Genomic DNA, 72089 nt, shown 5'->3' with positions numbered 1-72089 from the left:
CAATGAAATGGAATGTAATGGAATAGAATGTGAAACGGAATTTGATATGGAATTTGAAACGGAATGTGGAAAGAAATATGGAATGGAATGAAATGCAACGTGGAATGGAATGGAATGGAACGTGGAATGTAATGGAATGCAACGTGTAATGGAACATAGAATGGAATGTGGAATGGAAAGTGGAATAGAATGTGGAATGGAACGTGGAATGGAATGTGGAATGGAATGGAACGCAAAGTGGAATGGAATGTGGAATGGAATTGAATGGAATCGAATGTGAAATGGAATGTGGAAAGGAATGTGAAATGGAAAGTGGAAAGGAATGTGAAAAGGTATGTGGAATGGAAAGAAATGGAAAGAGGAATGGAATGGAACGGAAAGGAATTTCACGTGCAATGGAAAATGGAATGGAATGTGGAATGGTATGGATTGAAATGGGGAATGAAATGTGTAATAGAATGGAATGGAATGTTGAAAGGAATGTGGAATGGAATGGAATGGTATGTGGAATGGAATGTAGTGTAATGTGGAATGGAATTGAATGGAATGTGAAATGGAATGTGGAATGGAAGGTCCAATGGAATATGGAATGAAATGGAATGGAGCAAGGAATGGAATATGGAATGGAATGGAATGGAATGTGGAATGGAATGTATATGGAAAGGAATGGAATGTGGAATGGAATTGAATGGAATGTGAAATGGAATGTGGAAAGAAAGGTGGAAAGGAACGTGGAATGGAATGGAATGGAACGTGGAATGGAGTATGGAATGGAGTGGTATGGAATGTGGAATGGAATGGAATGCAATGTGGAATGGAACATGGAATGGAAAGTGGAATGGAATGTGGAGTTGAACGTGGAATGGAATGGAATGCAATGGAGTGGAATGCGGAATGGAATGGAATGGAAAGAGGAATGGAATGGAATGGAAGGTGGAATTGTATTGAATGGAATGTATAGTGGAATGGAATGGAACGTGGAATGGAATGTGAAATGGAATTTAGAATGGAATGTGGAATACAATGGAATAGAAAGTGGAATGCAATGGAATGGAATGTGGAATAGAATGGATTGGAATGGAATGTGTAATGGAATGTCTAATGGAATGAGGGATGGAATGGAATGGAATGTGGAAAGGCTTGGAATGGAATGGAATGGAATGTAACGGAATTTGTAATGGAATGGAATGGTATGGAATCTAATGCATTGCGGAATGGAATGGAATTGAATGCGGAACGGAATGGAATGGAATGCAATGCAATGTGGAATTGAATGGAATGTAAAGTGGAATGGAATGGAATGGAATGTGGAATGAAATGGAATGGAATATGGAATGAAATGGAATAGATAGTGGAATAGAATATGGAATGGAATTCCAAATGGAATAGAATGGAATGCAATGTGGAATTTCATAGAATGGAATGTGAAATGGAATGTGGAGTGGAATGGAACGGAATGTCGAAAGAAATGTGGAATGGAATGGAATTTAATGTGGAATGCAATGGAACAGAGCAGGCAATGGAACGTGGAATGGAAGGGAATGGAACGTGGAAACCAATGGAATGAAACGAGGAATGGAATGTGGAATGGAATCTGGAGTTCAATGTGGAATGGAATGTGGTATGGAATGGAATGGAATGTGGAATGGAATGTGGAATGGAATGGAATGGAATCTAGAATGGAATGGAATGGAATGTGGAAGAGAATGGAATGGACAGGAAAGTGGAATGGAAGTAAATGGAATTAAGAATGGAATGGAATGGAATGTGCAATGTAATGGAATGGAAAGTGGAATTGAATTGACTGTTATGTGGAATGGATTTTGGATTGCAAATGAATGGAATGTGGAATGGAATAGAATGGAATGAAATGGCATGTGAAATGGAATGTGGAATGGAATGTGAAATGGAATGTGGAGTGGAATGTGGAATGGAATGATCTGGAACGGGGAATGGTATGGAATGCAACGTGGTATTGATCAGAATGGAATGTGGAATGGAACGTGGAATGGAAAGTGGAATGGAACGTAGAATAGAACTTCGAAAGGAATGGAATGGAATGTGAAATGAAATGGAAAGCAATGTGGAATGGAAAGTGGAATGGAATGCAATGGAATGTGGAATGGAATGTGGAAAGGAATGGAATGGAATGGAATGTGGAAAGGAATCGAATGGAATGTGGAAAGCAACATCGGATGGAATGGAATGGATGTAGAATGGAAAGAGCAATGCAATGGAATGTGGAATGGAATATGGAATGCAACGTGTAAGGAAATGGATTGGAATGTGGAATGGAATGTAGTATGGAATGTAATGGTATGTGGAATGGATTGGAACTGATTTGTATGGAACGTGGAATGGATTGGAATTGAATGTGGAATGGAATGTGGAATGGAATGGAATAGAACATGAAATGGAACGTGGAATGGATCATGGAATGGAACGTGGAAAAGAAAGTGGAATGGAATGTGGAATATAATGGAAATGAATGTGAATTGGAAGGGAATGGATTGCGGAATGGAATGTTTAATGGAATTGAATGGAATGTGGAATGGAATGTGGAATGAAATGTGGAATGGAATGTGGAACGGAACGCGGAATTGAATGGAATGGAACGTGGAATGGAATGGGATGGAATGTTTAATGAAATGGAAGGGAACGTGGAATGGAATGGACTGGAATGTGGAATGGAATTGAAAGGAATGTGGAATACAATGTGCAATGGAATGAGGAATGGAAAGTGGATTGGAATGGAATGGAATGTGGAATGGAATGGAATGGAATGGAATGTGGAATAGAATGGAATGGAATGTGTAGTAATGCGGAATTGAATGGAATGTTATGTGGAATGCAATGGAATGGAATGGAATGAGGAATTGAATGGAATGGAATTTGGAATGTAATGGAGTAGAATTTGGAATGTAATGAAAGGGAAAGTGGAATAGAATGTGGAATGGAATGTGTAATGGAATTTGGAATGTATTTGAATGTAATGTGGAATGAAATGGAATGGAATGTGGAATAGAATGGAATGGAATGGAATTTGGAATAGAATGGAATGGAATGGAATGTGGAATAGGATGGAATGCAATGGAATGGAATAAGGAGTGGAATGGAATGGAATATGGAATGCAATGGAGTGGAATGGAATGTCATATTGAACAGAATGGAATGTGGAATTGAATGGAAAAGAATGTGGAATGTAATGGAATGCAACATGGAAGGGTATGTGGAATTGAATGTGGAGTGGAATGCGGAATGGAATGGAATGGATTGTGGAACGGAATGTAATGGAATGTGGAATAGAAAGGAAGGGATTGGAATGAGGAAGTGCAATAGAATGTGGAATGTAATGGAATGGCATGTGGAATGGAATGGAATAGAATGTGAAACAATATTGAACGTGGAATGGAATGTAATTGAATGTGAATTGGAGTGGAATGGAATGTGTAATGGAAAGGAATGGAATGGAATGGAAAATGAAATGGAATGTGGAATGGAAAGTGAAATGGAATGTGGAATGAAATCTGGAATAGAAAGTGGAATGGAGTGAAATGGAAAGGGGAATGGAATGGAATGGATCGTTGAGTGGAATGGAGTGGAATGTGGAATGGAATGTGGAATGGAAAGGAACAAAATTTGGAATGGAATGTGGAATGGATTTGAATGAAATGTGGAAGGGAATGAGGAACGGAATGGAATGGAACGTGGTTGGAATGTGTATTGGAATGTGCAATGGATTGTGGAATGAAACGTGGAAAGGAATGTGAAATGGAACGGAATGGAATGTGGAATGGAATGTGGAATGGAACGTAGAATGGAATGTGGAATGCAATGAGGAAAGGAATGTGGAATGGAATGAAATGGAATGTGGAATGGAATGGATTGAAATGTGGAATACAATGGAATGGAATAGAATGTGGAATGGAACGGAATGGAATGTGGAATAGAATGGAATGGAATGGAATGTGGAATGCAATGGAACATGGAATGGAATGGAATGGAATGTTGATTGGAATTGAATGGAATGCGCAATGGAATGGAATAGTAAGGAATGGAAAGTAGAATGGAATGTGAAATGGAATGTGGAATGCAAATTGGTGCAGCATGAAATGGAAAGAGGAATGGAATGGAATGGAACGTGGAATGGAATGGAATGGAACGTGTAATGGAAAGTGAAACGGAACGTGGTATAGAATGTGGAATGGAATGTGGAATGGAATGGAAAGGAAGTTAGAATGGAATGTGGAATGGATTGTGGAACGGAATGTGGGATGGAATGGCATGGAATTTGTAACTGAATGTGGAATGGAAGGTGGAATGGAAGGGAACAGAATGTGGAATGGAATGTGGAATGGAGTGTGGAATGGAATATGGAATGGAATGGCATGGAATGTGTAATTGAATGTTGAATGGAATGTGGAATGGAATGTTGAATGGAGTGTGGAATGGAATGTGGAATGGAACAGAATGGAGTGTGGGATGGAATGTGGAATGGAACGGAATGGCATGTGGAATAGAATGTAGAATGGAACATGAAATGGAATGTAATGAGATGTGGAATGCAAACTGGAATGGAACCTGGAATGGAATGGAAAGGAAGTGAAAGGGAAAGTGGAATGGAATGTGGAATGGAACGGGGAAGGGGATGTTGAATGCAATGAAATCTGGAATGAAACGGAACGGAATGTGGAATGAAATGTGAAAATGTTTGTGGAATGGCGTGTTGAATGGAATGGAAAGGAATGTGTAATGGAAAGTGAAATGGAATGAAAATGAAAGTAAAATGGAATGGCAAGTGAAATGGAATGAAATGTGGAATGGAATGTGGAATACAATGTAGTGGAATGGAATTTAATCTGGAATGGAATGTGGAATGGATTGTGGAATGGAATGTGGAATGAAACGGAATGGACTGTGGAATGGAATGTGGAATCAAATGTGGAATGGAACAGAAAGGAATGTGCAGTGGAATGGAATGGAATGCAAAGTGGAATGGCATGGAATTGAATGGAATGTGGAATGGAATGGAATGGAATATGGAATGGAAAGTGGAATGGAATGGAATGGGATGTGAAATGCAATGGAATGGAAACTGGAAGGGAATGGAATGGAATGTGGAATGGAATGTGGAATGGAATGGAATTAAGTGTGAAATGCAATGGAGTGGATTGTGGAATGGAATGGAATGGAAAGGGGAATGTAATGTCGAATGAAAAAGAATGGAATTCGGAATGGAAAGGAATGGTATGTGGAATGGAACGTATAAGGTAACGTGGAATGTAATGAAATGTGCAATGGAATGGAATGGAATGTGGAATGGAATGTGAAATGGAAGGTTGAATGTAATGGAAAGGAATGTGGTAAGGAATGTGGAATGGAATGTGGAAGGGAACATGGAATAGAATGCTTGGAATGTGGAATGGAATACAGAATAAAACGTGGAATGGAATCTGGAGTGGAATGAAATGGAATGTGTAATGGAAAGTGGAATAGAATGTGAAATGGAATGTGGAGTGGAATGGAAAAGAATGTGGAATGGAAAGCAATTCAGTGGGGCATGGAATGGAATGGAATGTGGAATGCAATGTGGAATGAAAAGTGGAAAGTTACGGAATGGAATGTGGATTGGAATGTGGAATGGAGTGTGGAATGGAATATGGAATGGAAAGGAATTGAATGTTGAATGGAATGTGGAATGGAATGAGCAATGGAATGAAATGGATTGCGGAATAAAATGGAATGGAATAGTATGGAATATAGAATGGAGTGGAATGGAATTTGGAATGGAACGTGGAATTGAACATGAAATGGATTGTGGAATAGAATGGAATTGAAAGTGTAATGGAATGTGGGATGGAATGGAATGGAATGTGGAATGGAAAGTGAAATAGAATGTGGAATGCTATGTGGAATGGAATGTGGAATGCAATTGAATGGAATGTGGAATGGAATGGAATGGAATGTGGAATAGAATGGAATGGAATGCAATGTGGAAGAGAATGGAATGGAATGGAATGGAATGCGGAATGGAAAGGAATGGAATGTGGAATGCAATGTAATGGAATGTTAAATTGAATAAAATGGAAGGTGGAATGGAATGGGGAATGGAATGTGGAAAACCTGTGGAATGGAATGTGGAATGTAATGGAATTGAATGTGCAATGGAATGGATTTGAATGTGGAAAGGAAAGTGTAAGGGAATGCAATGCAATGTGGAATGGAATGTGGAATAGAATGGAATGGAATGTGGAAAGGAATGTGGAATGGAGGGTGGAATGGAATGTGGAATGGATCGGAATGGAATGTGGAATGGAACGTGGAAGAGAGTGTGGAATGGAATGTGGAATGGAATGGAACGGAATGTGGAATGGAAAGTGGAATGGATTGGAATGCAACGTTAAATGGAAAGGAATGGAATGCGGAATGGAATGTGGATTGGAATGGAATGGAAGATGGAATGAAACGTGCAATGGAACGTTGAGTGGAATGGAATGGAACAGGGAATGATCTTGCAATAGAACGTGGAATGTAATGGAATGCAAAGTGGAATGGAATGTGCAATGCAATGTGGAAACGATTGGAATGTGGAAAGGAATGGAATGGAATTTCGATTTGAAGGGAACGGAAGTTGAAATGGAACGCGGATTGGAAAGTAGAGTGGAATGGAAAGGAAGGTGGAATGAAATGGAATGGAACTTGGAATTAAATGTGGAATGGAATGTCGGGTGGAATGGAATTCAATGTTGAATGCAATGGAATGGAATGTGGAATGGAATGAGTAATGCAATGGAATGGAAGGTGGAATGCAATGTGAAATGGAAAGTGGAAAGGAATGTGGAATGGAATGGAATGGAATGTGGAGTGGAAAGGAATGGAATATGGAGTGGAATGGAATGGAATGTGGAGTGGAATGGAAAGGAATGTGGAATGGATTGTGGAATGGAATGGAAAGGAAAGTAGAATGGAATGGGGAATGGATTGTGGAATGGAATGGAAATGGAATGTGGAATGGTACATGGAACGGAATGGAATGGAATGTGGAAAGGAAAGTGGAATGGTATGCAAGGAACGTAGAATGCAACGTTGAATGGAACGTGGAATGGAATGTGGAATGGAATGTGGAATGGAAGATACAATGGAATTATGCAATGGAATGTGGATTGGAACATGGAATGGAAAGAAATGGAACATGGAATGCAACATGGAATGGATTGGAATGCCACGTGGAGTGGAATGTGCAATGGAATGTGGAATGGAACATGGAATGGAATGTGGAATGGAATGTAATGGAATGTGGAATGGAATGTGGAATGGAATTGAATGGAATATGGAATGGAATGTGGAATGGTATATGGAATGGAAACGAATGAAATGTGGAATTTAATGTTAATTGGAAATGAATGCAATGTGTAATTGAATGGAACAGAATGTGGAATTAAATGTGGAATGAAATGTCCTAGAAAGAGGAATGGAATGTGGAATGGAATGGAACGCTTAATGGAACGTGGATTGGAACTTGGAATGTAATGGAATGGAACGGGGAATGGAACATTGAATGGAAAGTGGAATGGAACGCGGAATGGAACGTGTAATGGAAAGGAATGGAATGTGGAATGGAATGGAATGGAATGTGAAATGGAATGTGGAATGGAATATAATGGAATGTGGACTGGAATGGAATGGAATGGTATGGAATGTGGAATGGAATAGAATGGAATATGGAATGGAATGTGGAAGGAAATGTGGAATGGAAAGGAATGACATGTGGAATGGAATGTTGATTGGAATTGCAGGGAATGTGGAATGGAATGGAATGTGGAATGGAATGTGGACTGTAATGCATTGGAAAGTGGAATGGATTGTGGAATGGAATGGAATGGAATGTGGAATGGAATGTGGAATGGAATGTGGAATGGAATGTAGAATGGAATGTGGACAGGAATGCAATGGAATGTGTAACGGAATGTGTAATAGAATGGAAAGGAAAGGGGAATGGATTGTGAAACGGAGTGGAAAGGAATGTGGAATGGACCATGGAATGGAATGTGAAATGAAATGTGGAATGGAATGGAATGCAAAGTGGAATGGACCGTGGAATAGAAAGGAATGGAACGTGGAATGGAAATTTTAATGGAATATGGAATGGAATGTGAAATGGAACGCGGAATGGAATGTGCAATTGAATTTGGAATGGAACGTAGAATGTAATGTAAAGGAAAGTGGAATGGAACGTGTAATTGAATGGATGGAACGTGGAGTGGAGCGTGGAATGGAATGTGGAATGGAACGTCGAATGGAATGTTTTGGATTGTGGAATGGAATGTGGAAATGAATGGATTGGAATGTGGAATAGAATTTGGAATGGAATGGAATAGATCGCGGAATTTATCATGGAATGGAATGTGCAATGGAATATAGAATGGAATAGAAAGGAATGTGGAATAAAAGGGAATGGAATGTGGAATTGAATGTGGAATGGAATGTATTGGAACGGAATGTGGAAAGGAATGGAATGGAATGTGGAATGGAAAGAATGGAACGTGGAAAGGAATGGAATCGTATGGAACGTAGAATGTAATGGAATGGAATGGAATGGAATGTGGACTGGAATGGAATTTAGTGTGGAATGCAAAGGAATGGAATCAGGATTGGAAAGGAATGGAACGTGGAATTGAATGGAACGGAATTGAATGGAATGTGAAATGAAATGTGGAACTGAATGTGAAATGGAATGCGCAATGAAATGTGGAACAGAGTTAAATGGAACGTGGAATGCAATGGAATGGAATGTGGAGAGGAATGTAATGGAAGCTGCAATGGAACGTGGAATGGCACATGGAATGGAACATGGAATGCAATGTGGAAGGAACGTAGAATGGAAAGGAATGGAATGCGGAAAGGAACTTAATGGAATGCAGAATGGAATGTGGAATGGAATCATATGGAATATGGAATGGAATGGAATGGAATTGAATGGAATGTGGAATGGAATGGAATGGAATTGAAAGGAATGTGGAAGGGAATGGAATTTTATGTGGAATGGAATGAAATATGGAAAGGAATGTGGAATTGAAGTTGGAATTGAATGGAATGGAATTTTGAAAGAAATGTGGAAAGGAGTGGAGTGGAATGTGGAATGGAAGGTGGAATTGAATGGAATGGATTGTGGAATGGAATGGAATGAAACGTGGAATGGAACGTGGAATGGAAAGAGGAAAGGAACGTGGAATGGGATATGGAATGGAATGTGGAATGGAATGGAATAGAATGGGGAATGGAATGGAATGGAATGGAGTGCAATGTGGAATGGAAGATGGAATGGAATGTGGAATACGATGCAGAATGGAAAGTGGACTGGTTTGGAATGGAACGTGAAATGGAATGGAATGGGACATGGAATGGAACGTGGAATGGAATGTGGAATGGAATGGAATGGAATGTGGAATGGAATGTGGAATGGAATGTGGAAATGATTGGAATGTGAAAAGTAATGGAACGGAATGTGGAATGGAAGGGAATAGAAAGTGAAATGGAATGTGGTTTGGAATGTGGAATGTAATGTCAGATGGAATGGAATGCAATGGTGAATGAAATGGAATGGTATGTGGAAGAGAATGTGGAATGGAATCGAATGGAAAGTGGAATGTAATGTGGAATGGAATGTGGAATGGGATGTAAAGTGGAATGGAAAGGAATGTGGAATGGACGGTGGAAAGGAAACTATTGGATTGTGGAATGAAATGTGGAATGGAATGTGGAAACGAATGTGGAATAGAATGTAATGTAATGGAATCTATTGTGGAATGGAATGTGGAATGGAATGTGAAATGGAAAGTGTAATGGAACGGAATCCAATGTGGAATGGAATGTGGTATGGGACGTGCAATGGCATGAAATGGAAAGTGGAATGCGACTTGGAATGATATGGAACAGAACGTGCAATAGAACTTGGAATGGAACGTGGAAAGGACCTTGGAATGGAATGTGGAATGGAATATGGAGGGGAATGTGCAATGGAATGTGGAATGGAACGTGGAATGGAATGCAATAGAACATGGAATGGAACGGGGAATGGAATGGAATGCAACGTGGAATGGAATGTGGAAAGGAATGTGGAATAGAAAGTGGAATGGAATGGAATGGAACGTGGAATGGAATGGTATGGAATGTGGAATGGAATGGAATGGAAAGAGGAATGGAATTGAATGGAATGGTATGGAATGTGGAATGGAATGGAATTGAAAGTGGAATGGAATTGAATGGAATGTGGAATGCAATCGAAAGGAACATGGAATAGAATGCGGAACGGAATGTGGACTGGAATGCGGAATGGAATGTAATGGAATGTGGAGTGGAATGGAATGGAATGTTAAACAGAATGGAAAGGAATTGAATGGAATGCGGAAACCAATGGAATGGAATGTGGAATGCAAGGAAATGGAATGGAATGAGGAATTGAATGGAATGGAATGAGCAATGGAGTATCATAGAGTGTGGAATGCAATGGAATGGAACGTGGAATAAAATGTGGAATGCAATGTGTAATGGAATGTGGAATGTAACTGAATGGAATGTGGAATACAATGGAATGGAATGTGGAATATAATGGAATGGAATGGAAAGAGGAATGGAATGTAGAATGGAAGGTGGAATGTAATCACATGGAATGTGGAATGGAACGGAATGGAATGTGAAAACGGATGGAAAGTGTAATGGAATGGAATGGATTGTGGAATGGAATGGAATGGAATGTTTAATCAAATGGAATGGAAAGTGAATTCGAATTTGGAATGGAATGTGAAATGGATAGTGGAATGGAATGTTTAATGGAAAGTGGAATGGATTGTGGAAATGAATGTGGAATGGAACTGAACGGAATGTGGAATTGAATGTGGAATGGAACCGCATGTAATGTGGGAAGGATTGTGGAATGGATCAGAATGGAATTTGGAATGGAATGTAGAATGGAACGTGAAATGGAATTGAATTGATTGTAGAATTGAATGTTCAATGGAATGTAATGGGACAAGGAATGGAAAGTGGAATGGAATGTGGAATGGAATGCAATGGATCCTGAAATGGAATGTGGAATGTATTGGGGAAAGGAATGGAATGGAATGTGCAATGGAATGTGGAATGGAATGGGGAATGCAATGGAATGGAATGTGAAAAGGAATGTGTAATGGAACGTGAAATGGAAACTGGAATTGAATGTGGAATGGAATGGAATGGAACACGGAATGAAATGGCATGGAACATGGAATGGAACGTCAAATGGAACGTGGACAGCAGTGTGGAATGGAACGTGGAATGGAATGAAATGCAATGTGGAATGGGGAGGAATGCAATGTGGAATCATATGTGGAATGCAATGGAATGGAATATGGAATGGAATGTGGAATGTAATGTGGAATGGAATGGAGGGGAATGCGTAATGGAAGGGAATGGAGCGTGGAGTGGAATGGAATGCGAATTGGAATGTGCAATGGAACGTGGAATGGCATGAAATGGAACATGGAGTGGAATGGAATGGAACTTGGAACGACAGGAACTGGAACGCGGAATGGAATGTGGAATGGAATGGAAAGGAATGTGCCAAGGAATATGGAAAGGAATGTGGAAGTTAATGTGGAATGGAAGGCAATGGAATGTGAAATTGAATGTGAAATGGAATGAGGCATGGAAAGAGGAAAGTAATGGAATGGAAAGTAGAATGGAATGTGGAATGCAAAGTGGAATGGAAAGTGGAACGGAATGGAATGGAACGCGAAATGGAATGTGGAATGGAATGGAAAGCAATCTGGAAAGGAATGTAAAATGTAATGTGGAATGCAATGGAATGGAATGGAATGTGAAATGGAATGTGGAAAGGAATGTGAAATGGAAGGTGGAATGGAATGTGGAAAGGGATGAAATGAAATGTGGAATGGAACGTGGAGTGGAATGTGGAATGCAATGGACTGGAATGTGGAAAGGAATATGGAATGGAATGTGGAATGAAATGAAATGGAGCGTGGAATTCAATGGAATGGAATTTTGAAATAAACGGAATGGAATGCAGAATGGAATGTGGAATGGAATGGAATGGAATGTGGAATAGAATGGAATGGAATGAGGAATGGAAAGGAATGAATTGTGGAAAGGAATGTGTAATAGAATGGAATGGAACGTGGAATGGAAGGTGAAATGGAACTTGTAATGCAAAATGCCATGGAACGTGGAATGGAAAGTGGAATGTATTGAGTAATGGAATGGAAGGGAATGTGAAATGAAAGGGAATGGAATGCGGAATGGAATGTGGAATAGAAAGTGTAATGGAATGTGTAATGCAATGGAATGGAACGTGGAATGGAATGCAATGTAAAGGAATGAGTAATGGAATGGAATGGAATGTGGAAATGAATGGAACGAAATGTGGAATGGAATGGAATGGAATGTGGAAAGGAATGGAGAAGAATGTGGAATGGAATGGAATGGAATGTGCAATGGAATGGAATGCAATGAAGAATGGAATGGAATGGAATGTGGATTGGAATGGAATGGAATAGAATTTGGACTGGAATGGAATGGAAAGGAACGGAATGCGGAATGGAATGTGGATTGGAATGTGGAGTGGAAGGTGGAATTGAATGGAATGGAAAGTGGAATGGAACAGTATGGAATGTAGAATGGAATGTGGAATGGAACGTGGAATGGAATGAGAATGGAATAGAATGGAACGTGGAATGGAATGGAATGGAATGGTATGGAATGTGGAATGTAATGGAATGGAATGTGGAATGGAATGGAATGGAATGTGGAATGGAAAGTGAAGTGGAATGGAATTGAATGTGGAATGGAATGGAATAGAATGTATGGAAAGTGGAATGGAACGGAATGGAATGTGGAAAGGGATGTGCAATGGAATGGAATGGAATGTTGAATGGAAAGTCTAATGGAACGTGTAATGGAACTTTCAAAGGAAAGTGGAATAGAAAGTGGAATGCAATGACTAATGGAATTGAATGGAATGCAATGTGGATTGGAATTGAATGTAATGAAGAATGGAAAGTGGAATGGAATGGAATGGAGTCAATTGGAATGTGGACTGGAATGGAATTGAATGTGGAATGGAATGTGGAAAGGAATGGAATGTAGAATGGGATGTGGGGTGGAATATGGAACGGAATTCAATGGAATGTTGAATGCAAAGGAATGGACTGTGGAATGGAACGCAACGCAATGTGGAATGAAATGCAACTTGAAAAGGAATGGATTGGAATGTGGAATATGAAATGGATTGTGAAATGGAATGTTAAATGGACTGTGGAATAGAAAGTGGAATGGAATGAGAAATGGAATGGTGAATGGAATGTCAAATGGAATGTGGAATGGAATGTCAAATGGAATGAAAGCGAGCGTGGAATGGAACGGATTAGAAAGTGGAATATAATGGAATGGAACGTGGAATGGAAAGTGGAATGGAATGGAATGGAATGTGGAAAGGAATGGAATGGAATGTGGAATGCAGTGGAATGGAACGTGGAATGGAATGGAATGGAATGTGGAATGGGATGTGGAATGGAATGGAATGGAAAGTGGAATGCAATGGAGTGCAATGCGGAATGCAATGGAATGGAATGGAATGTGGAATCGAATATGGAATGGAATTTGGAATGGAATATGGAATGGAATGGAATGGAACGTGGAACGGAACGTGGAATGGAACATTTAATGGAAAATGCAATGAAACGTGGATTGCGACGTGGAATGGATTGAGTAATGAAATGGAATGGAATGTGAAATGGAAGGGAAAGGAATTCGGAAAGGTATATGGAATAGAATGTGGAACGCAATGTGGAATGGAAAGGAATGGAACATAGAATGGAATGGAATGGAATGGAATGTGTAATGGAATGGAATGGAATGTGGAATTGAATGGAGTGGAATGTGGAATGGAATGGAATGGAATGGAATGTGGAATGGAATGGAATGGAATGGAATGTGAAATGGAATGGAATGGAGGATGGAATAGAACAGAACTTGGAATGGAACGTGGGATGTAACGTAGAATGCAATGGAATGGAATGGAATGCAATGGAATGGAATGGAATGGAATGGAATGGAATTGAATGGAATGTGGAATGGAATGGAATGGAATGTGGAGTGGAATGGAATGGAATGTGGAGTGGAATGGAATGGAATGTGAAATGGAATTTGGAACTTAATGGAATGGAATGGAATGGAATCTGGAATGGAATGGAATGTGGAATGTAATGGAATGCAATGTGGAATGGAAAGGAAGGAAATATGGAATAGAATGTGGAATGGAATGGAATTTAATGTGAAATGGAATGGAATGAAATGGTAAATGGAATGCATTGTGGAATGGAATGTGGAATGGAATCGAATGGAATGTGGAATAGAATGTGGAAAGGAATGTGGAATGCGACGGAATTGATTGTGGACAGGAATGTTGAATGGAAAGTGGAATGGAATGGAATGGAATGTGGAATGGAATGGAATGGAATGTGGAATAGAATGGAATGCAATATAATGTAGAATGGAATATGGTATGAAATGGAATGGAATGTGGAATGGAATGGAATGGAATGTGGAATGGAACGGAACGTGGAATGTAATTGAATGTAACGTGGTTAGGAATGGAATGGAATGTGGAGTGGAATGGAATGGAATGGAAAAAATTGCGAAATGGAATGTGGAAAGGAATGTGAATTGGAACGTGGAATGGATTGAAATGGAACGTGGAATGGAATGGAATGGAACCTAGAATGGAATGCAATGGATCATGGAATGGAACGTGGAATGGAATGTGGAATGGAATGGAATGGAAAGGAATGTGGATTGGAATGCAATGGAACTTGCAAAGGAATGTTTAATGGATTGTGCAATGGAATATGGAATGGAACGGAATGGAATGTGGAATGGATTGTGGAATGGAACGTGAAATGGAATGGAATGGAAAGTGGAATGGAATGCAATGGAATATCGAAAGGAATGTAGAATGTAATTTGGAATGGAATGAAATGGAATTGAATGTGAAATGGAATGTGGAATGGAATGTGAAATGGAACGTGGAATAGAAAGTGGAATTGCATGGAAAGCAACGTCGAATGGAATGTGGAATGGAAAGTGGAATGGAATGGAATAGAAAGGAATGGAATGTGGAATGGAATGGAATGCGGAATGGAATGAAATGTGGAATGACATGTGGATTGGAATGGAATGGAATGTGGAATGAAATAGAAAGGAATGGATTGTGTAATGGAATGCAGGGGAATTGAGTGGAATGTGGAAAGGAAGGGAATGGAATGTGGATAGGAATGGAATGGAATGTGGAATGGAATGGAATGGAATACAATGGAATGAGAAATGGAATGCTAAATGGAACGTGGAGTAGTATGAAATGGAATATGGAATGGAACGTGGATTGGAACTTGGAATGAAATGTGCAATCGAATGTGGAATGGAATTGTATGGAAAGGAATGAAACGTGGAATGGAATGGAATGTTTAATGGAATGAAACGTGAAATGAAATGTGGAAAGGAATGGCATGGAATGTGGAATGGAATGGATTGAAATTGATTGTGAAATAGAATGCAGGCGAATGTAGTGGAATGTTGAATGGAAAGTAATGGAATGTGGATTGGAATGAAATGGAATGTGGAATGGAATGTAATGGAGTGCAATGGAAAGCGAAATGGAATGCGGAATGGAACGTGTAATAGAATGAAATGGAACATGGAATGGAATAGAATGCAATGTGGTATGCATCATGGAATGGAATGTGGAATGGAATGGGAAGGAATGTGGATTGCAGTGGAAAGGAATGTGGAATGGAATGTAAAGGAATGCAATGGAATGAGAAGTGGAATGTAGAATTGAACGTGGAATAGAATGAAATGGAACGTGGAATGGAATGGAATAGAAAGTGGAAAGGTATGGAATGTAACGAGTAATGGAATGTGGAATGGAACGTTTAAAGGAATGTGGAATGGAATGCAATGGAATGCGCAATAGAATTTGCAATGCAATGGAATGTGGAATGGAATGGATTGGAAGGTGGACTGGAATGTGAAATGGAATGTGGAATGGACTATGAAATGGAACGTGGAATGGAATGTGGAATTGAAAGAATTGGAACATGAAATGGAATACAATGGAATATAATGGAACGTGGAATGGAACGTGGAATGGAAAGAGGAATGGAAAGTGGAATGGAATGGAATGGAATGAGGAATGGATAGTGGAATGGAATGTAATGGAACGTGGAATGGAAAATGAAATGGAACTTGGAAAGGAATGTGGAATGGAACGTGGAATGGAATGTGTAATGGAATGTGGAATGGAATGTGGAATGGAATTGAATGGAATGCAATGGAATGGAAGTTGGGGTGGAACGTGGAATTGAAAGTGTAATGGAATGAGGAATGGAATGGAATGGAATGTGGCATGGAAGGGAATTGAAAGTGTAATGGAATGTGGAATGGAATGGAATGGAATGGAATGTGGCACGGAAGGGAATGGAAAGTGGAATGGAATGTGTAATGGAATGGAATGCAATGGAATGGAATGGAATGTGGAATGGAATGGAATGTCGAATGGGAAGTTGAATGGAATGTGGAATGGAATGGAAGTGCATGGAATGAGGAATGGAATGGAATTGAAAGTGGAATGGAATGTGGAATGGAATGGAATGGAATGTAGAATGGAATGCAATTGATTGTAGAATGTAACGTTGAATCGAAAGGAATGGAATGTAGTAGGGAATGCAGTGGAATGTGGAATGGAATTGAAGGAATGTGGAATGGAATGTGGAATTGAATGGAATGGAATGTGGAATAGAATATGGAATGGAATCAATCGAATCCGGAAAGGAATGGAATGGAATGGAACTTGAAATGCAACGTGGAATGGAACGTTGAATGGAATTTGAAATGGATTGCAAAAGAATGAGAAGGGAAGGTAATGGAATGTGGAATGGAATGTGGAATGGAATGGAATGCAATGTGTAACGGAATGGAATAGAATGTGGAATGGAAGGTCATGGAATGGGAAATGGAATGTGGAAAGGAATTGAAAAAATGTGGAATGGAAGGTAATGAGAATGGAATGGAAAGTGAAGGAACGTGGAATGGAATGGAATGGAATGAAGAATGGAACGTGGAATGGAATTTGGAATGGAGCGTAGAATGGATAGTAGAATGTAATGTGGAATGGAAAGGAATGGAATGTGGAATGGAATGGAATGGAATGTCGAATATAATTTGGAATGGAATGGAAAGGAATCCAGAATGGAATGGAGTGGAAAGGAATGGAATGGAACGTGGAACGGTACGTGGAATGGAACGTGAAATGGAATGTGGAATGGAATGGAATGGAATGTGGAATGGAATGTGGAAATGAATGTGGAATGAAACGTGGAATGGAACGTGGAAAGAAATGGAAAGGAATCTGGAATGGAATGTGGAGCGTTATGGAATGGAGTGTGGAATGGAATGAGGAATGGAATCTGGAATGGAACGTGGAATGGATGTAATTGGAATGTGGAATGGAAGGGAATGGAATGTGGAATGGAATGTGGAATGGAATGGAATGGAATGGAATGGAATGTGCAATGTAATGGAATAGACTGTCGAATGGAATGTGGAATGGAATGTGGAATGAAATGGAATGGTTTGGTATGTGGAATGGAATGGAATGGAATGGATTGTGGAATATAATGGAATAGAAAGTGGAATGGAATGGAATCGAACTTGGAAAGGAATGGAATGGAATGGAATGAAATGGGATTTGGAATGGAACGGAATGGAATCTGGAATGAAAAGTGGTGCAAAGTGGAATGGAATGTGGAATGCAATGGAATGGCATGTGGAATTGAATGTGGAGTGGAAAGTCGGATGGAATGGAAAGGAATGTGAAATGGAACATCGAATGGAAAGGAATGGAGAGTGGAATGGAAAGTGGAATGGAATGGAATAGAATGTGGATTGGAATGTGGAATCGACCATGTAAAGGACTGGAATGGAACGTGGAATGGAAAGTGGAATGGAACGAGGAATAGAAAGTGGAAAGGAATGTGGAATGGAATGGAATGTGGAATGGAATGTGGAAAGGAATGTGGAACGGAATGGAATGCAGTGTGGCAGCGAATGTGAAATTCAAAGTGGAATGGAATGGAACGGAAAGTGGAATGGAACGGAATGGAATATGGAATGGAATGTGTAATGGAATGTTGAATGGAATGGAATGGAATATGGAAAGGAATAAAATCGAATGTGGAATGGAATTGAATGGACTGTGGAATGGAATAGAATGGAATGGAATGTCATGTGAAATGGAATGTGGAAAGCAAAGTGGAATGGAATGTGGAATGGAAGGTGGAATGGAAAGTGCAATGGAATGTGAAATGTAACGTGGAATGAAATGTGGAAAGGAACGTGGAATGGAAGGGAATGGAAAGTGGAATGCAACTTGAATGGAATAGAAAGTGGAATGGAACTTGGAATGCAACGTGGAATGGAATGTGGAATAGAATGTGGAATGGAAAGTGGAATGGAAAGTGGAATGGAATGGAATTGAATGTGGAATGGAATAGAATGGAATGTGGAATGGAATGTGGTATGGAATGCGAAATTGAATGGAATGGAATTTGGAATCGAATGGATTCTAAAGTGGAATGGAAGATGGAATGGAATGTGGATTGTAACGTGCAATGGAAAGGAATGCAATGTGGAATGGAATGGTGTGGAAGGTGGAATGGAATGGCAAGGAAAGTGGAATGGAACGTGAAAAGGAATTGAATGGAATGTGGAATAGAATGTGGAATGGAATGGAATGGAATCCAAAATTGAATGGAATGGAATGGAATGCACCACGAAATGAAACGTGGAATGGAACATGGAATGGAATGTGGAATGGAATGGAAAACAATGTGGAATGGAAGGTAAAGAAATCTGGAATGGAATGCTGAACGGAATGTAATGGAATATGGAATGGAATGGAAATTAATGTGGAATGATAGGTAATGGAATTTGGAATGGAATTTGGAATGGAATGGAATGGAATGGATTGGAATGTCGAATGTTATGGAATGGAATATGGAATGTAAAGCGGAATGGAATGGAATGGAACATGAAATGGAACATGGAATGGAATGTGGAACCGAAAGTGGAATAGAATGGAATATGGAATGGAACTTGGAATGGAATGGAACGGAACGTGCAGTGGAACGTGGAATGGAAAGTGGAATGGAATGTGGAATCGAACTTGGAATGTAAAGTACAATGGAAAGTGGAATGGAATGTGGAATGGAGTGGAATGGAAAGTAGAATGGAACGTGGAATGGATTGTAATGGAACATGGAATGGAACGTGGAATGGAATGTGGAATGGAAAGTGGAATGGAATGTGAAATGGAATCTGGAATGGAAAGTGGAATGTTTAATGGCATGTTGAAAGTAATGGAATTGAATGTGGAATGGAATGTGGAATGGAATGGAATGGAATGTGGAATGGAATGTGGAATGGAATGTGGAGTGGCACGTGAAATAGAATGTAGTGCAATGTGGAATGGAATGTGAAATAGAATGTGAAATGTATAGTGGAAGGGAAAGCAAGGTGGCATGGAACGTGGAATGGCATGTGGAAAGGAAATTTTAATGGAGTTGAATGGAATGCGTAATGGAACTTGGAATGGAATGGAATGGAAAGTGGAGTACAATGTTGAATGGAACGTGGAATGGAATTTGGAATGGAATATGGAATGGAATGTGCAAAGGAAAGTGGAATGGAACGTGGAAAGGAATGGAATGGAAAGTGGAATGGAACGTGGAATGGAATGGAATGGAATGTGGAATGGAACGTGGAACAGAAGGTGGAAACGAATGGAATGGAATGTGGAATGGAAGGTGAAATGGATTGTGGAAAGGAATGTGGAATGGAATGTGGAATGGAATGGGATGCAATGGAAAGGATTGTGGAATGGAAAGTGGAAAGGAATGTGGAATGAAATGTGGAATGGAACGGAATTGAATATGGAATCGAATGTGGAAGGGAATGTGGAATGGAAAGTGGAAAGGAACGTGGAATGGAATGGAAAGTAATGTTGAATGGAACATGGAATGGAATTGAATGGATTTTGGAATAGAACATGGAATGGAACGTGGAATATAATACGGAATGGAACATGGAATGGAATGTACAATGGAATGCGTAAAGGAACATGTAATGGAAAGGAACAGAAAGCGGATTGGAACGTGGAATGGAATGGAAAGGAACGTGGAATGGAATGTGGAATGGACTGCGGAATGCAAATTGAAATGGAATGTGGAAGGGATTGGAATGGATTGTGGAATGGAATGTGGAATGGAATGTGGAATGCAGGGTAAAGGAATGTGGAATGGAACGTAATGGAATGTGGAAAGCAAAGTGGAATGGAATGTAATGGAATGTGGAAAGGAAAGGAATGGAAATTGGAATGGAATGTGCAATGGAATTTGGAATGGAATGGAATGGAATGTGGAATGGTATGGAATGGAATTTTGAATGGAATATGGATTAGAAGGGAATGGAATGTGGAATAGAATTTGGTAACGAATGGACTGGAACGCGGAATATAATAGATTGGAATGGTATGAAATGAGGAAGGGAATGGAATGGATTGTGGAATGGATAGAATCGAATTTGAAATGGAATGGAATGGAATGGTATGTAGAATGGAACGTAATGGAATGAGGAATTGAATGGAATGGAAACTGGAATGGAAAGCAGAATGGAATTGAATGGAATGGAATGGAATGGAAGGTGGAAAGGAATGTGAAATGGAATGTGGAATGGAATGAAATGGAACGTGGAATGGAATGGAATGGAAATTGTAACGTAAAGGAACAGAACGTGGAATGGTACGTGGAATGCAATGGAATGGAAAGTGGAATGCAATGGAATGGTACTTGGAATGCAATGGAATGCAATGGAATAGAACGTGGAATGGAACACGGAATGGAACGTGGAATAGAACGTGTAATGGAATGTGCAATGGAATGCTGAAGGGAACGGAATGGAATGTGTAATGGAATGGAATGGAACGTGGAATGGAATGTGGAATGGAATGTGCAATGGAAAGCTGAAGGGAATGGAATTGTATGTGTAATGGAATGGAATGGAACGTGGAATGGAATGTGGAATGGAATGTGGAATGGAATGGAATGGAACATGGAATGGAATGTGGAATAGAATGGAAAGGAATGTGGAATAGAATGTGGAATGAAATGTGGAATGGAATGTGGAGGGCAATGAAATGGAAAGTGGAATGGAATGGAATGGAATGTGAAATTGAATGTGGAAAGGAAAGTGGAATGTAATGTGGAATGGAATGGAACGGAATGTGGAATGGAATGTGGAATGGTATGGAACGGAATGTGGAATGGAATGTGGAATGCAATGATGAATGGAATGTGCAATGGAATGTGGAAAGGAGTGTTGAATGGAATGTGGAATGGAATGGATGTTAGAATGGAATGTGGAATGGAATGTAATGGAATGTTTAAATGGAATGTAATGGAATTTGGAATGGAATGTGGAATGGAATGTGGAATTTAATGGAATGGTATGGAATGTGGAATGGAATGGAATGGAACGGAAAGGAATGTGGAATGGAAAGTGGAATGGAATGTGGAATGGAATGGAACGGAATGTGGAATGGAATGTGGAATGGTATGGAACGGAATGTGGAATGGAATGTGGAATGCAATGATGAATGGAATGTGCAATGGAATGTGGAAAGGAGTGTTGAATGGAATGTGGAATGGAATGGAAGTTAGAATGGAATGTGGAATGGAATGGAATGGAATGTTTAAATGGAATGTAATGGAATTTGGAATGGAATGTGGAATGGAATGTGGAATTTAATGGAATGGTATGGAATGTGGAATGGAATGGAATGGAATGGAAAGGAATGTGGAATGGAATGGAATGGAATGTGGAATGGAATGGAGTGTAGATTGGAATGGAATGAAATTCGGAATGGAGATGAATAGAAGGTAGAATGGAAAGGAATGGATTGTAGAATGGAGAGGAATGTAGTGCAATGTGGAATTAAATGGAATTGATTGTGGGAAGGAATGTGGAATCGAACGGAGGAGAATGTGGAATGGAAAGTAGAAAGATATGGAGTGTAACGTGGAATGGAATGGAATGGAAAGTGGAAAGGAATGTGGAATGGAAAGGAATGGATGGTGAAAAGGAATGTGGAATGGAATGTGGAATGGAATGGAAAGGAAAGCGGAATGGAAAGTGGAATGGAACGTGGAATGGAATGTGGAATGGAATGTGGAATGGAATGGAATGGAACGTGGAATGGAATGTGGAATAGAATGGAAAGTAATGTGGAAATGAACGTGGAATGTAACGTTGAATGGAATGGAATGTGGAAAGGAATGTAGAATGTAAAGTGGAATGGAATGTGGAATGGAACGGAATGGAACGTGGAATGGAACGCAATGTTAGGTGGAATGCGGTGGAATGGAATGTGGAATGGAATGGAATGTGTAATGGAATGGAATGGAATGTGGAATGGAATGGAATGTGTAATGGAATGGAATGGAATATGGAATGGAATGTGGAATGTAATGGATTGGAATGTGGAATGGAATGCAGAATGGAATGTGGAAAGAAATGGAATGGAATGTTGAATGGAATATGAAATGGAATGAGGAATCGAATATGGAAAGGAATGAAATGCAACGTGGTATGGAATATAGAATGGAATGTGCAATAGAATGGAATGCAATGTGGAATGTTATGGCATGGAATGTACAAGGGAATGAAAGGTATGTGGAATGGTAAGTGGAATGGAATGGAATGGAACGTGGAATGGAATGGGATGGAATGTGGAATGAAATGGAAAGGAATGTGGAATGGAATGGAATGGAATGTGGAAAGGAATGGAATTGAACGTGGAATTGAATGGAAAGGAATGTAATGGAATGTGAAATGGAATGGAATGGAATGTGGAATGGAATTCAATGGAATGTGGAATGAAACGGAAAGGAACGCCGAATGGAATGTGGAATGAAATGTGCAGTGGAATTCAATGGAATGTGGAATGGAATGGAATGGGATGTAGAATGGAATGTGGAATGGAAAGTTGAATATAATGGAATGGACTGTGAAATGGAATGAAATGGAATGGAATGCAATATGGAATGGAATGGAGTCGAATGTAGTGTGGAATGGAATAGAATGGTATGGAATGTGGAATGCAATGGATTGGAATGGAATGGAATCGAATGGAATGGATTTGATGGGAATGGAATATGGAATGGAAGAGAATGGAACGTGGAATTGAATGCAATGGAATGTAGAATGAAATATAGAATGAAATGTGGAATGGAATTGAATGGAATGTGAAATGGAATGGAATGGAATGAAATGGAATGTGAAATGGAATGGAATGGAATGGAATGGAATGTGGAAACGAAAGGAATGGGATGAGAAATGGAATGGAACGTAAGGTGGAATGGAATGGAATGGAGAGGAAAGTGGAATGGAATGCAGTGGAAAGTGGAATGGTACGTGGAGTGGAATGGAATGGAATTTGGAATGGAATGTGGAATGGAATGGAATGCAACTTGGAATGGATAGTGGAATGGAACGTGGAATATAAAGAGGAATAGAACGTGGAATGGAACGTGGAATGGACTGTGGAATGGAAAGCGGAATGGAATGGAATGGCATGTGGAATGGAATGTGTAATTGAATGAAATGCAATGTGAAAAGGAAAGTGGAATGGAATGGAATGCAATGTGGAATGGAATGTGGAATGGAATGGAAAGGAACGTGGAATGTAATGGCAAATTGAAAGTGGAAATGAACGTGGAATGGAACGTGGAATGGAATGATAAGTAATGTGTAATGGAATGGAATGGAATGTGTAATGGAAAGTGGAAAGGAACGTGGAATGGAACGTGCAATGGAACGTGGAATGGAATGGAATGTAACGTGTATTTGACACTGGAATGGAAAGTGGAAGAGAAAGTGGAAGGCAACGTGAAATGGAACGTGGAATGGAATTGAATGCAATGTGGATTGGAATGGAATGGAAGGTGGAAAGGAATGGAACGTGCAATGCAATGTGGAATGGAATAGAATGGAATGGAATGGAATGGAATGAGTAATGGAATGGAATGGAATGTGGAAAGGAATGGAATGGAAAGCAATGGAAGGAGGAGTGAAACAGAAGGGAATGTGTAATAGAATGTGGAATGGAATGGAATGTGCAATGGAATGGAATGGACTGTGGAATGGAATTTAATGGAACGGAATGTGGAATGGAATGGAATGGAATGGAAAGGAAAGGAATTGAACGTGGAATGAAAGGGAAGGGAATGTTGAATGGAATGGGGAATGCAATGGAATAGAATGTGGAATGGAATGGAATGGAAAGGAATGTGGAATGGAATGAAATGGAATGGAATGGAATTGACTTGAATGTGGATTTGAGTGGATTGGACTGGAATGGAATGGAATGGAATGTGGAATGGAATGGAATGTGGAATGGAATGGAATGGAATGTGGAATGGAATGGAATGGAATGGAATGTGGAATGGAACATGGAATGGAATGGAATGAAATGTGGAAAGGAACGTGTAATGGAATGGAATGAAATGTGGAATGGAATGTGTAATGAAATGGAAGGGAACGTGGCACGGAACATGGAATGGAACATGGAACGCAATGTGCAATGGAATGGAATGGAATGTGCAATGGAATGGAATGGAATGGAATGTGGAATGGAATGCAATGGAAAGTGGAATGGAATGTGGAATGGAACGTGGAATGGAACGTGGAATGGAAAGTGGAATGGAACTTGGAATGGAACGTGGAATGGAACGTGGAATGGAATGGAATATAACGTGAAGTAGATAGTGGAAATGAAATTGGAATAGAAGGTGTAACGGAACGTGGAATGTAATGAGGAATGTAATAGAATGTAATGTTTATTGGAATGGAACGGAAGGTGGAATGGATTGGAATTGAATGGAATGTGGAATGAAAACTGGAATGGAATGGATTGGAATCGAATGCAATGTGGAATGGACTGGGATGGAATCGAATGGAATCTGGAATGGAATGGAATGGAATGTGTAATATAATGGATTTGAATGTGGACTGGAATAGAATGGAATGGAATGGAGTGTGAAATTCAATGGAATGTAATATGAAATGGAATTCAAAGGAATTTGGAAAGGAATGCAATGGAATGTGGAATGGAATGGAAAGGAATGTGGAATGGAAATTGGAATGGAATGGAAAGTGTAATGGGATGGAATGGATTGCAGAATGGAATGGAACTGAAAGGAATGTGGAATGGAATGGAATGGAAATGTATGAAATGGAATACAGAATGGAATATAATGCAACGTGGAATGAAAAGGAATGGAATGGTTAATGAAATCGAATGCACTGGAATATGGAATGGAATGGAATGCAACGTAGATTGGAATGGAATGGAGTGGAATATAATGTGGAATGGAATGGAATGTGGAATGGAATCTTCAATGGGATGGAATGGAACGTGGAATGTAACGTGGAATGTAACGTGCAATGCAATGAGCAATGGAATGGAATCTAATGTGGAAAGGAATGTAATGGAATGCAATGGAATGGAATTGAATGGAATAGAATGTGGAATGGAATGGAATGGAATGAAATGTGGAATGTGGAATGGAATGTGGAATGTAAAGTGGAATGGATTGGAACGGAAAGCGGCATGGAATGGAAAGGAATGGAATCGAAGATGGAATGGAATTGAAAGTATTCTGGAATGGAATGTAGAATGTAATGGAATGTGGAATGTGGAATGGCATGGGATGGAATGTGGAATGGAATGTGGAATGGAAAGTGCAATGGAATGTTTAATTGAATAGAATGGAATCTGGAATGGAATGGAACATAGAACGGAAAGGAATAGAATGTGGAATGGAATGGAATGTAATGCACAATGGAATTGAAAGGAATGTGGAATGCAATGGAATGGAATATGGAATGGAATATGGAAAGGAATGGAATGGAATATGGCATGGGATAGATTGGAATGAGCAATGGAATGGAATGGAATGGAATGTGGACTGGAATAGATGGAATGTGAAATGGAATGAGGAATGGAATGGAATGGAATGGAGTTGAACATAGAATCGTATGGAATGGAATGGAATGTGAATGCAATGTGGTAAGGAATGGAATGGAATGGAGTGGAATGTGGAATGGAACGCTGAGTGGAACGTTATGCAAAGGGGAATGGTATGGAATGGAACGTGGAATGGAATGGAATGGAATGCGGAATGGAATGGAATGGAAGACGGAATGGAATGGAATGGAATGGAACGTGAAATGGAATGGAATGGAATGTGTACCGGAATGTAACGGAATGTGGAATGGAACGTGGAATGGAACGTGGAATGGAACGTGGAATGGACTGTGGAGTGGAAAGTGAAATGGAATGTGGAATGGAATGTGGAATACAAAGTAATGTGGAATGTGGAATGAAAGGGAATAGAATGTGAAATGGAATGGAATGGAATGTGAAATACAATGGAATGGAATGTAGAATGGAATGGAATGGGACGTGGAATGGATTGGAAAGGAATGTGGAATGGAATGAAATGGTGTGTGGAATGGAATGGAGTGGAATGTGTAATGGAATGTTATGGAATCGAATGGAATTGTGTGTGGAATGGAATGGAATGGAATGGAATGTGGTCTGGAATTGAACGGAATGTAATGTGAGATGGAATGGAATTGATAGTGAAATGGAATGTGGAATGGAATGGAATGGAGTGGAATGTGGAATGGAATGGAATGAAAAGGAATGGAATGTTGAATGGGATGGAATGGAATGTGGAATGGAATGTGGAATAGGATATGAAACGGAATTGGCTGGAATGTGTAGTGGAATGTGGAATGGAAAGTGGAATGGAATGTGGAATAGAACGGAATGGAATGTGCAATGGAATTTCGCATGGAATGGAATGGAATGTGGAATGGAATTTCCAATGGAATGTAATGTAATGTGGAAGACGAATGTTGACAGGAACAGAATGGAATGGAATGGAATGCGGACTTGAATGGAAAGGAACAGAATACGGAATGGAAGGGAATGTGGAATGTAATGTGGAATGGAATGGAATAGAATGAGGAATGGAATGGAATACCATGGAATGTGGAATGGAATGTAGAATGGAATGCAGTGGAATGTGTAACGGAAAGTGTAATGGAATGGAATGGAATATGGATTTGAATGTGAATTGGAATGGAATGGAATGTGGAATGGAATGTTGTCGGGAATGGAATGGAATTGAATGTAGAAAGGAATGGAATGGAATGTGGAATGGAATGGAATGCAATGAGGAATAGAATGTGGAATGCAATAGAAAGGAATGTGGAATGGAATGGAAAGGAATGTGGAATGGAATGTTAAAGGCATGGAATGGAATGTGGAATGGAATGGAATGGACTATGCAATGGAACGTGGAATGGAATAGAATGGTATGTGGAATCGAATGGAATGGAATGTGGAATGGAACGTGGAATGGAATGGAATGGAACGTGGATGGAAAAGGAATGGAATGGAATAGAATGTGGAATGGAATGAAATTGAATGGAATGGAATGTGGAATGGAAATTAATGGAATGGAATGTGGAATTGAATGGAACACAATGGAAAGGAATGGAACGGAATGGAATGCAATGGAATTGAATAGAATGTGGAAAGGATTGGAAAGGTAAGTGGAGTAGAATTGAATGGAAAGGAATGTGGAATGAAATTGAAAGCAATGAGGAAGGGAATGTGGAATGAAATGTGGCAAGGATTGCAATGGAATGTGGAATGGAATGTGCAATGGAATGGAATGGAATTTTAAATGCAATGGAATGGAATGTGGAATGTAATGGACTGCAATATGGAATGGAATGGAATAGAATGTGGAATGGAATGGAATTTGGAATAGAATGGAATGCAATGTGGAATGCAATGGAATGTGGAATGGAATGGAATGGAATGCGGAATGGAATGGAATGGAACGGAATATGGAATTGACTGGAACAGAATGGAATGGCATGGAATTTATTGGATTGGAATTGAATGGAATGGAATGCGAAATGCAGTGGAACGTGATGTGGAATGGAATCGAATGGAATGGAATGTGGAATGGAATGGAATGCAATGTGGAATGTAATGATATGGAATGTGGAATGGAATGGAATGTGGAATAAAATGGAATGCAATAGAATGTGGAATGGAGTAGAATGCGAAAAATTGTGGAATTGACTGGAACGGAAAGGAGTGGAATGGAATGGAATGGAATGGATTGGAGTGGAATGTGGAATGCAAAGAAATGGCAAGTGGAATGGAATGGAATGTGGAATGGATTGTGGAATGGAATGGAATTTGGAATTGAATGTGGAATGGAATGGAATGTTGAATGGAATGGAATGGAATGTGGCACAGAATGGAATGGAATGTGGAATGGAATGGATTGCAATGTGGAATGGAATGGAATGGAATGTGGAATGGAATGGAATGGAAAGTGGAATGGAATGGAATGGAATGTGAAATGGAATGCGGAATGGAATGTGGAATGGAATGGAATGTAGAATAGAATGTGGCATGGAATGGAATGGAATATTGAATGGAATGTGGAATGGAGTGGAATGAAATGTGGATTGGAATGGAATGGAACCGAAAGTGGAACGGAATATGGAACGGAACGTGGTATAGAACGTGGAATGGAACGTGGAAAAGAATGGAATGGAATGTGCAATGGAATTCAATGGAATGTGGAATGGAATGGAATGGAATATGGAATGCAAAGGAATGGAATGTGGAATGGAATGGAATGTGCAATCGACTGGAATGGGAAGGAATGTGGAATGGAATGGAATGTGGAATGCAATGGAATGAAATGTGTAATGGATAGAAATGGAATAGAATGTGGACTGTAATGGAATTGAATGGAATGGAATGGAATATGGAATTGAATGCAAAGGCATGTGGAATGAAATGTGGAATGGCATAGAATAGAAAGTGGAAAGGAATGGAATGGATTTAAATGGAATGTGGAATGCAATGAAATGGCAAGAGGAATGGAATGGAATGTGGAATGGATTGTGGAATGGAATGGAACTTCTAATTGAATGTGGAACGGAATGGAATTTTGAATGGAATGCCATGGAATGTGGCACAGAATGGAAGGGAATGTGGAATGGAATGGACTGCAATGTGGAATGGAATGCAATGGAAAGTGGAATGGAATGGAATGGAAAGTGGAATGGAATGGAATGGAATGGAATTTGTACTGGAATGGAATGGAATGGAATGTGCAATGGAATGCGGAATGGAATGTGGAATGAAATGGAATGGAATGTAGAATAGAATGTGGCATGGAATGGAATGGAATATGTGATGGAATGTGGAATGTAGTGGAATGAAACGTGGAATGGAATGGAATGGAACGGAAAGTGGAATGGAATATGGAATGGAACGTGGTATAGAACGTGGAATGGAACGTGGAATAGAATGGAATGGAATGTGCAATGCAATTCAATGGAATGTGGAAAGGAATGGAATGGAATATGGAATGCAAAGGAATGGAATGTGGAATGGAATGGAATCTGCAATCGACTGGAATGAGAAGGAATGAGGAATGGAATGGAATGTGGAATGCAATGGAATGAAATGTGTAATGGAATGAAATGGAATAGAATGTGGACTGTAACGGAATTGAATGGAATGGAATGGAATATGGAATTGACTGCAAAGGGATGTGGAATGAAATGTGGAATGGCATAGAATACAAAGTGGAATGGAAAGGAATGGATTGGAATGGATTGTGGAATGAAATGAAATGGCAAGTGGAATGTAATGGAATGTGGAATGGATTGTGGAATGGAATGGAATTTGGTATTGAATGTCGAATGGAATGCAATGTTGAATGGAATTGAATGGAATGTGGCACAGAATGGAATGGAATGAGGAATGGAATGGACTGCAATGTGGAACGGAATGGAATGGAACGTGGAATGGAATGGAATGGAAAGTGGAATGGAATGGAATGGAATGGAATTTGTACTGGAATGGAATGGAATGGAATGTGCAAAGGAATGCGGAATGGAATGCGGAATGGAATGGAATGGAATGTAGAATAGAATGTGGCATGGAATGGAATGGAATATGGAATGGAATGTGGAATGGAGTGGAATGAAATGTGGAATGGAATGGAACGGAAAGTGGAATGGAATATGGAATGGAATGTGGTATAGAACGTGGAATGGAACGTGGAATAGAATGGAATGGAATGCGCAATGGAATTCAATGGAATGTGGAATGGAATGGAATTGAATATGGAATGCAAAGGAATGGAATGTGGAATGGAATGGAATGTGGAATGCAATGGAATGAAATGTGTAATGGAATGAAATGGAATAGAATGTGGACTGCAACGGAATTGAATGGAATGGAATGGAATATGGAATTGAATGCAAAGGGATGTGGAAAGAAATGTGGAATGGCATAGAATAGAAAGTGGAAGGGAATGGAATGCAAGGTGTAATGGAATGGCATAGAATGAGGAATGGAATTGAATGGAATGTGGAATCGAATGGAATGGAACGGAATGCGGAATGGAATGGAATGGAATGGAATGTGTTTTGGAATGGAATGGAATGGAATGGAATGTGGAATGGAATGTGGAATGGAATGTGGAATGGAAAGGTATAGAATGTGGAATAGAACGTAGAATGTAATGGAATGGAATGGGGAATGGAATCGGATGTGGAATGGAATGGAATGGAATGGAATGTGGAATGCAATGGAATGGAACATAATATTGAATTGAATGGAAAGGAATGGAATGGAATGAAATGCAATGGAATGGAACTGAGTGGAATGCAATGCAATGTGGAGTGGAATAGGATCGTATGTGGAATGCAAAGTAATGTAATAGAATGTGGAATGGAATGGAATGGAATGTGGAATGGAATGGAATGTGGAATTGAACGTGGAATGGAAATTAATGGAACGTTGAGTGGAGTGGAATGCAATGTGGAGTAGCATGGAATGGAATGTGGAATGGAAAGTAGAATGAAATGGAATGGAAGGTGGAATGTTATGAGGAATGGAATGGAATGGAATGGAATGTGGAATGCAATGTGGAATGGAATGGAATGGAATGTGGAGTGGAGTGGAATGGAATGTGGAATGAAATGTGGAATGAAATGAAATGGAATGTGGAATTGGAAGAAAGGGAATGTGGAATTGAATGGAATGGAATGTGGAATGGAATGGAATGGAATGGAAAGGAAAGGAATTGAACGTGGAATGAAAGGGAAGGGAATGTTGAATGGAATGTGGAATGCAATGGAATGGAATGTGGAATGGAATGGAATGGAAAGGAATGTGGAATGGAATGAAATGGAATGGAATGGAATTGACTTGAATGTGGATTTGAGTGGGTTGGACTGGAATGGAATGGAATGTGGAATGGAATGGAATGTGGAATGGAATGGAATGTGGAATGGAATGGAATGTGGAATGGAATGGAATGGAATGGAATGTGGAATGGAACATGGAATGGAATGGAATGAAATGTGGAAAGGAACGCGTAATGGAATGGAATGAAATGTGGAATGGAATGTGTAATGAAATGGAAGGGAACGTGGCACGGAACATGGAATGGAACATGGAACGCAATGTGCAATGGAATGGAATGGAATGTGCAATGGAATGGAATGGAATGGAATGTGGAATGGAATGCAATGGAAAGTGGAATGGAATGTGGAATGGAACGTGGAATGGAACGTGGAATGGAAAGTGGAATGGAACTTGGAATGGAACGTGGAATGGAACGTGGAATGGAATGGAATATAACGTGAAGTAGATAGTGGAAATGAAATTGGAATAGAAGGTGTAACGGAACGTGGAATGGAATGAGGAATGTAATGGAATGTAATGTGGATTGGAATGGAACGGAAGGTGGAATGGATTGGAATTGAATGGAATGTGGAATGAAAACTGGAATGGAATGGATTGGAATCAAATGCAATGTGGAATGGACTGGGATGGAATCGAATGGAATCTGGAATGGAATGGAATGGAATGTGTAATATAATGGATTTGAATGCGGACTGGAATAGAATGGAATGGAATGGAGTGTGAATTTCAATGGAATGTAATATGAAATGGAATTCAAAGGAATTTGGAAAGGAATGCAATGGAATGTGGAATGGAATGGAAAGGAATGTGGAATGGAAATTGGAATGGAATGGAAAGTGTAATGGGATGGAATGGATTGCAGAATGGAATGGAACTGAAAGGAATGTGGAATGGAATGGAATGGAAATGGATGAAATGGAATACGGAATGGAATATAATGCAACGTGGAATGAAAAGGAATGGAATGGTTAATGAAATCGAATGCACTGGAATATGGAATGGAATGGAATGCAACGTAGATTGGAATGGAATGGAGTGGAATATAATGTGGAATGGAATGGAATGTGGAATGGAATCTTCAATGGGATGGAATGGAACGTGGAATGGAACGTGGAATGGAACGTGCAATACAATGAGCAATGGAATGGAATCTAATGTGGAATGGAATGTAATGGAATGCAATGGAATGGAATTGAATGGAATAGAATGTGGAATGGAATGGAATGGAATGAAATGTGGAATGTGGAATGGAATGTGGAATGTAAAGTGGAATGGATTGGAACGGAAAGCGGCATGGAATGGAATGGAATGGAATCAAAGATGGAATGGAATTGAAAGTATTCTGGAATGGAATGTAGAATGTAATGGAATGTGGAATGTGGAATGGCATGGGATGGAATGTGGAATGGAATGTGGAATGGAAAGTGCAATGGAATGTTTAATTGAATGGAATGGAATCTGGAATGGAATGGAACATAGAACGGAAAGGAATAGAATGTGGAATGGAATGGAATGTAATGCGCAATGGAATTGAAAGGAATGTGGAATGCAATGGAATGGAATATGGAATGGAATATGGAAAGGAATGGAATGGAATATGGAATGGGATGGATTGGAATGAGCAATGGAATGGAATGGAATGGAATGTGGACTGGAATAGATGGAATGTGAAATGGAATGAGGAATGGAATGGAATGGAATGGAGTTGAACATAGAATGGAATGGAATGGAATGGAATGTGAATGCAATGTGGTAAGGAATGGAATGGAATGGAGTGGAATGTGGAATGGAATGCTGAGTGGAACGTTATGCAAAGGGGAATGGTATGGAATGGAACGTGGAATGGAATGGAATGGAATGCGGAATGGAATAGAATGGAAGACGGAATGGAATGGAATGGAATGGAACGTGAAATGGAATGGAATGGAATGTGTACCGGAATGTAACGGAATGTGGAATGGAACGTGGAATGGAACGTGGAATGGAACGTGGAATGGACTGTGGAGTGGAAAGTGAAATGGAATGTGGAATGGAATGTGGAATACAAAGTAATGTGGAATGTGGAATGAAAAGGAATAGAATGTGAAATGGAATGGAATGGAATGTGAAATACAATGGAATGGAATGTAGAATGGAATGGAATGGGACGTGGAATGGATTGGAAAGGAATGTGGAATGGAATGAAATGGTGTGTGGAATGGAATGGAGTGGAATGTGTAATGGAATGTTATGGAATCGAATGGAATTGTGTGTGGAATGGAATGGAATGGAATGGAATGTGGTCTGGAATTGAACGGAATGTAATGTGAGATGGACTGGAATCGATAGTGAAATGGAATGTGGAATGGAATGGAATGGAGTGGAATGTGGAATGGAATGGAATGAAAAGGAATGGAATGTTGAATGGGATGGAATGGAATGTGGAATGGAATGTGGAATAGGATATGAAACGGAATTGGCTGGAATGTGTAGTGGAATGTGGAATGGAAAGTGGAATGGAATGTGGAATAGAACGGAATGGAATGTGCAATGGAATTTCGCATGGAATGGAATGGAATGTGGAATGGAATTTCCAATGGAATGTAATGTAATGTGGAAGACGAATGTTGACAGGAACGGAATGGAATGGAATGGAATGCGGACTTGAATGGAAAGGAACAGAATACGGAATGGAAGGGAATGTGGAATGTAATGTGGAATGGAATGGAATAGAATGAGGAATGGAATGGAATACCATGGAATGTGGAATGGAATGTAGAATGGAATGCAGTGGAATGTGTAACGGAAAGTGTAATGGAATGGAATGGAATATGGATTTGAATGTGAATTGGAATGGAATGGAATGTGGAATGGAATGTTGTCGGGAATGGAATGGAATTGAATGTAGAAAGGAATGGAATGGAATGTGGAATGGAATGGAATGCAATGCGGAATAGAATGTGGAATGCAATAGAAAGGAATGTGGAATGGAATGGAAAGGAATGTGGAATGGAATGTTAAAGGCATGGAATGGAATGTGGAATGGAATGGAATAGACTATGCAATGGAACGTGGAATGGAATAGAATGGTATGTGGAATCGAATGGAATGGAATGTGAAATGGAACGTGGAATGGAATGGAATGGAACGTGGATGGAAAAGGAATGGAATGGAATGGAATGTGGAATGGAATGAAATTGAATGGAATGGAATGTGGAATGGAAATTAATGGAATGGAATGTGGAATTGAATGGAACACAATGGAAAGAAATGGAACGGAATGGAATGCAATGGAATTGAATAGAATGTGGAAAGGAATGGAAAGGTAAGTGTAATAGAATTGAATGGAAAGGAATGTGGAATGAAATTGAAAGCAATGAGGAAGGGAATGTGGAATGAAATGTGGCAAGGATTGCAACGGAATGTGGAATGGAATGTGCAATGGAATGGAATGGAATTTTAAATGCAATGGAATGGAATGTGGAATGTAATGGACTGCAATGTGGAATGGAATGGAATAGAATGTGGAATGGAATGGAATTTGGAATAGAATGGAATGCAATGTGGAATGCAATGGAATGTGGAATGGAATGGAATGGAATGCGGAATGGAATGGAATGGAACGGAATATGGAATTGACTGGAACAGAATGGAATGGCATGGAATTTATTGGATTGGAATTGAATGGAATGGAATGCGAAATGCAGTGGAACGTGATGTGGAATGGAATCGAGTGGAATGGAATGTGGAATGGAATGGAATGCAATGTGGAATGTAATGATATGGAATGTGGAATGGAATGGAATGTGGAATAAAATGGAATGCAATAGAATGTGGAATGGAATAGAATGCGAAAAATTGTGGAATTGACTGGAACGGAAAGGAGTGGAATGGAATGGAATGGAATGGATTGGAGTGGAATGTGGAATGCAAAGAAATGGCAAGTGGAATGGAATGGAATGTGGAATGGATTGTGGAATGGAATGGAATTTGGAATTGAATGTGGAATGGAATGGAATGTTGAATGGAATGGAATGGAATGTGGCAGAGAATGGAATGGAATGTGGAATGGAATGGATTGCAATGTGGAATGGAATGGAATGGAATGTGGAATGGAATGGAATGGAAAGTGGAATGGAATGGAATGGAATGTGAAATGGAATGCGGAATGGAATGTGGAATGGAATGGAATGGAATGTAGAATAGAATGTGGCATGGAATGGAATGGAATATTGAATGGAATGTGGAATGGAGTGGAATGAAATGTGGATTGCAATGGAATGGAACCGAAAGTGGAACGGAATATGGAACGGAACGTGGTATAGAACGTGGAATGGAAGTGGAAAAGAATGGAATGGAATGTGCAATGGAATTCAATGGAATGTGGAATGGAATGGAATGGAATATGGAATGCAAAGGAATGGAATGTGGAATGGAATGGAATGTGCAATCGACTGGAATGGGAAGGAATGTGGAATGGAATGGAATGTGGAATGCAATGGAATGAAATGTGTAATGGATAGAAATGGAATAGAATGTGGACTGTAATGGAATTGAATGGAATGGAATGGAATATGGAATTGAATGCAAAGGCATGTGGAATGAAATGTGGAATGGCATAGAATAGAAAGTGGAAAGGAATGGAATGGATTTAAATGGAATGTGGAATGCAATGAAATGGCAAGAGGAATGGAATGGAATGTGGAATGGATTGTGGAATGGAATGGAACTTCTAATTGAATGTGGAACGGAATGGAATTTTGAATGGAATGCCATGGAATGTGGCACAGAATGGAAGGGAATGTGGAATGGAATGGACTGCAATGTGGAATGGAATGCAATGGAAAGTGGAATGGAATGGAATGGAAAGTGGAATGGAATGGAATGGAATGGAATTTGTACTGGAATGGAATGGAATGGAATGTGCAATGGAATGCGGAATGGAATGTGGAATGAAATGGAATGGAATGTAGAATAGAATGTGGCATGGAATGGAATGGAATATGTGATGGAATGTGGAATGTAGTGGAATGAAACGTGGAATGGAATGGAATGGAACGGAAAGTGGAATGGAATATGGAATGGAACGTGGTATAGAACGTGGAATGGAACGTGGAATAGAATGGAATGGAATGTGCAATGCAATTCAATGGAATGTGGAAAGGAATGGAATGGAATATGGAATGCAAAGGAATGGAATGTGGAATGGAATGGAATCTGCAATCGACTGGAATGAGAAGGAATGAGGAATGGAATGGAATGTGGAATGCAATGGAATGAAATGTGTAATGGAATGAAATGGAATAGAATGTGGACTGTAACGGAATTGAATGGAATGGAATGGAATATGGAATTGACTGCAAAGGGATGTGGAATGAAATGTGGAATGGCATAGAATACAAAGTGGAATGGAAAGGAATGGATTGGAATGGATTGTGGAATGAAATGAAATGGCAAGTGGAATGTAATGGAATGTGGAATGGATTGTGGAATGGAATGGAATTTGGTATTGAATGTCGAATGGAATGCAATGTTGAATGGAATTGAATGGAATGTGGCACAGAATGGAATGGAATGAGGAATGGAATGGACTGCAATGTGGAACGGAATGGAATGGAACGTGGAATGGAATGGAATGGAAAGTGGAATGGAATGGAATGGAATGGAATTTGTACTGGAATGGAATGGAATGGAATGTGCAAAGGAATGCGGAATGGAATGCGGAATGGAATGGAATGGAATGTAGAATAGAATGTGGCATGGAATGGAATGGAATATGGAATGGAATGTGGAATGGAGTGGAATGAAATGTGGAATGGAATGGAACGGAAAGTGGAATGGAATATGGAATGGAATGTGGTATAGAACGTGGAATGGAACGTGGAATAGAATGGAATGGAATGCGCAATGGAATTCAATGGAATGTGGAATGGAATGGAATTGAATATGGAATGCAAAGGAATGGAATGTGGAATGGAATGGAATGTGGAATGCAATGGAATGAAATGTGTAATGGAATGAAATGGAATAGAATGTGGACTGTAACGGAATTGAATGGAATGGAATGGAATATGGAATTGAATGCAAAGGGATGTGGAAAGAAATGTGGAATGGCATAGAATAGAAAGTGGAAGGGAATGGAATGCAAGGTGTAATGGAATGGCATAGAATGAGGAATGGAATTGAATGGAATGTGGAATCGAATGGAATGGAACGGAATGCGGAATGGAATGGAATGGAATGGAATGTGTTTTGGAATGGAATGGAATGGAATGGAATGTGGAATGGAATGTGGAATGGAATGTGGAATGGAAAGGTATAGAATGTGGAATAGAACGTAGAATGTAATGGAATGGAATGGGGAATGGAATCGGATGTGGAATGGAATGGAATGGAATGGAATGTGGAATGCAATGGAATGGAACATAATATTGAATTGAATGGAAAGGAATGGAATGGAATGAAATGCAATGGAATGGAACTGAGTGGAATGCAATGCAATGTGGAGTGGAATAGGATCGTATGTGGAATGCAAAGTAATGTAATAGAATGTGGAATGGAATGGAATGGAATGTGGAATGGAATGGAATGTGGAATTGAACGTGGAATGGAAATTAATGGAACGTTGAGTGGAGTGGAATGCAATGTGGAGTAGCATGGAATGGAATGTGGAATGGAAAGTAGAATGAAATGGAATGGAAGGTGGAATGTTATGAGGAATGGAATGGAATGGAATGGAATGTGGAATGCAATGTGGAATGGAATGGAATGGAATGTGGAGTGGAGTGGAATGGAATGTGGAATGAAATGTGGAATGAAATGAAATGGAATGTGGAATTGGAAGAAAGGGAATGTGGAATTGAATGGAATGGAATGTGGAATGGAATGGAATGGAATGGAAAGGAAAGGAATTGAACGTGGAATGAAAGGGAAGGGAATGTTGAATGGAATGTGGAATGCAATGGAATGGAATGTGGAATGGAATGGAATGGAAAGGAATGTGGAATGGAATGAAATGGAATGGAATGGAATTGACTTGAATGTGGATTTGAGTGGGTTGGACTGGAATGGAATGGAATGTGGAATGGAATGGAATGTGGAATGGAATGGAATGTGGAATGGAATGGAATGTGGAATGGAATGGAATGGAATGGAATGTGGAATGGAACATGGAATGGAATGGAATGAAATGTGGAAAGGAACGCGTAATGGAATGGAATGAAATGTGGAATGGAATGTGTAATGAAATGGAAGGGAACGTGGCACGGAACATGGAATGGAACATGGAACGCAATGTGCAATGGAATGGAATGGAATGTGCAATGGAATGGAATGGAATGGAATGTGGAATGGAATGCAATGGAAAGTGGAATGGAATGTGGAATGGAACGTGGAATGGAACGTGGAATGGAAAGTGGAATGGAACTTGGAATGGAACGTGGAATGGAACGTGGAATGGAATGGAATATAACGTGAAGTAGATAGTGGAAATGAAATTGGAATAGAAGGTGTAACGGAACGTGGAATGGAATGAGGAATGTAATGGAATGTAATGTGGATTGGAATGGAACGGAAGGTGGAATGGATTGGAATTGAATGGAATGTGGAATGAAAACTGGAATGGAATGGATTGGAATCAAATGCAATGTGGAATGGACTGGGATGGAATCGAATGGAATCTGGAATGGAATGGAATGGAATGTGTAATATAATGGATTTGAATGCGGACTGGAATAGAATGGAATGGAATGGAGTGTGAATTTCAATGGAATGTAATATGAAATGGAATTCAAAGGAATTTGGAAAGGAATGCAATGGAATGTGGAATGGAATGGAAAGGAATGTGGAATGGAAATTGGAATGGAATGGAAAGTGTAATGGGATGGAATGGATTGCAGAATGGAATGGAACTGAAAGGAATGTGGAATGGAATGGAATGGAAATGGATGAAATGGAATACGGAATGGAATATAATGCAACGTGGAATGAAAAGGAATGGAATGGTTAATGAAATCGAATGCACTGGAATATGGAATGGAATGGAATGCAACGTAGATTGGAATGGAATGGAGTGGAATATAATGTGGAATGGAATGGAATGTGGAATGGAATCTTCAATGGGATGGAATGGAACGTGGAATGGAACGTGGAATGGAACGTGCAATACAATGAGCAATGGAATGGAATCTAATGTGGAATGGAATGTAATGGAATGCAATGGAATGGAATTGAATGGAATAGAATGTGGAATGGAATGGAATGGAATGAAATGTGGAATGTGGAATGGAATGTGGAATGTAAAGTGGAATGGATTGGAACGGAAAGCGGCATGGAATGGAATGGAATGGAATCAAAGATGGAATGGAATTGAAAGTATTCTGGAATGGAATGTAGAATGTAATGGAATGTGGAATGTGGAATGGCATGGGATGGAATGTGGAATGGAATGTGGAATGGAAAGTGCAATGGAATGTTTAATTGAATGGAATGGAATCTGGAATGGAATGGAACATAGAACGGAAAGGAATAGAATGTGGAATGGAATGGAATGTAATGCGCAATGGAATTGAAAGGAATGTGGAATGCAATGGAATGGAATATGGAATGGAATATGGAAAGGAATGGAATGGAATATGGAATGGGATGGATTGGAATGAGCAATGGAATGGAATGGAATGGAATGTGGACTGGAATAGATGGAATGTGAAATGGAATGAGGAATGGAATGGAATGGAATGGAGTTGAACATAGAATGGAATGGAATGGAATGGAATGTGAATGCAATGTGGTAAGGAATGGAATGGAATGGAGTGGAATGTGGAATGGAATGCTGAGTGGAACGTTATGCAAAGGGGAATGGTATGGAATGGAACGTGGAATGGAATGGAATGGAATGCGGAATGGAATAGAATGGAAGACGGAATGGAATGGAATGGAATGGAACGTGAAATGGAATGGAATGGAATGTGTACCGGAATGTAACGGAATGTGGAATGGAACGTGGAATGGAACGTGGAATGGAACGTGGAATGGACTGTGGAGTGGAAAGTGAAATGGAATGTGGAATGGAATGTGGAATACAAAGTAATGTGGAATGTGGAATGAAAAGGAATAGAATGTGAAATGGAATGGAATGGAATGTGAAATACAATGGAATGGAATGTAGAATGGAATGGAATGGGACGTGGAATGGATTGGAAAGGAATGTGGAATGGAATGAAATGGTGTGTGGAATGGAATGGAGTGGAATGTGTAATGGAATGTTATGGAATCGAATGGAATTGTGTGTGGAATGGAATGGAATGGAATGGAATGTGGTCTGGAATTGAACGGAATGTAATGTGAGATGGACTGGAATCGATAGTGAAATGGAATGTGGAATGGAATGGAATGGAGTGGAATGTGGAATGGAATGGAATGAAAAGGAATGGAATGTTGAATGGGATGGAATGGAATGTGGAATGGAATGTGGAATAGGATATGAAACGGAATTGGCTGGAATGTGTAGTGGAATGTGGAATGGAAAGTGGAATGGAATGTGGAATAGAACGGAATGGAATGTGCAATGGAATTTCGCATGGAATGGAATGGAATGTGGAATGGAATTTCCAATGGAATGTAATGTAATGTGGAAGACGAATGTTGACAGGAACGGAATGGAATGGAATGGAATGCGGACTTGAATGGAAAGGAACAGAATACGGAATGGAAGGGAATGTGGAATGTAATGTGGAATGGAATGGAATAGAATGAGGAATGGAATGGAATACCATGGAATGTGGAATGGAATGTAGAATGGAATGCAGTGGAATGTGTAACGGAAAGTGTAATGGAATGGAATGGAATATGGATTTGAATGTGAATTGGAATGGAATGGAATGTGGAATGGAATGTTGTCGGGAATGGAATGGAATTGAATGTAGAAAGGAATGGAATGGAATGTGGAATGGAATGGAATGCAATGCGGAATAGAATGTGGAATGCAATAGAAAGGAATGTGGAATGGAATGGAAAGGAATGTGGAATGGAATGTTAAAGGCATGGAATGGAATGTGGAATGGAATGGAATAGACTATGCAATGGAACGTGGAATGGAATAGAATGGTATGTGGAATCGAATGGAATGGAATGTGAAATGGAACGTGGAATGGAATGGAATGGAACGTGGATGGAAAAGGAATGGAATGGAATGGAATGTGGAATGGAATGAAATTGAATGGAATGGAATGTGGAATGGAAATTAATGGAATGGAATGTGGAATTGAATGGAACACAATGGAAAGAAATGGAACGGAATGGAATGCAATGGAATTGAATAGAATGTGGAAAGGAATGGAAAGGTAAGTGTAATAGAATTGAATGGAAAGGAATGTGGAATGAAATTGAAAGCAATGAGGAAGGGAATGTGGAATGAAATGTGGCAAGGATTGCAACGGAATGTGGAATGGAATGTGCAATGGAATGGAATGGAATTTTAAATGCAATGGAATGGAATGTGGAATGTAATGGACTGCAATGTGGAATGGAATGGAATAGAATGTGGAATGGAATGGAATTTGGAATAGAATGGAATGCAATGTGGAATGCAATGGAATGTGGAATGGAATGGAATGGAATGCGGAATGGAATGGAATGGAACGGAATATGGAATTGACTGGAACAGAATGGAATGGCATGGAATTTATTGGATTGGAATTGAATGGAATGGAATGCGAAATGCAGTGGAACGTGATGTGGAATGGAATCGAGTGGAATGGAATGTGGAATGGAATGGAATGCAATGTGGAATGTAATGATATGGAATGTGGAATGGAATGGAATGTGGAATAAAATGGAATGCAATAGAATGTGGAATGGAATAGAATGCGAAAAATTGTGGAATTGACTGGAACGGAAAGGAGTGGAATGGAATGGAATGGAATGGATTGGAGTGGAATGTGGAATGCAAAGAAATGGCAAGTGGAATGGAATGGAATGTGGAATGGATTGTGGAATGGAATGGAATTTGGAATTGAATGTGGAATGGAATGGAATGTTGAATGGAATGGAATGGAATGTGGCAGAGAATGGAATGGAATGTGGAATGGAATGGATTGCAATGTGGAATGGAATGGAATGGAATGTGGAATGGAATGGAATGGAAAGTGGAATGGAATGGAATGGAATGTGAAATGGAATGCGGAATGGAATGTGGAATGGAATGGAATGGAATGTAGAATAGAATGTGGCATGGAATGGAATGGAATATTGAATGGAATGTGGAATGGAGTGGAATGAAATGTGGATTGCAATGGAATGGAACCGAAAGTGGAACGGAATATGGAACGGAACGTGGTATAGAACGTGGAATGGAAGTGGAAAAGAATGGAATGGAATGTGCAATGGAATTCAATGGAATGTGGAATGGAATGGAATGGAATATGGAATGCAAAGGAATGGAATGTGGAATGGAATGGAATGTGCAATCGACTGGAATGGGAAGGAATGTGGAATGGAATGGAATGTGGAATGCAATGGAATGAAATGTGTAATGGATAGAAATGGAATAGAATGTGGACTGTAATGGAATTGAATGGAATGGAATGGAATATGGAATTGAATGCAAAGGCATGTGGAATGAAATGTGGAATGGCATAGAATAGAAAGTGGAAAGGAATGGAATGGATTTAAATGGAATATGGAATGCAATGAAATGGCAAGAGGAATGGAATGGAATGTGGAATGGATTGTGGAATGGAATGGAATTTCTAATTGAATGTGGAACGGAATGGAATTTTGAATGGAATGCCATGGAATGTGGCACAGAATGGAAGGGAATGTGGAATGGAATGGACTGCAATGTGGAATGGAATGCAATGGAACGTGGAATGGAATGGAATGGAAAGTGGAATGGAATGGAATGGAATGGAATTTGTACTGGAATGGAATGGAATGGAATGTGCAATGGAATGCGGAATGGAATGTGGAATGAAATGGAATGGAATGTAGAATAGAATGTGGCATGGAATGGAATGGAATATGTGATGGAATGTGGAATGTAGTGGAATGAAACGTGGAATGGAATGGAATGGAACGGAAAGTGGAATGGAATATGGAATGGAACGTGGTATAGAACGTGGAATGGAACGTGGAATAGAATGGAATGGAATGTGCAATGCAATTCAATGGAATGTGGAAAGGAATGGAATGGAATATGGAATGCAAAGGAATGGAATGTGGAATGGAATGGAATCTGCAATCGACTGGAATGAGAAGGAATGAGGAATGGAATGGAATGTGGAATGCAATGGAATGAAATGTGTAATGGAATGAAATGGAATAGAATGTGGACTGTAACGGAATTGAATGGAATGGAATGGAATATGGAATTGACTGCAAAGGGATGTGGAATGAAATGTGGAATGGCATAGAATACAAAGTGGAATGGAAAGGAATGGATTGGAATGGATTGTGGAATGAAATGAAATGGCAAGTGGAATGTAATGGAATGTGGAATGGATTGTGGAATGGAATGGAATTTGGTATTGAATGTCGAATGGAATGCAATGTTGAATGGAATTGAATGGAATGTGGCACAGAATGGAATGGAATGAGGAATGGAATGGACTGCAATGTGGAACGGAATGGAATGGAACGTGGAATGGAATGGAATGGAAAGTGGAATGGAATGGAATGGAATGGAATTTGTACTGGAATGGAATGGAATGGAATGTGCAAAGGAATGCGGAATGGAATGCGGAATGGAATGGAATGGAATGTAGAATAGAATGTGGCATGGAATGGAATGGAATATGGAATGGAATGTGGAATGGAGTGGAATGAAATGTGGAATGGAATGGAACGGAAAGTGGAATGGAATATGGAATGGAATGTGGTATAGAACATGGAATGGAACGTGGAATAGAATGGAATGGAATGTGCAATGGAATTCAATGGAATGTGGAATGGAATGGAATTGAATATGGAATGCAAAGGAATGGAATGTGGAATGGAAAGGAAGGTGGAATGCAATGGAATGAAATGTGTAATGGAATGAAATGGAATAGAATGTGGACTGTAACGGAATTGAATGGAATGGAATGGAATATGGAATTGAATGCAAAGGGATGTGGAAAGAAATGTGGAATGGCATAGAATAGAAAGTGGAAGGGAATGGAATGCAAGGTGTAATGGAATGGCATAGAATGAGGAATGGAATTGAATGGAATGTGGAATCGAATGGAATGGAATGGAATGCGGAATGGAATGGAATGGAATGGACTGTGTTTTGGAATGGAATGGAATGGAATGGAATGTGGAATGGAATGTGGAATGGAAAGGTATAGAATGTGGAATAGAACGTAGAATGTAATGGAATGGAATGGGGAATGGAATCGGATGTGGAATGGAATGGAATGGAATGGAATGTGGAATGCAATGGAATGGAACATAATATTGAATTGAATGGAAAGGAATGGAATGGAATGAAATGCAATGGAATGGAACTGAGTGGAATGCAATGTGGAGTGGAATAGGATCGTATGTGGAATGCAAAGTAATGTAATAGAATGTGGAATGGAATGGAATGGAATGTGGAATGGAATGGAATGTGGAATTGAACGTGGAATGGAAATTAATGGAACGTTGAGTGGAGTGGAATGCAATGTGGAGTAGCATGGAATGGAATGTGGAATGGAAAGTAGAATGAAATGGAATGGAAGGTGGAATGTTATGAGGAATGGAATGGAATGGAATGGAATGTGGAATGCAATGTGGAATGGAATGGAATGGAATGTGGAGTGGAGTGGAATGGAATGTGGAATGAAATGTGGAATGAAATGAAATGGAATGTGGAATTGGAAGAAAGGGAATGTGGAATTGAATGGAATGGAATGTGGAATGGAATGGAATGGAATGGAAAGGAAAGGAATTGAACGTGGAATGAAAGGGAAGGGAATGTTGAATGGAATGTGGAATGCAATGGAATGGAATGTGGAATGGAATGGAATGGAAAGGAATGTGGAATGGAATGAAATGGAATGGAATGGAATTGACTTGAATGTGGATTTGAGTGGATTGGACTGGAATGGAATGGAATGGAATGTGGAATGGAATGGAATGGAATGGAATGTGGAATGGAACATGGAATGGAATGGAATGAAATGTGGAAAGGAACGCGTAATGGAATGGAATGAAATGTGGAATGGAATGTGTAATGAAATGGAAGGGAACGTGGCACGGAACATGGAATGGAACATGGAACGCAATGTGCAATGGAATGGAATGGAATGTGCAATGGAATGGAATGGAATGGAATGTGGAATGGAATGCAATGGAAAGTGGAATGGAATGTGGAATGGAACGTGGAATGGAACGTGGAATGGAAAGTGGAATGGAACTTGGAATGGAACGTGGAATGGAACGTGGAATGGAATGGAATATAACGTGAAGTAGATAGTGGAAATGAAATTGGAATAGAAGGTGTAACGGAACGTGGAATGGAATGAGGAATGTAATGGAATGTAATGTGGATTGGAATGGAATGAAAGGTGGAATGGATTGGAATTGAATGGAATGTGGAATGAAAACTGGAATGGAATGGATTGGAATCGAATGCAATGTGGAATGGACTGGGATGGAATCGAATGGAATCTGGAATGGAATGGAATGGAATGTGTAATATAATGGATTTGAATGTGGACTGGAATAGAAGGAAATGGAATGGAGTGTGAAATTCAATGGAATGTAATATGAAATGGAATTCAAAGGAATTTGGAAAGGAATGCAATGGAATGTGGAATGGAATGGAAAGGAATGTGGAATGGAAATTGGAATGGAATGGAAAGTGTAATGGGATGGAATGGATTGCAGAATGGAATGGAACTGAAAGGAATGTGGAATGGAATGGAATGGAAATGGATGAAATGGAATACGGAATGGAATATAATGCAACGTGGAATGAAAAGGAATGGAATGGTTAATGAAATCGAATGCACTGGAATATGGAATGGAATGGAATGCAACGTAGATTGGAATGGAATGGAGTGGAATATAATGTGGAATGGAATGGAATGTGGAATGGAATCTTCAATGGGATGGAATGGAAGGTGGAATGGAACGTGGAATGGAACGTGCAATGCAATGAGCAATGGAATGGAATCTAATGTGGAATGGAATGTAATGGAATGCAATGGAATGGAATTGAATGGAATAGAATGTGGAATGGAATGGAATGGAATGAAATGTGGAATGTGGAATGGAATGTGGAATGTAAAGTGGAATGGATTGGAACGGAAAGCGGCATGGAATGGAAAGGAATGGAATCGAAGATGGAATGGAATTGAAAGTATTCTGGAATGGAATGTAGAATGTAATGGAATGTGGAATGTGGAATGGCATGGGATGGAATGTGGAATGGAATGTGGAATGGAAAGTGCAATGGAATGTTTAATTGAATAGAATGGAATCTGGAATGGAATGGAACATAGAACGGAAAGGAATAGAATGTGGAATGGAATGGAATGTAATGCACAATGGAATTGAAAGGAATGTGGAATGCAATGGAATGGAATATGGAATGGAATATGGAAAGGAATGGAATGGAATATGGAATGGGATAGATTGGAATGAGCAATGGAATGGAATGGAATGGAATGTGGACTGGAATAGATGGAATGTGAAATGGAATGAGGAATGGAATGGAATGGAATGGAGTTGAACATAGAATGGAATGGAATGTGAATGCAATGTGGTAAGGAATGGAATGGAATGGAGTGGAATGTGGAATGGAACGCTGAGTGGAACGTTATGCAAAGGGGAATGGTATGGAATGGAACGTGGAATGGAATGGAATGGAATGCGGAATGGAATAGAATGGAAGACGGAATGGAATGGAATGGAATGGAACGTGAAATGGAATGGAATGGAATGTGTACCGGAATGTAACGGAATGTGGAATGGAACGTGGAATGGAACGTGGAATGGAACGTGGAATGGACTGTGGAGTGGAAAGTAAAATGGAATGTGGAATGGAATGTGGAATACAAAGTAATGTGGAATGTGGAATGAAAAGGAATAGAATGTGAAATGGAATGGAATGGAATATGAAATACAATGGAATGGAATGTAGAATGGAATGGAATGGGACGTGGAATGGATTGGAAAGGAATGTGGAATGGAATGAAATGGTGTGTGGAATGGAATGGAGTGGAATGTGTAATGGAATGTTATGGAATCGAATGGAATTGTGTGTGGAATGGAATGGAATGGAATGGAATGTGGTCTGGAATTGAACGGAATGTAATGTGAGATGGAATGGAATCGATAGTGAAATGGAATGTGGAATGGAATGGAATGGAGTGGAATGTGGAATGGAATGGAATGAAAAGGAATGGAATGTTGAATGGGATGGAATGGAATGTGGAATGGAATGTGGAATAGGATATGAAACGGAATTGGCTGGAATGTGTAGTGGAATGTGGAATGGAAAGTGGAATGGAATGTGGAATAGAACGGAATGGAATGTGCAATGGAATTTCGCATGGAATGGAATGGAATGTGGAATGGAATTTCCAATGGAATGTAATGTAATGTGGAAGACGAATGTTGACAGGAACGGAATGGAATGGAATGGAATGCGGACTTGAATGGAAAGGAACAGAATACGGAATGGAAGGGAATGTGGAATGTAATGTGGAATGGAATGGAATAGAATGAGGAATGGAATGGAATACCATGGAATGTGGAATGGAATGTAGAATGGAATGCAGTGGAATGTGTAACGGAAAGTGTAATGGAATGGAATGGAATATGGATTTGAATGTGAATTGGAATGGAATGGAATGTGGAATGGAATGTTGTCGGGAATGGAATGGAATTGAATGTAGAAAGGAATGGAATGGAATGTGGAATGGAATGGAATGCAATGCGGAATAGAATGTGGAATGCAATAGAAAGGAATGTGGAATGGAATGGAAAGGAATGTGGAATGGAATGTTAAAGGCATGGAATGGAATGTGGAATGGAATGGAATGGACTAGGCAATGGAACGTGGAATGGAATAGAATGGTATGTGGAATCGAATGGAATGGAATGTGGAATGGAACGTGGAATGGAATGGAATGGAACGTGGATGGAAAAGGAATGGAATGGAATGGAATGTGGAATGGAATGAAATTGAATGAAATGGAATGTGGAATGGAAATTAATGGAATGGAATGTGGAATTGAATGGAACACAATGGAAAGGAATGGAACGGAATGGAATGCAATGGAATTGAATAGAATGTGGAAAGGAATGGAAAGGTAAGTGTAATAGAATTGAATGGAAAGGAATGTGGAATGAAATTGAAAGCAATGAGGAAGGGAATGTGGAATGAAATGTGGCAAGGATTGCAACGGAATGTGGAATGGAATGTGGAATGGAATGGTATGTAATGGAATTGATTGGAATGTGGTATGGACTGGAATTGAATGTGTAATGGAATGGAATGGAATTTGTAATGGAATGGAATGGAATGTGGATTTGAATGGAATGGAGTGGAACGGAATGTGGAATGGAATGGAAACGAATGTGGAATGTAAAATGGAAGGGAATGGAATGGTATGTGATATGGAATGGAAAGAAATCTGGAATGGAATGGAATGTAATTGAATGTGGAATGGAATGCAATGGAATAAAATGTGGAATGGAATGGAAAGGAATGGAACAGAATGGGATATGGAATGGAATGGAAGGGAATGTGAAATGGATTGGAATGGAATGTGGAATGGAATGGATTGGAATTTAGAAAGGAATGGAATGGAATGGAATGTGGAATAGAATGGAATGGAAAGAAACTAAATATGGAAAGGAATGTGGAATGGAATGGAATGGAATGTGGAATGGAATGGAATGGAAAACGGAATGGAAATTGGAATGTAATGGAAAGGAATGAATGGAATTGAATGTGGAATTGAATGTAGAATGCAATGCAACGGAATGTGAAATGTCATGGAAAGGAATCTTGAATGGAATGGAATGGAATGGAATGTGGAGTGGAATGGAATGTAGTAGAAGGTGGAATAGAATGGAATGGAATTTGAAATGGAATGGAATGGAATGTGTAATGGAATTTGGAATGGAATGCAGTGGATTGAGGAATGGAATGGAATGGAATGGAATGTGGAATGGAATGGAAAGGAATGGAATGGAATGTAGAATGGAACGTGGAATGGAACGTGGAGTGGAACGTGGAAGGGAACGTGGAATGGACCGTGGAAAGGAATGTGGAATGCAACGTGGAAGGGAACGTGGAATGGAAAGTGGAATGGAACATAAAATTGAAAATGGAATGGAATGGAATGGAACGTGGAGTGGAAAGTGGAATGGAAAGTGGAGTGGAAAATGGAATGGAAAGTGGAATGGAACGTAGAATGGAATGGAATGTAATGTGGAATGGAATGGAATGGAAAGTGGAATGGAGTGGAATTGAATGTGTAATGGAATGGAATGGAATATGAAATGTAATGGAATGGAATATGGAATATAATGGAATGGAATGTGGAATGGAATGGAATGGAACTTGGAATGGAATGTGGAATGCAACGGCTTGAAATGTGGAATGGATTGTGGAATGGAATGGAATGGAATGTGGAATGTAATGTGTAATGGAACGTGGAATAGAATGGAATGGAAGGTGGAATAAAATGGAATGGAATATGGAATTCTATGCAACGGAATGTGGAACGGAATGGAAGGGAATGTTGTTTGGAATTGAATGGAGTGGAATCTTGAATGGAACGGAATGGAATGTGGCAAGGATTGTGGAATGGAATGTGGAAATGAATGAAGTGGAAGGTGGAATGGAATGTTGAATACAATGGAGTGGAATGTGGAATGGTATGGAATGGAGAGTAATGTGGAAATGAATGCAATGGAATAGTGCAATGGAATGTGGAACGGAAAAGAATCGAATGTGGAGTGGAATGGAATGGAATGGAGTGCAATGTGGAATGGAAGGGTGTGGGATGTGGAATGGAATGGAATGGAATGGAATGTGGAATGTAATGGAATGGAGTGGAATGTGGAATCGAATTGAATGTAATGAGGAATGGAATGTGGAATGGAATGTGGAATGGAATGGAGTGGAATGCGGAATGGAATGTGGAATGGAAAGGAATGGAACGTGGAATTGAATAGAATGGAATGTGGAATGGAATGGAATGGAATGTGGAATGGATTGTGGAATAAAATGTGGAATGTAATGTGGAAGGGAGTGGAGTGGAAAGGAATGGAATGGAATGAGTAAAGGATTGTGGAATGGAATAGAGTGAAATGTGGAATGGAATGTGAAATGGAATTAAATGGAATGCAATGGAATGTGTAATGGAATTGAATGGAATATGGAATGGAATGGAATGAAATGGAACGGAATTGAATGTGGAATGGATTTTGGAATGGAATGTGGAATGGAATGTGTAATGGAATGGAGGGGAATGCAATGGAATGTGTCATGGAATGGAATGGAATGGAATGGAATGAAATGTGGAACGGATTTTGGAATGGAATTGAATGGAAACTGGAATGGAATGTGGAATGGAATGGAATGAAATGTAATATGAAATAAAAGGAAATGGAATTTGGAATGGAATGGAATGGAATTTGGTATGCAATGTGTAATGGAATGAGGAATGGAAAGTGGAATGGAACGTGGAATGGAAAGTGGAATGGAACGGAATGGAATGGAATGTGGAAAGGATTAGAATGGAATGGAAAGGAATGTGGAATGGAATGGAATGGAATGTGGAATGAATGAAATGGAATGGGGAATGGAATGGAATGAGGAATGGAATAGAATGGAATGTTGAATTAAATGTAATGCAATGTGGAATGGAATGGAATGGAACGTGGAATGGAACGTGTAATGGAATGTTATGGAACGTGGAATGAAATGTGGAATGGAATGGAATGGAACGTGCATTGGAATGTGGAATGGAAAGGATTGGAATTTGGACAGGAATGTAGAATGGAGTGTGGAATATAATAGAATGGAAGGTGGTATGGAATGTGGAATGGAATGTGGAATGGAATGGAATGGAATGTGGAATGGAAGGGAATGGAATGGAATGGAGTGTGGAATGGAACGTGAAATGGAATGGAATCGAATATGCATTGGAATGGAATGGAATGGAATGGAATGTGGAATTGAATGGAATGGAATGTGAAAAGGAATGGAATGGAAAGCAACGGAATGTAGAATGGAATGTGGAATGGAATGTGGAATGGAAAGGAATGGAATGGAATGCAATGCAGAATGGAATGGATTGGAACGGAATGTGAAATGGAATGGAATGGAATGGAATGGAATGGAATATGGAATGTAAAGCAATGGAATGTGGAGTGGAATGGATTGGAATGTGGAATGGAATGGAATGGAATGTGAAATGTAAAGGAAAGGAAGGTGGACTGGAATGGAATGGAATATAGACTGGAATGGAATGGAATGGAATGTGAAATGGAATGGAATGTGGAATGGAATTGAATGGAATAAGGAATGCAACGGAATGGAATGCAGAATGGAAAGTCAAAAGGAATGGAGAGGAATGTGTAATGGAATTTGGATTGGAATGTGGAATGGAATGGAAAGAATCGTGGAATGGAACGTGGAATGGAACGTGGAGTGGAATGGAATGGAATGTGGAATGGAATGGAATGGAAGGGAATGTGGAATGGAAGGGAATTGAACGTGGAATGGAATGTAATGGAATGTAATGGAAAGTGGAATGGAATGTGCATTGGAATTTAATGGAATGGAATGTGAAATGGAATATGAAATTGAACAGAATGAAATGTGGAATGGAACGTGGAAAGGAACGTGGAAAGGATCGTGGAAAGAAACGTGGAATGGAACCTGGAAAGGTATGGAATATAATGTGGCATGAAATGGAATGCAATGTGGAACAGAATGGAATGGAATGTGGAATGGAATGGATTGGAATGTGAAATGGAATGTGGAGTGGAATGGAACGGAACGTGGAATGGAACGTGGAATGGAAAGTGGAAAGGAATGGAATGTAATGAGGAATGAATGCAATGCAATATGGAATAGAATTTAATGGAATGTGGAAAGGAATGGAATGGAATATGTAATGGAATGTAGAATGGAATGGAATGGAATTTGTAATGGAATGTGTGATGGAATGGAATGGGAAGTTAAAAGGAATTGAATGGAATGTGGAATGGAATGGAATGGAAGGTGGAATGGAATGTGGAATGGAATTTGTGATGAAATTGAATGGAATGTGGGATGGAATGGAATGCAACGTGGAATGGAATGTGTAATGGAATGCTAAGGAATTTGGAATGTATTGTGTGATGGAATTGAATGGAATGTGGAATGGAATAGAATGGAATTTGAAATGTTATGTGTGATGGAAGGCAATGGAATGTGGAATAGAATGGAACGGAAAGTGGAATGGAATGGAATGGACTGTTGAATAGAATGTGGAATGGAATTGAATGGAAAGGAATGTGGAATGGAATGTGGAATGCAATGTATTGGAATGTGGAGTGGAATGCAATGTATTCGAATGGGGAATGGAATGGAATGGAACGTGGAATGCAATGTGGAAGGGAATGGAATGGAATGTAGAATGGAATAGTATAGAATGTGGAATGGAATGCAATGGAAAGTGGAATGGAATTGAATTGAACGTGGAATGGAAAGTGGTATGCAATGGAATGGAATGTGGAATGGAATGTGGAATAGAAAGTGTAATGGAAAGTGGAATGGAAAGTGGAATGGAACGTGGAATGGAATGGAAGGGATTGCAATGTGGATTGGAAACGAATGGAATGTGCAATTGAAAGTGAAATGCAATGGAATAGAATGTGGATTGGAATGGAATGGAATGTGGAATGGAATGGAATGCAATGTGGTATGCAAAGTGTAATGGAATGGAATGGAATGTATAATGGAATATGGAATGAAATGGAATGGAATGTGGAATGGAACGTGGAATGTAAAATGGCGTGGAAAGTAGAATGGAACGGGGAATGGCACGTGAAATAGAATGTGGAATGGTATGTGGAATGGAAGGGAATGGAATGGAATGGAATGTGGAATGGAATGGAATGGAAGGTGGAACGGAATGAAATGGAATGTGGAACTGAATGGAATGGAATGGAATGTGGAAATGAATGCGGATTGGAATGCAATGGAATGTGGAATGGAATGAAATGGATTGAAGTACGGAATCTGGAATAGGATGTGGAATTGAATGGAATGGAATGTGGATTGGAATGGAATGGAATGTGTAAGGAATGGAAGGGAATGTGGAATGGAATGTGGAATGGAGTGTAGAATGGAATGGAATGCAATGGGAAATGGCATGAGGAATGGAATGGAATATGGAATGGAATGGAATGGAATGTGGAATGGAATGAAATGGATTGTGGAATGGAATGTGTAATGGAATGTGGAATGGAATGTAGTGGAACGTGGAATCGAATGTGGAATGGAATGGAATGGAATGTGGTATGGAAGGTTAAGATTGGAATGGAATGGAATGGAATGTGAAATAGAATGGAATGGAATCTGGATTGGAAAGGAACGGAATGTGGTATGCAATTGAAGGGAATGTGGAATGGAATGTGGAATGGAATGTAGAATGGAATGGAATGCAATGTGGAATGGCATGAGGAAAGGAATGCAATGTGGAATGGAACGGAATGGAATGTTGAATGTAAGGGAATGGAATGGAATTTGGAATGGAAATTGGAATATGATGGAATGGAACAGAGAATAGAATGGGAAATGGAATGGAAGGGAACGTGGAATGGAACGTGGAATGGAATTTAATGGAACGTGGAATGGAACGTAGAATGGGATGGAATTGAAAGTGGAAGGCAACGTGGAATGAACTGGAATGGAATGTTGAATGGAACGTGCAATGGAATATGGAATGTGCAATGTAATGGAATGGAATGTGGAATGGAATGTAGAATGGAATGGAATGGGAGGTGGAATGGAATGTGGAATGGAATAGCATGAAATGTGGAAAGGAAAGTGGAATGGAATGGAAAGCAATGTGGAATGGAATGTTGAATGGAAAGGAATGGAATGAAAAGGAAAGTGGAATGGAATGTAATGAAATGTGGAATGCAAAAGAATGGAATGTGGAATGTAATGTAATGGAATTGGATGGAATGGACAGTGAAATGAAATGCAATGGAAAATGGATTGGAATTTAATGCAATGTGGAATGGAAACAAACTGAATGTGGAATGGAACATAGAATGGAATGGAAAGCATTGCAGAATGGAATGTGGAAGGGAATTTAAAGGAATGTGGAATGGAATGTAGAATGGAATGGAATGCATTGCTGAATGGAATGTGGAATGTAGTGGAATAGAAACAGGAATGTAACATGGAATAGAATTGAATGGAATGAGGGATGGAATAGAATGGAGTGGAATGTGGGACGGGATGGAATGGAATGGAATATGGACTGGAATGCAATGGAATGGAATGGAAAGATTAATGGAATGTGGAATGGAATGGAATGGAATATGGAATGGAATGTAGAATGGAATGGAATAGAATTGAATGTGGAATGCAATGTGGAATTGAATGGAATGGAATGTGGTATGGAATGGAATGGAAATTGGAATGGATTGGAATGGAACATGGAACGGAATGGAATTGTACATTGAATGGAATGGAAAGCAAGGGTTTAGAATGGAATGGAATGAGGAATGGAATGGAATGTGGAATGAAATGGAATGGAATGTGGAATGGAATGGAATGCAATCTGGAATGGAATGGAATGGAATGTGGAATGGAATGGAATGGAATGGAATGTGGAATGGAATGGAATGGAATGGAAGGTGGAATGGAATAGAGTTGAATGTGTAAAGGAAAGAAATGTAATATGGAATGGAATGTGGAATGGAATGGAATGGAATGGAATGGAATGGAAAGTGGAATGAAATGGAAAGTGGAATGGAATGGAAAGCAATCTGGAATGGAATGGAAACTGGAATGGAATGGAATCGAATGTGGAATGCAATGGAATAGAATGTGGAAAGGAATGGAAGGGAATGTGGAATGGAATGGAAGTGAATGTGGAATGGAAAGGAATGGAATGGAAAGAAATGTGGAATGAAATGGCATGGAAAGTGGAAAGGAATGCTATGTAATGTGGAAAGGTATGGAATGGAATGTGCAATGCTATGTGGAATGGAACGGAAAGGAATGGAATGGAAATGTATATGGAATGGAATGGAAGGGAATGTGGAATGGAATGGAAGGGAATGCGGAATAGAATGTAAAGGAATATGGAATGGAGTGGAATGGAATGTGGAATGAAATCGAACGGAATGGAATGTGGAATGGAATGTGGTAGGGATTGTGTTATGTAATGGAATGGAACGTGGATTGGAATGTGGCATGGAAAGGAATAGAAAGTGGAATGGGATTTGAAATGGAAAGGAACGGAATGTGGAATGGAACATGGAATGTGGAATGGAATGTGGAAAGGAATGGAACAGAATGTGGAATGGAATGTGGAAGGGAATGCAAGAGAAGGTGGAATTGAATGCAGTGGAATGTGGAATGGAATGTGGAATGGAATGGAATGGAACGTGGGATAGAACGTAGAATGGAAAGTGGAATGGAACGTGGAGTGGAACGTGGAATGGAAAGTGGAATGGAACATGGAATGGAACGTTGAATGGAAAGTGTAATGTGGAATGAAATGGAATAGAATGTGGAATGGAATGGAATGTGGAAAGGAATGGGATGGAATGGAATGAGGAATGGAATGGAAGCGAATATGGAATGGAATGGAATAGAATGGCATGGAAAATGGAATGGAATGGAATGGAATGTGGAAAAGAATGGAATGGAATGTGCAATGCAATGTGGAAAGCAACGGAATGGAATGGAATGGAATGGAATGTGGAATGGAATGGAATGGAATGTGGAATGGAATGCAAAGTAATATGGAATGGAATGTGGAATGGAATGCATGGGAATGTGGTATGGAATACTATGAAATGTGGAATGAAATGCGGAATGGATTGGAATGGAATGTGGGATAGAACGTAGAATGGAATGGAATGGAATGTGGAGTGGAATGGAAAGGAATGCGGAATGCAATGGAATGGAATAAAGAATGCAATGCAATGGAATGGAATGTGGACTGGAATGTATTAGAATGGAATGGAATTTGGAATGAAATGGAATGGAAAGTGGAATGGAATGTGCAATGGCATGGAAAGGAATGTGGAATGGAATAGAATGGAATGTGTAATGGAAGGGAATGGAATGGAAATTGTAATAGAAAGCTGCATGGAATTGAATGGAATTTGGAGCAGAATGGAATGAGAAATGGAATGGAACGGAATGTGGAATGAAATGGAATGTAGAATCGAATGAAATGTAATTGGTAATGCAGTGGAATGGAATGTGGAATGGAACGCAACGTAATTTGTAATGGAATGGAATTTGGAATGCAATGTGGAATGGAATGAAATGGAAAGTGTAATGGAATGTGGAATGGAATGTGGAATGGAATGGAGTGGAATGTTGAATGGAATGAAATGGAATTTGGAATGGAATATGGAATGGAATGGAATGAAAGGTGGAATGGAATGAAATGGAATGGAATGTTTAATTGAATGGAATGTGGTATGGAATGGAATGTGGAATGGATTGGAATGCAATGTGAAATTGAATGGAATGGATTGAGGAAAGGAATGTGGAATGGAATGGAATAGAATGCAGAATGGAATGGAATAGAATGGAACGTTGAATATAATGGAATGGAATGTGGAATGGAATTAAATGTGGAAAGGAATGTGTAATGAAACAGAATGGAATGTGGAATGGAACAGAGTAGAATGAAACGTGGAATATAATGGAATGGAAAGTGGAATGGAATGGAATGGAAGGTGGAATGGAATGAAATGGAAAATGGAAAGGAATGGAATTGAATGGAATGAGTAATGAAATGTGGAATGGCATGGAATAGAATTTGGAATGGTATGGAATGAAATGTGGAATGGAATGGAATGGAATGTGGAATGGAATGGAATGTAATGTGGAATGGAATGGAATGGAATGCAATGTGGAATGCAATGTTCTGGAATGTGGAATGGAATGGAACGGAATGTGGAATGGAATGGAATGGAATGTGGGATGGGATAGAATGGAATGTGGAATGGAATGTGGAATGGAATGGAATGGAATGGAATGGAATAGAAAGTGGACTGAAATGGAATGTGGAATGGAATGCAATACAAACTGGAATGGAATGGATTGTGGAATGGAATGGAATCCAATGTGGAATGGAATGGAATGGAATGTGGAATGGAATGGAATGAAATGTGGAATGGAATGGAAGGGAATGTGGAATGGAATGGAATGGATTGGAATGGAATGTGGAATAGAATAGCATGGAAAGTGGAATGGAACGTAATGGAATTTGGAAAGGAATGGAATGGAATGTGGAATGCTATGTGGAATGGAATGGAGCACAATGGAATGGAATGGAATGTGGAATGCAATGCAATGTGGAATGGAATGTATAGTAATATGTACCGGAATGGTATGGAATTTGGAATGGAATCAAATGGTATGGAATGTGGAATGGAATGTGGAAAGGAATGTGTTATGTAATATAATGTAAAGTGGAATGGAATGTGGACTGGAAAGGAATGAATCGTGGAACGGAATGTTAAACGGAAAGGAACGGTATGTGGAATGGAATGTGGAATGGAATGGAATGGAATCTGGAATGGAATGTGGAAAGGAATGGAACGCAATGTGGAATGGAATGTGGAATGCAATGCAAGGGAAGGTGGAATGGAATGCAATGGAATGTGGAATGGAATGTGGAACGGAATGTAATGGAATATGGGATATAAAGTAGAATGGAAAGGAATGGAATGTGGAATGGAACGTGAAATGCAAAGTGGAATGGAACGAGGAATGGAAAGTGTAATGTGGAACGGAATGGAATGTGGAATGGAATGGAATGGAAAGGGGAATGGAATATGGTATGGAATGGAATGGAATGTGGAATGGATAGTGGAATGGAATAGAATGGAAAGTGAAATGGGATGCGGAATGTAATGGAATTTAATGTGGAAAGGAATGTGGAATGGAATGGAAAGGAATGTGGAATGGAATGGAATGAAATGTGCATATGAATGGAAAGGAACGTGGAATGGAATTCAAAGGAACATGGAATGGAATGTGGAATGGAATGGAATGGAACGTGGACGGGAATGGAATGGAAGGTGGGCTGGAATGTAATGGAACTTGTATTAGAATGGAATGGAATGGAATGTGGAGTGGAATGGAAGGTGGAATCGAATGGGTTGGGGAATGGAATGGAATGGTATGTGGAATGGAACGGAATGGAATGAGGAATGGACTGTGGAATGGAATGGAATGGATTGTGGAAATGAATGTGTAAAGGAATGGAATGTGGAAGGGAATAGAATAGAATGGAACGTGGAATATAATGGAATAGAATGTGGAAAGGAATGTGGAATTGAATGGAATGGAATGTGGAAGGGAAGGGAATTGACGGTGGAATATAATGGAATGGAACGTGGAATGGAATGGAATGGAAGGTGGATTGGAATGGAATGGAACATGGAATGGGATGAAATGGAATGGAATGTGGAGTGGAATGGAATGTGGAATGGAATGGAATATGGAATGGAATGGAATGCAATGTGGAATGGGATGGAAAGTGGAATGGAATTGAATGGAATGCAATATGGAATGGAACGGAATGTGGAATGGAATGCAATGTAGAACGGAATGGAAAGTGGAATGGAATGGAATGTGGAATGGAATGGAATGTGGTACAGAATGGAATGGAATGGAATGTGGAATTGAATTGAATGTGGAAAGGAATAGAATGTGGAATGGAATGGAATCTGGAATGGCATGGAAAGTGGAATGGAATGGAATGTGGAATGGAATGGAATGGAAAGGAATCAAATGTGGAACGGAATGGAATGGAAAGTCTAATGGAATGGAATGGAATGTGGAATGAAATGGAATGTGGAATGGAATGGTATGCAATCTGGAATGGAATGGAATGTGAAATGGAATGGAATGGAATGTGGACTGTAATAGAATGAATGTGGAATGTAATGGAACGGAATGTGGAATGAAATGGAATGGAATGTGGAATGGAATGTGGATTGAAATGGAATGCAAAGTGGAATGGAATGGAATGGAATGTGGAATGGAATGTGGAATGGAATGGAATGGAAATTGGAATGGAATGTGGTATTGAATGGAATGGAATGTGGAATGGAAAGTGGAATGGAATAGAATGGAAAGTCGAATGGGATGCGGAATGTAATGGAATGGAATGTGGAATGGAATATGGAAAGGAACGTGGAATGGAATGGAATTTAACGTGGAATGGGATGAAATGGAATGTGGAATGGAATGATCAATGGAATGGAATGGAACGTGGAATGGAAGGTGGAATGGAATGTGGAATGGAATCTGTAATGGATTATGCAATGCAACGTGGAATGGAACGTGGATAGGAAAGGAATGGAAAGTTGATTGGAACGTGGAATGGAATGGAAAGGAACGTAGAAAGGAATGTGGAATGGAATGCGGAATGGAACGTGAAATGGAACATGGAATACTTTGGAATGGAATGTGTAATGGAGTGTGGAGTGGAATGTGGAATGGATTGCAAGGCAATGTGGAATGGAATGTGGAATCGAATGGAATGGATTGTGGAATGTAGTGGAATGCAATGTGGAATAGAATGTGAAATGGAATGGAAAGGAATCAGGATTGGAATGGAATGGAGTGATATGGAATGTGGAATGCAATGGAATGGAAAGTGGAATGGAACATGGAATGGAATGTGGAATGGAATAGAATCGCAGGTGGAATGAAAGGAAATGGAATGTGGAATGGAACGTGGAATGGAATATGGAATGGAAAGGATTGGAATAGAGTGGAATGTGGAATGCAATGGAATGGAATGGAATGTGGAATCTAATTTAATGGAATATGGAATGGAATGGAATGGATTGGAATATGGAATGGAATGTAATGGAATGGAATGAGGAAAGGTATGGAATGGAATATGGAATTTAATGCAGAGGAATGGAATGTAATGGAATAGTATGGAATGTGGAATTGAATGGAAAGGGAAGTGGAATGGAATGGAATGGAATGTGGAACGGATAGGAATGGAGTGGAATGGAAGGTGTAATGGAATGTGAAATGGAATGTGGAATGAAACGAGGAATGGAATGAAATGGAACGTGGAATGGAAACTGGAATGGAATGAAATGGAAAGTGGAATTGAGTGGAATGGAACGTGGAATGGAATGGAATGGAACATGGAATGGAAAGTGGAATGGAACATGGAATGGAATGGAATGGAACGTGGAATGCAATGGAATGGAATGTGGAAAGGAACGTGGAATGGAATGGAATGTAACGGGAATAGAAAGTGGAATGGAACGTCCAATGGAAAGTGGAATTGAATGTGGAATTGAATGGAATGGAACATGGAATGGAAGTTGGAATGGAATGTGGAATGTAATGGAATGGAATGTGGAATGGAATGGAGTGGAATGTGGCCTCGAATGTGGAATGGAATTTAATAGAATTTGGAAGGGAATGTGGAATGGAATGCAGAATGGAATGTGGAATGGAACGTGGAATGGAACGTGGAGTGGAATGGGGAATGAAATGTGGAAAGGAAACAAATGGAATGTGGAATGGAATGGAATGGAACTTGCAATGGAATGGAAAGGAAAGTGGAATAGAATGTGGAATGGAATGGAATGGAATCCAGAAAGAAATGGAATGGAATGGTATGGAATGTGGAATGGAATGGACTGGATCGTGTAATGGAACGTGGAATGGAAAGTGGAATGGAATATGGAATGAAATGGAATGGAATGTGGAATAGAAAGGAATGGAATGTGGAATGTGGAATGGATTCAGAATGTAATGGAATAGGGAATGTGGAATGCAATTCAGAATGTAATGGAATGGAATGTGGAATGGAATGGAATGGGATGTGAAAAGGAATATGGAATGGAATGAAAAGGAAGGTGGAATGGTATGTGGAGTGGAATGTGGAATGGAATGGAAAGGAATGGAATGTGGAATGGAATTTGGAATGGAATGGAAAGGAATGGAATGTGGAATGGAATGAAATGGAATGTGAAATGGAATGGAATGGAATGAGGTATGGAATGCAGTGGAATGGAAACGAATTTAGAATGGAAATGTATGGAATGTGGAATTTAATGTGCCATTGAATACAAAGGAATGTGCAATTGAATGGAATGGAATGGAATGGAATGTAGAATGAAATGGAACAGAATGTGGAATGGAATGGAATATGGAGTGGAATGGAATGGAATGTGGAATGGAATGGAATGTGGAATGAAATTGAATGGAATGTGGAATGCAATGCGTAATGGAATGGAATGCGCAAAGGAATGTGGAATGTAATGGAATGGAATCTGGAATGGAATGTGGAATGGAATGTGGAATGGAACGAAATGTAATATGCAATGGAATGTGGAATGGAATGGTGAATGGAATGTGGAACGGAATGTGGAATGGAAGGTGAAATGGAATGGAATGGAATGTGGAATGGAATGTGGAATGGAATCAAACGGAACCTGGAATGGAATGTGGAACGGAAAGGAATGGAATAGATTGTAATGTGGAATGGAATGGAATGGAATGGAATGGAATGTGGAATGGAATGTGGAACGGAACTCGGAATGGAATGCTAAAGAATGTGGAAGGGAATGTGGAATGGAAAGTGGAATGGAATTTAATGCAATGTGGAATGTAATGTGCAATGGAATGTGGAGTGGAATGTTGAAAGGAATGGTATGGAATGCAATGTGGAATGGAAAGTGGAAAGAATGTGGAATGGAATGTGGCATAAACCGAATGGAATGTGCAATGGAATGTGGAATGGAAAATAGAAAGGTATGTATTGGAATGTGGAACGGAATGTGAAATGGAAAATGGAATGGAATGTGGAATGGAACGTTATGGAATGTGGAATGGGATGTGTAATGGAATGTGGAATGGAAAGTGCAATGGAATGGAATGGAATGTGGAATGGAACATGGAATGGAATGGAATGGAAAGTGGAATGGAATTTGGATTGAAAGTTGGAATGGAAAATGGAATAGAATGTGGAATGGAAGGTGGAATGGAATGTGGAATGGAATATGGAATGGAAGGTGGAATGGAATGTGGAATGGAACGTGAAATGGAATGGAATGGAAAGTGGAATGGAATGTGTAATGGAATGGAATGGAACTTGTAATGGAATGTGGAATGTATCGTGGTATGGAACATTTAATGGAATGGAATGGAACGTGGATTGGAATGTTGAATGGAATATGGAATAGAAAGTGGAATGAAATGTGGAATGGAATGTGGAATGGAATGGAATGGAATATTGACTGAAATGGTATGGAAAGGAAAGGAATGTGGAATGGATGTTTTAATGGAACGTGTAATGGAATGCAATGGAACGTCAAATGGAAAGTGGAATGGAATGTTTAATGGATGGTGGAATGAAACATGGAATGGAATGGAATAGAACGTGGAATGGAATTTGGAATGGAATGGAATGCAATAGAATGGAAGTTGGAATGTAATGTGAAATGGAATGTGGAATGGAAGGCAGAACAGAATGGAATGAAACATGGAATCGAACGTGGAATGGAATGGAATGGAATGTGGAATGCAATCTGGAATGAAACATAGAATGAAAAGTGGAATTGTACGTGGAATGGAATGGAATGGAATGTTGAATAGAATGCAATGGATTGTGGAATGGAATGGAATGGAACGTGGAATGGAAAGGAATGGAATGAGGAATGCAATTTGGAATGGTAAGGAATGGAATGTGTAATGGAAAGTAGAATGGAAATGAAAGGAATGTGTAATGGAATGTGAAATGGAATGGAGTGGAATGTGGAATGGGATGTGGAATGGCATGGAACGGAATGTCTAATGGAAAGTAGAATGGAAAGTGGAAAGGAATGGAATGGAACGTGGAAGGGAATGTGTAATGGAATGTGGAATGGATTGGAATGTAATGCTGTTTGGAATGTGGAATGGAATGGAATGGAATGTGGATTGGAATGTGTAATGGAATGTGAAATGGAATGGAATGGAATTTGGAATGGAATGTGGAATGGAATGGAATGGAATGAGGAAGGTAATGTGGAATGGAATGCGGAATGCAATGTGGAATGTAATGGAATGGAAAGTGGAATGAAATGTGGAATGGAATGGAATGGAATGGAATGTCCAGGGGAATGCGAAATGAAATGGAATGGAATGTGGAATGCAATGTGGAATAGAATGTGGAATTGAATGGAATGGAATTTTGAATGGAATGTGGAATGGAATGGAATGCAATGTGGATGGGAATTTGGAATGGAATGTGGAATGCAATGTGGAATGGTATGTGGAATTGAATGTAGAATGGAATGAAATGGAATGTGGAATGGAAAGTGGAATGGAATGGAATGTGGACTGGAATGTGGAAAAGAATGTGGAATAGAATGTGGAATGGAATGTGGAGTGGCATGTTGAATAGAACGGAATGGAAAGCGGAATGTAATGGAATGGAATGTGGAATGGAATGGAGTGCAATGGAATGGAAGGTGGAATGGAATGTGAAATGTAATGTGGAATGGGGAGTGGAATGGAATGTAATGCAACGTGTAATGGAATGGAATGGGACTTGGAATGGAATGGAATGGAACGTGGAATGGAAAGTGGAATGGAATGGAATGGAACGTGGAATGGAATGTGGATTGGAACGCAGAATGGAACGTGGAATGGCACGTGGAATGGAATGGAATGGTATGTTGACTGGAATGGAATGGAATGTGGAATGGAATAGAATGGAATATGGAATTTAAAGTGGAATGGAATGGATTGGAACGTGGAATGGAAAGTGGAATGGAACCTCCAATGGAACGAAGACTGGAACGTGGAATGGAACGGAAAGGAACGTCTAATGGAAAGTAGAATGGAAGGTAAAATGGAATTGAATGGAAAGTGGAATGGAATGGAATGGAAAGTAGAATGGAACATGGAATGGAACGTAGAATGTAAAGTGGAATGGAATGTGGAATGGAAAGTGGAATGTAATGTGGAATGGAAAGGAAGGGAATGTGGAATGCAATGGAATGGAATATGGAATGGAATGGAAAAGAATGTCGAATATAATTTGAATGAAAAGAAAGGAATTCAGAATTGAATGGAATGGAATAGAATGGAATTGAATAGGATGTGTAATGGAACGTGGAATGCAACGTGGAATGGAATGTGGAATCTAATAGAATGGAATGTGGAATGGAAGGGAAGGGAATGTGGAAAGGAATGTGGAATGGAATGGTTTGAAATGGAATGGAATGTGTAACGGAATGGAGTGGAATATGGAATGGAAATTGGATTGGATTGTGCAACGGAATGGAATGCTATGGAATGTGGAATGGAATGGAATGGAATGGAATGAGGAATGGAATGGAATGGAATGTGGAATGGAAAGTAATAGAATGTGGTATGGAATGGAATGGAATGGAATGCGGAATGGTATGGAATGGAATGTGGAATGCAATGGAAAGGAATGGAATGCAATGTGGAATTGAATGGAATGGAAAGTGGAATGGAATGGAATGGAATGTGGAATGGAATGTGGAATGGAATGGAATGGAACGTGGAATGCAACATGGAATGGAACGTGGAATGGAATGTGGTATGGAACGTGGAATGGAATGGAATGGAACGTGTAATGGAATGTGGAATGGAATGTGGAATGGAATGTAGAATGGAATGGAATGGAATGTGGTACGGAATATGGAATGGAATGGAATGGAATGTGGAATGGAATGTGGTATGGGATGTAGAATGGAATGTGGTATGGGATTTGGAATGGAATGCGGAACGAAATGGAATGGAAAGTGGAATGGAATGTGGAAAGGAAAGGAATGGAATGTGGAATGGAATGTGGAATGGAATGGAAAGGAATGTGGAACGGAAGGTGGAATGGAATGTGGAATGGAATGTTTTATGCATTGGAATGGAATGTGGAATGGAATGTGTAGTGCAATGGAATGAAATGGGGAATGGATTGTGGAATGGAATGTGGAAAGGAACGTGGAATGGAATGGAATGGAATATGGAATGGAACATGGAATGGAACGTGGAATGGAACATGGAATGGAAAGTGGAATGGAACGTCGAATGGAATGTGTATTGGAAAGTGGAATGGAATGTTCAATGGAATGCAATGGAATGTGGAAAGGAGTGTGGACTGCAATGGTATGCACTGTGCAAAGGAATGGAAAGGAATGTGGAATGGAATGTTTAATGGAATGTGGAATGAAATGTGGAGTGGAACGTGGAATGGAACGTGGAATGGAACGGAATGGATCGTGGAATGGACGTGGAATGGAACGTGAAATGGAAGGTGGAATGGAAGGTGGAACAGAATGGGATGGAATATGGAATGGAATGGATTGGAATGTGGAATGGAATGCAGAATGGAACGGAATGTAACGTGGAATGCAATGTGGAATGTAATGGAAAGGAATGTGGAATGGAATGTGGAATGGAGTGCAATGGAATGTGGAATGGAATGGAATGTGGAATGGAATGGAATGGAATGTGGACTGGAATGTGGAATGGATTGGAATTTAATGTGGGATAGATCATGGAATGGAATGGAATGGAATGCGGAATCGAATTGAATGGAAAGTTTTGTAATGTGGAATGGAATGGAATGGAATGTGGAATGGAACGTGGAATGGAATAGAATGGAACATCGAATGGAATGTGGAATGGAGTATGGAATGTAGTGGAATGGAATGTGGAATAGAATGGAATGGAATGGGATGTGGAATGGAATGTGTAATGGAATGCGTAATGGAATGGAATGGAATGTGGGACGGAATGGAATGGAATGTGGAATGGAATGTGGAATGCAATGGAATTGATTGTTTAAATGGAATGGAATGGAATGTGGAATGGAACGTGGACTGTAATGGAATGCAATGTGGAATGGAATGTGGACTGTAATGGAATGCAATGTGGAATGGAACGTGGACTGTAATGGAATGCAATGTGGAATGGAACTTGGAGTGGAATGCAATGGGATGTGGAATGGAATGAGAAATGGCACGTGGAATGGATCGCAATGGAATGTGGAATGGAATGTGGAATGGAATGTGGAATGGAATGTGGAATGGAAAGGGCAATGGAATGAAATGGAATGTGGAATGGAAAGTGGTATGGAAAGAATGGAACGTGTAAAGGAAATTGGAATGGAACGTGAAAAGGAACGTGGAATGGAATGTGGAATGGAACGTGGAATGGAATGTGGAGTGGAATGTGGAATGGAACATGGAATGGAATGGTATGGAACGTGGAATGGAACTTGGAATGCAATGTGCAATGGAATGTTAAATGGATCGTGGAATGGAACGTTCAATGGAATGGAATGGAATGTGCAAAGGAATGTGGAATGAAATGGAACGGAATGTGGAATGGAATGGAATGTGGAGTGGAATATTTAATGGAATGAAATGGAAAGTGGAATGGAATGGAATGTGGAGTGGAATATTTAATGGAATGAAATGGAAAGTGGAATGGAATGGAATGTGGAATGGAATGTGGAATAGAATGTGGAATGAAATGGATTCTGGAATGGAATAGAATGTGGAATGGAGTGAATTGGAATGAAATCTAGAATTGAATGGATAAGAATGTGGAATGGAACGGAATGGAATGTAATGTAATGTGTTATGGAACGGAACGGAATGTGGACTGGAATAGGAAGTGGAAGGAAATGGAAAGGAACGGAATGCGGAATGTAATGGAATGTATTGTTATGGAATGTGGAATGGAATGAAATGGGATGTGGAATGCAACAGAATGTGGAATGCAATGAAATGAAATGGAATGTGAAATGGAATGGAATGGAATTTGGAATGGAATGGAATGGCATGTGGAATGGAATGGAATGGAATGGAATGCGAACTGGGATGTGGAATGGAATGTGGACTGCAATGTGGAGTGGATTGGAATGGAATGGTTAATGGAACGTGGAATGGAATGGAATGGCATGTGGAATAGAACGTGGAATGGAATGTGGAATGGAACGTGGAATGGAAAGTGTAATGGATTAGAATGAAACGTGGAATGCAATGGAATGGAATGTGGAATGGAATGGAATGGAATGTGGAATGGTATGTGGTATGGAATGGAATGCGGAATGGAATGTGGAATGATATGTGGAATGGAATGGAATGCAGAATGGAATGTGGAATAGAATGGAATGCCGAATGAAATGTGGAAATGAATGAAATGGATAGGAATGATGAATGGAATGAGGAATGGAATGTGGAATGAAATGTGGACTGGAATGGAATGGAATGTGGTATGGAAAGTGGAATGTAATTGAATGGAATGGAATGAGGAATGGAAAGGAATGGAATTTGGAATGGAATGTGGAGTGGAATGGAATGGAATGGAATGGAATGTGGAATGGAATTTAATGGAATGTATAATGGAATGTGGAATGGAATCGAATGGAATGTGAAATGGAATGGAATGGAATGGAATGGAATGTGGAATGGAATGTGGAATGGAATGTGGAGTGGAATGGAATGTGGAATGGAATTGGGTATGGAATGGAATGGAATGTATAACGGAATGTGCAATGCAATCGAATGGAATATGAAATGGAATGGAATGGAATGTGCAATGGAATGGAAAGGAATGGATTGTGGAATGGAATGTAATGGAATGGAATGTGGAATGCACTCATCACAAAGAAATTTTTATGTGAAGATATTTTCTAGACAGGAGCATTCTCAGAAACTTCTTTGTCTTTTGGGTATTGAACTCATAGGGTTGAACATTCCTTTTCATTGGGCCGTTCTGCAACACTCTTGTTGTGGAAACTGCAAGTGGATATTTGGTGCGATTGCGGCATCTAGCAGAAAAGGAAATATATTCAGATAAAAACTAGATTGAACCGTTCTGAGAAACTTCTTTGTGATGTGTGCATTCTACTCACAGGGTTGAACCTTCCTTTTGCTAGAAGAGTTTTGAAACTCTCTTTTTGTGGAGTCTGCAAATGGATATTTGTAGCGCTTTGAAGCCTATGGTGGAAAAGGAAACATCTTCACATAAAAACTAGATAGAAGCATTCTCAGAAACTTCTTTGAGATGCGCGCATTCAACTCACAGAGTTGAAGCTTCATTTTGATACAGCTCTTTTGAAACACTCTTTCAGTAGAATCTGCAAGTGGATATTTGGACTGCTAAGAGGCCAACACTAGAAAAGGAAATATCTTCACATAAAAACTAGATGGGAGCACTCTCAGAAACTTCCCTGTGCTTTATGCATTCAAGTCACAGAGAGGAACCTTCCTTTTGAAAGCGCAGTTTTGAAACACTCTTTTTGTAGAATTTGCTAGTGGACGTTTGGAGCGATTTGAGGCCTATGCTGGAAAACGAAATATCTTCCCATAAAAACTGGACAGAAGCGTTCTCAGAAACTTCTTTGTGATGAGTGCATTCAACTCACACACTTGAACCTTCATTTTGAAAGAGCAGTTTTGAAACAGTCTTTTTGTAGAATATGCAAGTGGATATTTTGAGCGTTTTGAGGCCTTTGTTGGGAAATGAAATATCTTCACCTGAAAACTACACAGAAGCAGTCTCAGAAACTTCTTTGTGATGTGTGCACTCAACTCACAGAGTTGAACCTGCCTTTTGATATAGCAGTTTGGAAACAGCCTTTTTGTAAAATCTGCAAGTGGATATTTGGAGCTATTTGAGGCCTATGCTGCAAAAGGAAATATCTTCACAGAAACCCTAGACAGTCTCAGGAACTTCTGCATAATGAGTGCATTCAACTCACGGACTTGAATCTTCCTTTTGATAGAACAGTTTTGAAACACTCCTTTTGTAGAAACTGCAAGTGTTTATTTGGAGCTCTTTGAGGCCTATGATGGAAAAGGAAATTCTTCACAGTAAAACGAGACAGAAGCATTCTCAGAAACTTCTGTGTGATGAGTGCATTCAACTCACACACTTGAAATTTCCTTTTGATAGAGCAGTTTTGAAACACTCTTTTGGTAGCATCTGTAAGTGAATATTTGGAGGGCTTTTATGCCAATGCTGGAAAACGAAATATCATCACATAAAATCTAGGCAGAAGCATTCTCACAAACTTCTTCGTGATGAGTGCATTCAACTCACAGAGTTGAACGTTCCGTTTGATAGAAGAGTTTTGAAGGACTTCTTTTGTAGGATCTGCAGCTGTTTATTTGGAGGGCTTTGAGGCCTATGTTGGAAAAGGAAATATCTTCACATAAAAACTAGACAGAAGCATTCTCAGAAACCTCCCTGTGTTTCTGCATTCAACTCACATAGTTGAACGTTCCTTTTGATAGAACAGTTTTGAAAATCTCTTTTCCTAGAATCTGCAAGTCGACATTTGGAACGCTTTGAGGCCTATGCTGGAAAAGGAAATGTCTTCACATAAAAACTAGATAGAAGCATTCTCAGAAACTTCTCTGTGATGTGTGCATTCAACTCACAGAGTTGAAGCTTCCTTTTGATATAGCTGTTTTGAAACACTCTTTTAGTAGAATCTTCAAGTGGACACTTTTTGTGTTAAGAGGCCAACACTGGAAAAGGAAATATCTTCACATAAAAACTAGGTGGAAGCATTCTCAGAAACTTCCCTTTACTTTATGCATTTAAGTCACGGAGAAGAACCTTCCTTTTGAAAGCGCAGTTTTGAAACACTTGTTTTGTAGAATTTGCTAGCGGATGTTTGGAGTGATTTGAGTCCTATGCTGGAAAACGAAATATCTTCCCATAAAAACTAGATAGAAGCATTCTCAGAAACTTCTTTGTGATGAGTGCATTCAACTCACACACTTGAACCTTCATTTTGAAAGAGCAGTTTTGAAACAGTCTTTTTGTAGAATATGCAAGTGGATATTTTGAGCGTCTTGAGGCCTTTCCTGGGAAATGAAATATCTTCACCTGAAAACTACACAGAAGCATTCTCAGAAACTTCTTTGTGATGTGTGCATTCAACTCACAGAGTTGAACCTGCCTTTTGATACAGCAGTTTGGAAACAGCCTTTTTGAAAAATCTGCAGGTGGATAATTGGAGCTATTTCAGGCCTATGCTGCAAAAGGAAATATCTTCACAGAAACCCTAGACAGTCTCAGGAACTTCTGTGTGATGAGTGCATTCAACTCACGGACTTGAATCTTCCTTTTGATAGAACAGTTTTGAAACACTCCTTTTGTAGAAACTGCAAGTGTTTATTTGGAGCTCTTTGAAGCCTATGATGGAAAAGGAAATTCTTCACAGAAAAACGAGACAGAAGCATTCTCAGAAACTTCTGTGTGATGAGTGCATTCAACTCACACACTTGAAATTTCCTTTTGATAGAGCAGTTTTGAAACACTCTTTTGGTAGCATCTGTAAGTGGATATTTGGAGGGCTTTTATGCCAATGCTGATAAATGAAATATCATCACATAAAATCTAGGCAGAAGCATTCTCACAAACCTCTTTGTGATGAGTGCATTCAACTCACAGAGTTGAAAGTTACATTTGATAGAACAGTTTTGAAAGACTTCTTTTGTAGTATCTACAGCTGTTTATTTGGAGGGCTTTGAGGCCAATGTTGGAAAAGGAAATATCTTCACATAAAAACTAGACAGAAGCATTCTCAGAAACCTCCCTGTGTTTCTGCATTCAACTCACATAGTTGAACGTTCCTTTTGATAGAACAGTTTTGAAAATCTCTTTTCCTAGAATCTGCAAGTCGACATTTGGAACGCTTTGAGGCCTATGCTGGAAAAGGAAATGTCTTCATGTAAAAACTAGATAGAAGCATTCTCAGAAACTTCTCTGTGATGTGCACACTCAACTCACAGAGTTGAAGCCTCCTTTTTATATAGCTGTTTTGAAACACTCTTTTAGTAGAATCTTCAAGTGGACATTTGTAGTGTTAAGAGGCCAACACTGGAAAAGGAAATATCTTCACATAAAAACTAGGCGGAAGCACTCTAAGAAACTTCCCTTTGCTTTATGCATTTAAGTCACGGAGAGAAACCTTCCTTTTGAAAGCGCAGTTTTGAAACACTCGTTTTGTAGAATTTGCTAGTGGTTGTTTGGAGCGACTTGAGGCCTATGCTGGAAAACGAAATATCTTCCCATAAAAACTAGACAGAAGGATTCTCAGAAACTTCTTTGTGAATTGTGCATTCAACTCACAGAATTGAACCTTCATTTTGAAAGAGCAGTTTTGAAACACTCTTTTTGTAGAATCTGCAAGTGGATATTCTGAGCGTTTTGAGGCCTTTGCTGGGAAATGAAATAGCTTCACCTGAAAACTACACAGAAGCATTCTCAGAAACTTGTTTTTGATGTGTGCATTCAACTCATAGAGTTAAACCTGCCTTTTGATAGAGCAGTTTGGAAACAGCCTTTTTTTAAAATCTGCAAGTGGATATTTGGAGCGATTTGAGGCCTATGCTGCAAAAGGAAATATCTTCA

Source organism: Pongo abelii, chromosome 17, assembly GCF_028885655.2.
Source record: "Pongo abelii isolate AG06213 chromosome 17, NHGRI_mPonAbe1-v2.0_pri, whole genome shotgun sequence".
Taxonomy (NCBI): Eukaryota; Metazoa; Chordata; class Mammalia; order Primates; family Hominidae; genus Pongo; species Pongo abelii.
This window is presented reverse-complemented; position numbering follows the sequence as displayed.